At 29.8% G+C, this 60,948-nt stretch overlaps 5 protein-coding genes and 1 pseudogene across 11 annotated transcripts; 3 read left to right on the top strand and 3 right to left on the bottom strand.

The window, feature by feature from the left end:
- Nucleotides 1-2,037: 2,037 nt before the first annotated feature.
- Nucleotides 2,038-4,156, top strand: LOC111294789 (E3 ubiquitin-protein ligase PUB23-like). Its single transcript, XM_022888152.2, has one exon. The coding sequence runs from the start codon at nucleotides 2,131-2,133 to the stop codon at nucleotides 3,355-3,357; it is 1,227 nt and encodes a 408-aa protein (XP_022743887.2). The 5' UTR covers nucleotides 2,038-2,130; the 3' UTR covers nucleotides 3,358-4,156.
- Nucleotides 4,157-4,867: 711 nt separating this feature from the next.
- On the bottom strand, nucleotides 4,868-14,149 carry LOC111295733 (3-hydroxyisobutyryl-CoA hydrolase 1-like; annotated as a pseudogene). Its single transcript, XR_016327530.1, has 12 exons — nucleotides 13,538-14,149; nucleotides 13,012-13,079; nucleotides 12,229-12,355; nucleotides 11,223-11,292; nucleotides 10,274-10,321; nucleotides 9,462-9,514; nucleotides 6,471-6,592; nucleotides 6,074-6,134; nucleotides 5,821-5,919; nucleotides 5,417-5,517; nucleotides 5,279-5,320; nucleotides 4,868-5,193 (listed from the first exon to the last, which is right to left on the bottom strand). The product of XR_016327530.1 is annotated as a 3-hydroxyisobutyryl-CoA hydrolase 1-like (transcript).
- Nucleotides 14,150-14,192: 43 nt separating this feature from the next.
- Nucleotides 14,193-17,704, top strand: LOC111295731 (transthyretin-like protein). Of its 6 annotated transcripts, none has more exons than XM_022889392.2 (7): nucleotides 14,193-14,350; nucleotides 14,474-14,556; nucleotides 15,219-15,276; nucleotides 15,468-15,569; nucleotides 16,209-16,365; nucleotides 16,457-16,498; nucleotides 17,059-17,704. In XM_022889392.2, exons 1-7 carry the CDS (start codon nucleotides 14,210-14,212, stop codon nucleotides 17,466-17,468), a joined length of 993 nt encoding a protein of 330 aa, XP_022745127.2. In that variant the 5' UTR covers nucleotides 14,193-14,209; the 3' UTR covers nucleotides 17,469-17,704. The 6 variants fall into 6 exon arrangements, with proteins under 6 accessions (XP_022745127.2, XP_022745125.2, XP_022745123.2 ...); XM_022889390.2 differs by having other exon boundaries at nucleotides 17,056-17,704; XM_022889388.2 differs by having other exon boundaries at nucleotides 17,014-17,704.
- Nucleotides 17,705-18,651: 947 nt separating this feature from the next.
- Nucleotides 18,652-19,903, top strand: LOC111295734 (uncharacterized). Its single transcript, XM_022889402.2, has 2 exons — nucleotides 18,652-19,233; nucleotides 19,385-19,903. The coding sequence occupies exons 1-2, from the start codon at nucleotides 19,156-19,158 to the stop codon at nucleotides 19,556-19,558; spliced, it is 252 nt and encodes an 83-aa protein (XP_022745137.2). The 5' UTR covers nucleotides 18,652-19,155; the 3' UTR covers nucleotides 19,559-19,903.
- A 345-nt stretch (nucleotides 19,904-20,248) lies between these two features.
- On the bottom strand, nucleotides 20,249-26,070 carry LOC149515049 (uncharacterized). The gene is made up of 6 exons (XM_089742971.1): nucleotides 26,028-26,070; nucleotides 22,873-23,266; nucleotides 22,529-22,651; nucleotides 21,766-22,073; nucleotides 21,156-21,564; nucleotides 20,249-21,039 (listed from the first exon to the last, which is right to left on the bottom strand). Exons 1-6 carry the CDS (start codon nucleotides 26,068-26,070, stop codon nucleotides 20,760-20,762), a joined length of 1,557 nt encoding a protein of 518 aa, XP_089599097.1. The 3' UTR covers nucleotides 20,249-20,759.
- An 11,657-nt stretch (nucleotides 26,071-37,727) lies between these two features.
- LOC111295023 (trihelix transcription factor PTL-like) lies at nucleotides 37,728-40,606 on the bottom strand. Its single transcript, XM_022888366.2, has 2 exons — nucleotides 40,085-40,606; nucleotides 37,728-39,058 (listed from the first exon to the last, which is right to left on the bottom strand). The coding sequence occupies exons 1-2, from the start codon at nucleotides 40,510-40,512 to the stop codon at nucleotides 37,885-37,887; spliced, it is 1,602 nt and encodes a 533-aa protein (XP_022744101.2). The 5' UTR covers nucleotides 40,513-40,606; the 3' UTR covers nucleotides 37,728-37,884.
- Nucleotides 40,607-60,948: the final 20,342 nt, after the last annotated feature.

Raw genomic sequence — 60,948 nt, 5'->3', positions numbered from 1 at the left:
ACTTTATCCTGTAAGTCCATCATCTTATGGCAATATATATTTATATATATATTTTGTTTGAAATAATGTATTCTTTTTATTGAAGCTGCATAATTAAGGATCAAATGACTTCTAAACACTCTTTTATTTAATGAGTATCAAATCATATTTGTTCATGTTAAATTCTATATATTTCTAGAATAAATCTATTTTAATGCTTATTGAATATTAAGTACAAAGATCTTTTTATGTAATTTTGGTTGCCAAGTACTTTTTAGCTTGGTTGCTTTGAAACTGACGAAATTGTTTAGAGCAAAAAATTTTGAATGTATGTTTCTTGGATATTGCATTTGTTGCTGTATCTTTGCTTCAATTGCTCCTCCCATAATTTATCATGGATTATCATTCCAGTAACTTTCTTAATTATCAATGATTTGCAGTACTGGATTTGATGGTGTGAACCAAAGAAGATTAATTACCTATTTCTTTTTCCTCTTAATTGATGCAATTAACTGTCTTTGGTGGATGCAAATGAACTAGAAACCAGGTATCGGGGTTCATTTTCCAATTTCCCTATATCTTGATTATGACTTATGTTCTGTTATGGGTTGCTGCGGGGGAATCATGAGTGCATTATATGGTATAAGCTACAATGCTTTTGCTGGGGCAACATAAAGGTAGTTGAGCCCCTTGAATTCCTTGATTGAAAGCATAACTTATTAAACATTGTTGGTAATGTTGAAACCTTGACTGTATCAATTTTTTAAGGCATCCTACTTCATTGGATTTGGGTTATTCTGTTTCCGTGTTTACGTGCATTGACATGGTAGAGTAGTTGTGCTAGAAGTATGGTTTGGAAGCATTCAGGTTGGATCCTGAAAAATGGGGAGGTAAGGGATATGCCTAATTTGATTAAGGCAAAGAATTTATGATAATAGTTTTTTTACTTAGTTTTTTTTGTACATGTAGGATCCATAACCTACCTAGAACTTTTACTGGTTTAGTTACTTGACAATATTTGTAGAAAATAATAAGGACATGTTTTTTGGAAATAGCATTTGTGCTACTTTAAGCATTGTTAGGATTTTAGTGTACCTGACGATGTAAAAACTAAAGAAAAAAAATTTACCTTTAAAGGTGGAAAAATGTCTATAAATTCATATAGGCACTATTCTTTTAATAAAATATCTTTGATATGATACATACAAACCAAGGTTGCCATTGAAGACTTCATGGTTGCTTTGACGACATCTCTTATGATATGATTGTTTGACAAATAAATTATTCTATGTAAATATTCAAATTCTTTGAATAAATAAATTAATATTTCTTTTCTTTTCTTTTCTTCCATTTAAACTCTAAATTCAAAGCAATTACATGTATAGATTACATCTTAAACATGCTCCCGCAACAAAATGTGGACACTTATCCAATGTTTTATTAATTATATATTTATATTCTTTAATCATTTATATTTTATTTGTATATTGCTTATATATTTATTAATATAGTTTTCTTTTTAAAAAAAAAAATCAAAAGCATGAAAGATTTTTACTGCCCGTAGCAATAGGTGAGCATTTTATTAGTATAATATAAAGATTAAAACTAATTTATTTTTCATTTAGGAGAGTGATTTTGATTTATAATCTGATTTGAGAGAGAGTTGAACAAAGGAAAGCTCTTAAATATGAAGAAAGGAAGATAATTTCTTTTGTTCTTTTATTATTACTGGCGATTCTCTTCAAGCCAGGAAAACCCATTTAAAGTGTTTTCTGGTTACTTAAACCCCACAAAAATTAAAAGAAAAAAAGGTCTAGGCTGCCGCTGAGTTGGATTTTAAAGTCAAACAAAGGTTTACTCAATATTTCTTCTGTAAAATACTATTAAGAGGCATGAAGCAAGGGTATGCAACGGATTATTTTATATTTAACTTAATTCAGATTCGAAAAATTCAAACTCAAAGACAAAACGGAAAGTCAGGCGATAAGCTTCCATGTGGGTTCTCAATTCCCGTGTATATATTTGACTTGGACAAAACAGCCAGATCACCTCTTCATTAGCACTCTTTCATGGTATTTGTTTGTCTATAAAAGGCTTTTGCTTAATGTGTTCTTTCGCTTTTAATTAAAAAGCACATATTGGTAGTTGGCTATGGAGAAAGCAGACTGTCCGCCAGATTTCAGATGCCCCATATCCATGGAAGTCATGAAGGATCCAGTTACCATCCTCACCGGAGTCTCCTACGAGCGCAAGAACGTTGAGAAATGGTTCCACAAATACAACAAGACGACCTGTCCTGCTACCATGCAACCCCTTCAGAGTTTGGATATGACCCCTAATCACACCCTCAAGCGTCTCATTCTTGCATGGCAGGACAAGCTAGTAACTCCATCATCCTCCCCGTCACATCCATCTATCAAGCACGAGGAGATGGTCTCCCTCTTCAGCACCCTTGAATCTTCTCCATTCAAGGTAACTTCTTTAAGGAAACTTCGGTCAATAGTCCAGTTGGGTGATGATACAAGATCTGACTTTATTCGATCCGGTGGCGTTGAGGCTGTTGTTCGAGTTCTAGTTAATCAGACTGTCGTTGACAATTCTGATTTTGTTAGCTTTCAAGCCTGCGAGGAGGCTTTAGGTCTCTTACATCTACTCCCATTAATATCTGAGGAAGACAAAACTTTTCAATTGTTATCGAAACCAGAACCGATGAAATCAATGGCAATCGTACTTCAACGTGGAAGTGCTGAAGCCAGGCTTTATGCCATCACCATATTTAGACAGATAGCTAAAACAGATTTTGACTGGAACTTTTTGCTTCAAGATCAAGGTATTGACATGTTCAAATCTTTATTAGAACTGGTCTATGATGAGCTATGTAGCAAGGCAAGTTCATGTGCTTTGGAGGTTCTGATTGAAATTTTGGCATCATCAAAGAAAAGCCGATTAAAGGCCATTGAAGCTGGCGCTGTTTGTGTCTTTGTGGAGCTCTTACCGGACTCTAACAGATCCAAATGTGAGAAAATGTTGCTTTTGATCAAGCTGTTGTGTGAATGCGCAGAGGGAAGGATGGCCTTAGTGGAGCATGGTTTGGGTATCCCTGCTGTTTCCAAGAAGTTGTTGCATGTCTCTAATTCGGCTACCAAACTTGGCGTGAAGATCTTGTGGTTGACGTCTACTTTTCACCCAACGGAAAGGGTTCTGGAGGAAATGCTCATATATGGAGCAGTGAAGAAGCTCGTGGCATTGATACATTTGGAGGGACGATCATCGACCAAAGAGAAGGTGCTCAACATTCTCAAGTTGCACGGTAATTCTTGGAGGCGTCATCCTTGTTTCCCTTCTGACTTGAAGTATTGTTTGGGCTGTCCCGAATGATTCTCCATGGTGGAAAATTGAGAAATAATTTATAGAAAATTTTGGATGAAATTTTCTCCAATAAATTTGACGATTTAGTGGTATAATAATTGCCGGAATTTCGATTTGTTCTGGGATTGTTCATGGAGAACTTTAAATTATTAGCATATTTAAAAAGATTTAAAATGCTCAAGTTGCAAAAAGAGGTGGGTAGTTGGCCACTAGGGAACTACACCCTTCTGTTCAATCAGTAATCCTGTATTCTAGTTCTACTGTAAACAACAATTTATTAGTTTTATCTTCTGAAGCAGGCCATCATCTGCCGACCTTTTTTTTTGTTACCGGGCCACAACCAAGGCAAGCTCCTGGGTTACTTCTTCTCTATAACCATTACTTTTGGTCTTCCGATTCCAATCACATCTGAAGAAAATCATCGTAATAGCAAACCAAAAAGAAAGCAGTCATTGATTTCTGGGAAGTATTTATATCTGATCAGCCAAACTTACAGATGGCACCCCATGAAGGAAAAAAATCATTAGATTATCCCACAAAAAAGCTGCCAATGCTGCCTTGATTTTCAATTGCTTAAGGTGCTGGCTGAGGTTGTCAATATCTATATAACTTCATAATGTAACAAATAAATAATTATACGTAGGTCAGCATCCTGTGCTGTCATGTAATGTGACAGTGATGGTTAAGGTCAAACCCAATTTTTTGTTAAACCACCGAGTTGCTATCTTCTGAATTAGTCAATTTAATTGATATATATTGGTGATTGCCTTGACATTGTTTGATGTCTGACCTATTGATCTTTTGTTTTTTATTCCCCAGCTTGTTGCGTTAAGCATTATCAACATTGTCATATATCTGATGGAATATTGTGTTTTAGTTGACCCAACTCCTGAGGCTTGAGAGAAGGGGGAGAAGGGGGGGGGGGGGGGGGGGGGACCAACAAAAATCTGATGATGTACTGTTATTTTATGCCACTTACGCTTAGCTGCTGTCAAAAACTGCAGCCATTGCCACCTCTGACCTTTCTAGATGAATCGATTCACAGATAATCTATCTCCTATGCTCTCCATCGTTTCTTTAGCATCTGACCTCACTCTGCTTGGACTCTCAACCCCGTGAGAAAGCTTCAAAGATCAAACAACATTTACTCCGACGCTGGCCACTTATTTTGATTTCATCGCAGGAATATTGCACATCCTCCTGTCAGCTATAATCTCACTTTGCACTGATTCACAAGGTGGTCAGAGAAGCCAACTTGCTCCAATACGATAGCAATAGATCTGCCAGAAAAATCACCCGTCGAGATAAAAATCTTATGCTTTATAATTCTGTATGCCATACAGATCATCTATCATACATAGACGATAGAGATTGGCTTTATTTATTTTTTCAACTCTTAGGCAGCCTCCAGTCAAATGGTGCTTGTAAGAACTATTTTGCTAAACAGAAGAGAAGAATGACAACAGCCATGCTTGAAATGGAGGATGAAAAACCTCCCCTCAAATAAAAAATGTAAACAGAAGCTTTAACTGTGGTAATTTTTATTGGGATCATATGAATTCAGTGTTGTGTTGCCTATGTAAAATGCCCATAACAGCTTATTACTCATTGAAAGAATGAGAAGAATATACCCAAACGGACTTGCGTATTACATAGTTTACAACATTCTACCCTACACTCAACATCAGTTTTAAGTGTCATCTAAAGCTTTGCAATGGCATATGGTGGCAAGTTGAACATGGATCTAGTGGGAAGCTTTAGATCTTCCCATTCTTCACGGTTCACCATGGAAAAATAGCAGTCAACTATACTATCAGCAATAACCTCCAATTTGGATGGCTCCCACTGGCAAAGAAAAGGGTAGGCGATTCAGTAGAAACTTCATAGAATGGAAACAAGTGATTGAAGATTCAGGAAAGAGAATATCAACCATTGAGTTCTTATCCTTATCCAGTAGCATAGCCATGCAACCCTGCAACCCTGCAATAGGAAAGTAAGATTTTAATCAGTTGCAGAAACGGTGAGAACGAAAGCAAGTTAAAATACATAAATTTGAGTCAGCTGAAACCTCAAAAAAGTCTTCACTGAGTTCTCCCCGCAAGACATGACAAACCATTCTATACTCACAGCAAGGCATGGACCCAAACCTTGGAGCCTCCCTTCTCTAATCTAATACATTAAGAGCAGAGTCAACTTTAAGCTGAAACAATCTTCTAATTAGATAATCCATGATCATTTATTCACTAATACATAAGGAAATCGATTTATTTTTGTAAAAAAAAAATGAAATTCATAAAAGTCTTTTTTATGGTTATAATCTTTAATACAGAATTTCAAAATGAACTAGACTAAAAAATATGATAAATAGAGCATACTTTATATCAGATTTGTTGGTTGGGGAAACCCTAAAGCAAACTCAAAAAATAATGATATCATTGGCATGTCTCAAGCAATATGAATATGTCAACTTACTGATCTAAGAGAAATTTTAAGACTTGTTGGTGAAACCTTTTTTAGAGTTTGAATTGTAGCAGAGATCCAACCATCCATTTGGTGAACAACCTCCCTCTCCTGTGTAAGCATTTTCATCAGATTATTGTCTTTGGTGCCATACAATGATGTTATAATAAATTGCAGGAAACTTTGAAAACACATGCAAGAAACATTAAAAGAGAGCACCAGATTAACATTTCCTAGAACAAACAAAATCACGTCATCAACTTACAAGAGCAGATAAAATTTCTTCAACTGTTTTTTTAAAGAAGCATCTATCAATGACATCTAACCTGCAGCCACATAACCAATGATAATGAGGATCTAGGAAAGTCATGTCAGTATGACATCAACAAGTTCAATTTCTAAGAACAAACTATAAACTCTAAATATATTATGTAACAAACCAGACTTTTGGACTATATAAATGTTGTGAATATGTGCCTTCAGTCTGCAGTTATAGGCTACCTCATCTACCATAAACAGAATTAAAATAGAACGACAGTTATTCAAAATTTTTTGTATTCATTGTCAATATGTAAAATCTCTCTCCCTTTCTCCTGCCCCTTGTTTGGTTACAGATATCAAACAAGCTATGCAATAAAATTAATTATTAATAGAAAACTAACCGATTGTACACACTCTGCTCTTTCAATGAGGGTTGCTCACAGTATTGATCAAAAATTGATGAAATGTTTACTGGATCACAGGAATCTACATCGCATAATGCGGCTTCTAACATAGGTAATTTCTGTTGATTAAGTGAAAAGATATAAACTAATAATGTATGTACTCAAGTTTAAAAATAAATAAATAAACTTTCTAAGAACAAAACAGGAGAGTTTCATACTACCCATTTTGAAATATAAATTCAGCATAGCTTTTAAGAATTCTAATGAAACACTGAGTAGGATAAAATGCTTTCATAGTGCATGAAAAACAATCCCACAGATGACAACTTGAACAGATGGTGACATTTTTTTGGAATTAAAAGCTATAGACATGATTTCAAACCTCCAAAAAGTAGATTTCAATTCAAGTGCAAGAAAATTTGCAAATTAAGCCCTAAAAAATATGCATATATAGCCTTGTTTCTATGAACATTAACAAGCATAATGCACTTCCTAGATAGTTAGATAACGTAAAGGTAAATACCTAAGACAGAAGCACAGTTGTCCTAACTAGCTAATTATAAGATTTTTTACTCCATTCTGATCATTATAACCTAAAATAATCACAGTGCAGCTTTTCCTCTTTCCACAAAGCACAGATAAGTAGGAGAATGTATTTGCAGTTCTAATTGTTTTAATAAGTGCAGAGAGAAATCTGGTTTTAATTTCCCCAGCCAAAGGAAAGATTTGGTTTGAGTTACAAAATTAGCTCTATACAAATGAGCATAAAACCTTAGAAGATAAATATGGTTATTGTTACAAAAGTAGCTTTATATGATATAGAAGCATATTTTTATTAGCTGACAATAACTCTAAACTTTAACTTTCAAAGATTAATGTTTAAATAGAATAAGAAGAAAAATGTATGCGAACTTTACTTGTCAAAGGGAACACAAAGCTGACACTTGTTATGTGTTCCCTCTATCATGTTTTCTCAACCAACCAAGATGAATCTACATTTTCTCAAATGTATTTGAGCTCAACTACGTATTAGGCCAGGAAGCATAGCATACTGCTGAAGGGACAAAGTGAGTTACAAGGCCACATGCAAGCATTTCTTCACCATCTAACCTTGAACCAGTAAAACATTCAAGTGTACAAGTTTTCGGGCTAGCTAGAACAATCAGTACAGCATGAAACAGCTCTATGAACCAAAATAGACCCAACAAAGTGCAAATGTAGCCATTGTAGCTATCATAAAAATAGACCCAACAAATGATGCTTTACTGCCTTTCCGTTTTTCCTTGTAAATGTAAAAGGCATCAGACAAAATGCTGGATGCTACTGAAGAGGTTGAACAAAGGTTCATCTTATTTTTGAAAGGATTTTGGATATGAAATTTTAAAAATAATAGTAATTAGGGCATGTATAAGATAAGCAAGGATATAAGTGGGATTACTGAAAAATCCAGGGAGTCTTGACAAGAAATATGAGGCTCCTACATCTGGGAAGAGCCCCAAAGCTGCTTCAGGCATTGCCAAAACCTACACAACATCCAATATATAAACATAGAGACAGAGAAAACCAAAACTCCCATACATAGAATCTGATTGTCTCACAAATTTATAGAAAATGTAAAATGTTGACAAGATCTGTGGAAGACATTACATTATTTTAATTTGGAGATTTATTCATTATTAATTAAAAAAAAGAGAAAATTTTAGCTAAAAATGCTCATATAGCCATGTTTTCTTCTAATAAATGCAAGGAAATTATAAAATACTTCAAAGGAGACATAAAGAGAGAAATAACGTGTTCTCAATTGCAACACAGAATCTACCATGCAATGAAGCACCAGCCCCACCTCCCATAACGATTCCATTTAGAATTGAAACCTTCAATGAGATTTGCATTCTCACAATTAGAACAAACATACACATACATGATATAGGCTAAAGCCAGCATAGTCTTCAATGCCTCGTTTTAGAAATTTTCCTTGGGGTCTGATTGTTTGACTGAAATGGACTTCTAAAAATCCATTTCTATATTTCCTAGTGTTTGATTGATAGAAAATAACATGGTCAAAGGAACAACCATCTCTAGTCAACGGATAAAGAAGGCAACATGGGAGAAATTTTCTTCCACTTTCAAAACCGAAAGAGAATTTCCTCTGTTATAACCCAAAAACATTTCTTCACCTCTTATTCGCATTAGAGACCCATAAACCCAGTCCCTCCACTACCAAAATTCACCAAGCTGGCAACCACCCACTGCCGCATTCCCACCACTAGTGGCCAGCCACTGCACCCTTCCTATAAGTGGCGACAGCTTCTCTTCCTCTCCTTCTTCCTTTTTCCTCCCTTGGGACCTCAACAATTGATTTTCTCTTCCTCTTCCCAATTATAAGTTCCATCTTTCTCCTGCTCTCTCAATCCATTTTCTCCCTTTCCACAGACCATCCATGACCCTTTTCCATTGAAAACTTCAGATCACAACGCAAACACCCCACCCATATAGCAAGAGTTGCAAGTTGCAGAAGCTTCAAATTCACAACCACAACCTCGTCAAGAAAGCCCAGCAACTTGTTGATTGATTTTGCCCTTTCAGCACTCCATTTTTGCTAAATTTTCAGATTTTTGTGTTCTTTTATGCTCAAATTCCAGATTTTTTATTGTTCTTGATTAATTTGGTTGAGGATTTATTATATGAACCTGAAGATTAGTTTTATGCAGTATTTTGTATGGATTTCACTTGATGGTGGGTGTCACGCTCCAAGACCAAGACGCAACACGACCGTATTACCTTGAAAAAAAACTTCAGAGTAATACGAAACCTTCTTTCTTAATCATTTTAAAATACTTTTATAAAACAATCTACCAAGTAAAATCTATTTCTTTAATCCAACTGATGATACATTTTTATAAATCCAAATACAAATCATATAAAATATAAAACCGTCTCTTAAAATCTCATTGACCAACATATTCTCTGACGATTAAGTAATCTTACCAATTTCATCTTCTAGCTTCACACAAGACCAACCAAACTTATCACTTAGTCATCTGTAAAGAAAAAGTAAAAGGGGAATGAGCAAATCGCAGCTCAGTAAGTATAGGCTCACACATCTTATCAGATCAAGCATCATTTTCATACATGTCATATAAATCATTCAAAACATTCGTCAAATCATAATGTCAAAATATTTCAAATGTCATCTTTCTATCAAACATTTCGTAAATTCATAAATCAATACAAAAATATGTCAATTCATAAATCATTGCTAAATATACTACTATTCAAATATCATAATCAAACCAAATCATGGATCAAACTATAAAAATCATCATAAATCATCTTTATATACAAATCATGGATCAATCTTTAACATCATCATAATAAATCATCATTATCATTTGTTTATCGTTAGCTACGTTCATTGCTATAACCCGTGACATTGGTCGTATCGACAATTTCATTCTCATGATCATTGCTAACTATTATAACCCGCTAGCCAGGGCCTTATGCTAACTACTATTACCCGTTAGCCAGGGTCGTAGAACTAGTTCTACTGTCGATGATCCCACTTCCCAGGGATATAAAAACGTAGCCATCATAAAATTATTCTTTAAACATAAATCATTTTCTCATTTCGTTCATAAGCATGATCCATCATTTACATAGCAAAACACAAAATAATCATATGCTTGATCCTATTTTCATATAACGAAAATAAAGAAATAAAACATTCTTTCATTTAGAAACATATATATATATATATACATAGATTCGAAAACAAGCAAAGTGTGTAAGATTCTACTTACCTTCATTCGATTCCACCACTTTGTTTTTCCCCCAAAATAATTAATGGCCTATCCAAGATCATTTCAACATATCAGAATTTAATCAACCCTTTTTGAGACCATTTATACAAAAATCAACTAAGTTACACAAGAGTTAACTAATTAATACTGACAGCCTGACCTCTTTTCATTAAAACAGTCATATCTCAATATATTAAAATCGAAATTATGATCTCTTTAATGTGTTAGAAACTAGACTTGATAAGCTTTCTAACCATATATGGCACACCTCGTAATTCCTTGTAGATTAATTATAACAATTTTTGAAATTCTCGTCATATGCTGCTGCCAGATAGCCTATATACCTTCTAATAAAAATTATATATTTATTCACAGGAAACTCCAAATTCAATTTTGCTTGTTTCATTGAAAAGTAGACTCAAGAAGCTTTCCAAACATATATGGCTTAATCTGTAAATCCTTGTATACAAATTAAGAGGCATTTCGTAATTCAACCCTGATGCTACTGTCTTACAGCCTGCATATCCTTAAGTTAAAATTAGACAACTCTTCATAAAAAACTCGGATTTGACTTTGGTTCATTTCATTAGAAATTAGATTCAACATGCTTTCCAATGATATATAATAATCACAGCAATAATCTATCCATTAATACAAAATTCTATTTTAATTCATTATTACCGATCACAACATCTCATCCAAAAACAGAATTTTTCCTTCAATCTTTAAAAACTCAAATCCTTACTTTCAGCCTACAAACTCCATTCAATAATCATCAATAAATCTTAAGAACATGAAATAAATAAAGCTCAGTAATTTACCCAAATAGGTCATGAAGATTAATGAAGGATTTCATGATTTTTCTTGGTTTTTCTCTCAAAACTTTAACTTCAAATAATAGCAATCAACTTGATATTTCTTCTTAAATAAAAAGAGGGCATGTACTCACCTTTAAGGGATTAACTTGATTGTAGCCTCTGTTTGTGAATCTCCAACTTGATTTTTCATATTCTCTAACCCTAAAGAAAATGAGAAAGAAGAACTTTATTTTCATTCTGTTTCACAATAGTTAGGTTTTCTTTCATCTAATACTTCAGCCATTTTTCTTTTACTAAATAATGTCTTAATAAACTGATGGGCTTTAGTATTAGTCTAGCTCAATTATTATTTGGGCTGGAGTATTACAGTAGGGTTTTGGAATAATTTGATGTTCCAATTAATAATTATCAATTTTGCTTGACTTGAAAAATTATTATGGTTATAACTGAAACACGATTCAGATGGCTTCAAAGAATTTGAAGGAATTTAGTTGCTATTTGTTATCGCATTACAAGGTTATTTCTGATTCATAAATTCAACAAATTGGTTAAAATATTCAAGAATTTATGATAATATGTTTGGATGGTGTGAATAAGTTATTAAGGTACTGGAGTTTAAACTATCCATGGATAAAGAGTTTTGAAGATATTTCTGTATAGTCAGCGAAATTTTTTTTCACAATGTTATCCAAACAACAAAATATATTAGCATTTCAGAGAAATACTTTTGAGGAAAAATTTTTGTTTCGTGGAAGAACATTTTAGCGAAACAAACGGAGCCTTAAAGACAATTGGATTACCTGTGGTTTGCTATATGTTGCCATCAAATAGTTTAAGGTGCACACCATAAAAAAAAAAAAAGTTGGCACCTGCTCCCTAATCATCTAAAGCATATAAATGCATAACAAAAGATCATTGACTTCAAACTCATCCAACAAAAGAAAAGGAAAAGAGGACACTTTTGAACCGGCACTTCAAATGTGGGTCCACTGTGCTAGCAAAAAAGCAATCGCAAATGTGAGCTAGACAAAGAGGAAATGAAGGTGATTGCAAACTAATGATATAACTTGTTAACCTTTTAGACCTAAAGGATTAGTAGTGGTATCCGGTATCCATAAGAAATGAAAGAATCTATACCTGCCCAAATATCACGTACCACAGCTGCAACATCTCCACCAGCAGAAAATCTTTTCCTTTTCCCTAATGACAAACGGCCAGCTGTGAGGTACATTCTCTTCGGTGCTAAAACATTGGGTTGCATAACCTGTGAAGGAAATTAATCTTATGGAAGGGATTAATCAAATAAGATAACTTCTTACCTAGCAAATCTTCCAGAATCATAGAAAAAACTTAGTTGCATCATGCAAATTAACCAAGTGTTTCAACAATTTGATTACAGTAAGGAATACCAATGTTCAAAACTCAGCAGATAATGCCCCTTTCCAGTGTATTCTGCCAATTAAGTGTCACCAATGAGAAGTAAATTGCTGTCTGGCCTTTATCTAAGAACCATATATATGATTACTATGCTAAAATGTAAGAGCCCAATTATACTTCCAAAAGGAATCATGACAGAAATCATAAATTAAGACCAAACATAGTCAATGAGTCACTACTGTTGTCTATCTATAAGCAAGCCAATGTGCTAACATAGTTAACGCAAAATATAGATAATCTTTCTATTGGACATTCTAGGAATAAGCAAGTAGAACGGGCAAACCCAACATGAGCAGTCAAATAAATCTGATTGACTTAACTTGAAATGAGATAAGAGCAGAGAGCAGGCCTGCTTGTATGCAACCCAAAAATGTCATCAGACTCAAATGTTTACAACTTCATGTTCCTCTTATTTTTTTGGTCATATTGGTTTTTTAATAAAGTAAAAGAAAATGATAAAGCTGTGTCTCCATAGGTGTGTACCTTCAGTATTACCAGCTTGACATTAGGATCCTCCTCATAGCAAGAAAAAGTTCCAATAACCGAGACATCTGCCATAAATAGAGAAAATATTATTGCTATTTTATGTTTCAACAAATTCATGTTTGTTGGTGGACAATGTATAACATTCATTCAGATAATATAGAAATAGAGAAGGAAAGCATGTTTATTAAAGTGGATTCTACAGATCCTGAAGGCACGATTCAATTGGAAGGAAGAAAACTTGATAGGTTATCATACTTAGCTGCCTATACTTTGGATATTGTAGATATTGTAGTATGACAAGAGAAGAATGAATTCTCAAACTGTAAAACAATAACTGCAGCACGAGCATAACCAATAGCAAATAGAATTCCATTTTAGTCCAACCAAGGCCAGCCAGATAGGTTAATTCAGATTGAAGCATATCCACGAGTTAATTACAAAAAGGAAAATTATAACTTAAAGCATTTGATTCTAAAACTCAATGTATGACATTCCCATTTGCTGAAAGAGTTGAGCACCCTACTAGGAACAGATCATGCCATCTGAAATGTGAGGGCATTGAGCTGATTAGGCCTGTTGAAGGTTAGTATTCTTGCAAAGGAGTTTGCTTCTACGAGAACCTGCAGAGCTAATGAAGAAACATGAGTGATCCTCTCGCAAATATGCCAAACTTAGTTAAGCTGCGAAGCAAGGAGAAATTTTGGGAACTCATAATCCGCCAGACAGATTGACATATTGAAGCTCAGCGTAGGAGCAAAGGGAGAGGAGAGGAATGTTTTCTGGGTTGTGTCTCGTATACAACATGATTGGAGATTTCAAAGTCTTTTGAATGAAGAAAATCGTTAGAACACATAATGAAATAAACCCAAGTCTCCAGAAAAAGGAGCACCTGGTCCTGTTGGGAAGAAACGGATGGAGCCATCCCCCTTCTCAGAACGACAAGCGATGACAGCGAAACGATTTTTTTTTTTTATTTAAGAAAATTTGGGCACTTTTCTAAGCAGGTGATAAATACGCGTGGGGTAAAGAACAACAGGTAGAACCATCCACATCGACTCTATCATTAATTGGACTTTGACTGATTAACCAACCGGTGAGGGTTCGAATCCCATGGGTGTCCTTTTTTTTTACCGTAAATTCCAAACTCATATTCACAGACACCAGCAGGATAGCATGTCAGCAGAAGGGAAACGTAATGGAGGAGATAAAGTTGGATGAGAAGCAAGCCCTGGCATGCTGCGGCAGCACCCAATTTGCCAAGCAAATGGCTATGGCCTCTCCATTTCCATCCTTGGATCACGCTATCTCTGCCGCCACGGATATCTGGTTCAACAAGGTCTCTTCTTTCTCTATCTCTCTCGTTTTTTTCTTATGTCATCAATCGGTTGTTCTTATCCTTTTTCTAAACCATATTATTAATAATAAAGTTTTTTCCTAATTAATCAAATCGATTTTGAAGGTTGATGTTAATGGTTGGCTGGAAGCTTTCGCAGCTCATCCTCAGATCGGAGAATCCCCTTCTTCTCACACCACCAGTGCTCAGTCCGTCTCTATCCCTTTTTCTCATCTTGATCTCGTTATTCTATTTGTTTGTATCATGAATCATCATTGGATATCAACATGATCCACCCGCTAACCGAAGGTGGTCTTATCTCAAAAAAAAAAAAAAAAAAAACTTTGTTCAATACAACCAAATTCAACTGCCTTAGACGCAACTTTTGCCTACTATGTAGCCATTAGATTACACATTTCCGTTTTCATTTGAACCTAACTTCTCTTTCTTTACATTTCATCTCATTTTTCCGTTTAGTAACTTCTTTAAGATCTTGGATGAAGTGAGGGAAATTACTGGAAAGAAAATTGTAATCCAAAACATCTTAGAGAACTTTAATGGATGTTAATTAGCAAGACAAGTCGAAAGTTTTGTTCCATTGATTTTTAATTAGATTTTTCATTTTGCCTTCTGGTTTTCCTTTCCATACTTTTTACAACACCCCAACATATATCTTATGGTATGAAGTAAGGGTAACACCAAACAACTTCCAATTTGATTGTCAAACCCTTCAACACTTGCTGGTGGGAAAGTGGAACAGTTATAGCATCCTTATTTGACTTTCTCCTCTTTCTCTCTCTCTCTCTCTCTTTGCAAATATGCAATTTGATTTTTTATTGTTGATTCTTTTGACATTATTTCTTTTTTACAGGTGGAGTAAAGGAGAACAAGCAACTGCTTTAGCAACTGCCACTGATTCTGGGTTACAGGTTGGAATTATGTTTCACTTGAACAAGAAAAATTATACAAAGCCTATTAGGGACTGAAAACAAGCTCTCAAAAAACACAATTGCCAAGCTACCTAAATGCACACTCACACACAGTAAATAGTTAATGTTGTTGGATTCACAATTTTTTATTCAGTTTTTTCCTGTAAAGAATGATCACCTTGGCCTTACAGGAACTATCCAACTGGAATGCTCGATATAGGCAAAAATTTGGACATGTATTTTTAATTTGTGCCGCTGGGAGGAGTGCTGCCGAAATACTTAATGAATTGAAGGTAAAGCTTGAACTTTAGAAGCTGCCATAATCTAAAAGTTAAACTTTCTTCAAATGATATCTTCACGGAGGAGTTAGTGAAATAAATATTTTGACTTTGATTGTTGGCTTGGAAATTGCAATCTTTTATTTTTGTAATTGCCCGAGTTTAGATCATTTACAGGCGAATAGGAATAATTCTTGAGTCAGCTGGGAGAGTAGTTTTTACATGCATGAATTTTATGCCAATGGTAAAATTATTTATGGTCCCTTTAACCTGAATTTATGCTGATATTTTTTGTGAGACAATGATAAATTAGCTGAGGACATCTCTTGTGTGACAACATGTTCTACCATCTGTTCATCTTTTTAAGCTATCGAACTTGACACATTTAGCCTGAGCTTTAGATCATTTACCAACTAATAGCGATACTTCTCAAGTCAATGTGATGTAACTATTACATGCAGGAGCATCTACCAAAAGCTGAGCATATCACTTGGTTGAGAACATGTCATTCTACAATCTCTGCATCTTTTAACATTATTGAATCTGATTTCTGCTGACTACCTTACGCTTATCTTCATTGTTTTGAATATGTGTTAACTGGCCAGTCTACTATTCTGAAGTTGATATGAATTATTCTAAATTTTGCTCTTGTAGAACCGTTACTTGAACAGGCCCATACTTGAGCTTGAGATAGCAGCCCAGGAGCAAATGAAAGTAACGGAATCACGTCTTAGAAAGCTTCTCTCTGCTAAAGCTAAAGCTGATTCAACAGGCAGTCAGTATTCAATGGTGGGCGTAAGAAAAGCTGAAGGTACTTTTAATTCACCTTGCCTTTTCTTCTTTTTTCTTTTTATTCTTGAAAACAGAACGTTGGTTTCCTTTCTCAACACTTGCATTTGCAGTCTCTAATCTACATGCTGTTTCACATTGCACCATTTCTCATGGTAAGTGATGTTGCTAGGGTACTTTATTCTATTGGTTGATTAACTTGCATGTACCTAAAAGAATAGCATGAAGTGCATTTTGAAATATATGAAATGCTATGGAAGTACTTTAAGTTCTGACTATCTAAGAACCAAGTCCTTCCTACCATTCATCAAAGTAAAAAAAGAAAGTCCTTCCTACCAATGGATGGTAACTACTTTTCGTCATTGTAAAAAAAAATAACTAGTAGAGTTTCCTTGCTTTTATTGTAGTCCTCTATGTTCTACGAAATACTAATGGTAACATAATCTTTTGGGGAAAGCGATTCTGAAACAAAATGGGGTGCGTGTAACTGTTTTTAAAAAGTTGAGATAATATTTTGAAATTTTGAACTGCTTAACATGTTCTTGAGCTTTTGTCAGTTGTCACAACATTTTGGAGATTTTTATCTTCTTTTTGGTCCATGCATGCGTTGCAGTTGTTTGGATTTAAGTTACCATTCTTCCTTTCTCTTTCTCCATTTCTTAAAATCTAGAACGAGTGGGCATAATTGGACAACATTTAAATGCTTCTTTAGAAGGTTTCCTGGGAAAAGCACCTCAAGTCCAAACTCGAACCCGACCACCCGTTACTACCCATGTCTTGGATGTTTCTAGGGGATCTCCAGGTGCTGGTATTGAAGTACATTTGGAAATGTGGAAGGGCAGCCAACCTCGTCCATTGTTTGGTGAGATTGATATAGGTGGCTGGGTACTTCAAGGATCTTCAACTACTGATAAAGATGGACGAAGCGGTCAGTTGATGAGCATGGTAGATGCTTTAAGCCCTGGAGTATACCGGATAAGCTTTAACACAGGTAAGTACTGCCCTGAAGGCTTTTTCCCCTATGTCTCAATTGTCTTTGAAATCAGGGAGACGCAGAAATTTGAGCATTTTCATGTTCCGCTGCTGCTTTCACCATTCTCGTTCGCTACTTACCGTGGGAGCTAGAGGAATTTTATGTTTCTGATATTAAAGCATAGGGGTAGCTGACTGAGACGGTCGTCTTTTAATGTCATTACGGTATGTTGCTTAGTTATTAGTGTGAAGAAAATGGAGACGTGCCTTTCTTTTCAATAAAAAAAAAAAAAAAAAAAAAAAAAAAAAAAAAAAAACCTGATACTTTGTGTGTGGTGAAGACGATTTGTAACTGAAAAAATAAAATGATAAAGTGAATTGCATTCTTATCCTTTTTCTATTCTGAGTGATGTCCCATGACAGTGTCAGGCTCCCGGCTTTTTGCCCGCACTTGAAATTCAACATTACAACAAAACGGAAAAGAATATAAGTGTTTTCGGTGGGATACGGAAACACTATGAACACTAGGGTGAAAAGCACAAATCCCCTCTATAAATTAGGGAAGGACACGAATCTCCTCCGAACTCTCCTTGACCGTCAGCCTCGTAGCCCTTAATATCATATTAACTCAATTTTGATACTTTTTTTTAAGTATTAAACTCTTATTTATGCCTTAATGCCAATTTATCTTAATAAAAAAAATTCCAAGAGAAACAATATTTTAACAAACGAAATAGTTTCAAATTTTAATCAAAAACAAAACCCAATGGAATAGTGTAAAACTAACTGTTGGGCAATTTGTACAATCCTTAAAATATACAAGAGAATGGGAGTCACTATGGGTGTTAAAAGTGATCTCGTTTCCTTTGATATCAAACTTTAGTTATAACAATCCCTAAAAAAGTTATATACACGTTATAACATAAACAAATTTCATTCACATTAAAATTTGACAACATCAGGATTAAATTTTTAAAAAAAATAAAATTTGATAAAAAAAAATACATGCGTACAATTTATGTGTATGAAATTAGCACTCTTTATTGTTTAATATGAAATGTTTAATGAAAATATTATATTAACCTGGTAATTATGAAAAAAAAAAAAGTAATTACGGTTTTAAGAAGCAACAAAATCTCAAAACTGTTTAAGTAGAAATAATAAAAATTATTATATTGAAAAGATTTATAATGAATGAATAAATAAATTTTTATTCAAATGATTATAATCATTTGTATAATCAAGACTTAAATGAACAATCATTTATTAATATTCAAATAAGTATGATCATTTATCGTATAATAATTATTTTTATTTAAACATAATTATTCAAAATATGAATAAAAGTAATGCATAAATTAAATTTATTTATCAATAATTAAATTTTTTATCGAATATAAGGTATAACACATTTTAAACTACCAACACATTTTAAGAGAAATATTGAAACCGAATTGAAGAGAAAATTTTATTGGTAATATTTCAATGATGGGTTAGAGAACAAAACATAAATTTGGGACAAATTATGTAGATCCATCAAAAGTTTTACACGGTCAAGGTACTGTAAACTGGAACTGATTTGTCGGACTTGTGAAAATGTTGAATGGTAACAATGGTTCATCGTGCTTCACGGTTTATATCACTGACTGAGTACACAATTTCTAAACCACATAAAAAAAAATGTTGCAAAGTTTACATAAGACACCCAACCAACTTCGACCATCAGCTTCTGCTTTGTGTATATATATTTCTCTTCTGCTAAGACATTGTTACTTTCAAAAGTATTGTGTGATTGTAAAGAAACGGGCTACTTCTCCTGGTTTTATGCAGAGGATAGAAAATGCAGGCCATAAGGGAAAAGTTACACGACATGAGCGAGATGCGCAAGGCCAAGGCTGAGGCAAAGGCCGAGGAAAAGGTGCATGCATGCATGAGTGTTTTGTTTCAGCTTTCATAACAATTATTAATTCGGTTGTTTTTACTTTTTATATTATTCAATATATGTTTTTATTCCCTTGTCCTTTCTGTTATAAATCACAAATTAATTTTTAGCAATGATATTCATATAGGTCGAAAAAGATATAGCCAAAGCCAGGATGGGCATTGCTCACGAGGTTAGAATGGCAAAAGAGGCAGAGGCAGAAATGGATATGCATGCGGCAAAAGCCGGGGAATTGTTACAGAAGGAGCGCGGAATGCATGTTCCAGAGAGTCAGAACCGGCCTAATGCTAGCAACTCATGATGACCCGCACCTTTCTAACGTATCTAGAGTCGTGCCCACAATCCCAGCCGCAGCCGGTACTCCCTCAACAAACCGGCTGCTATGAACTCTTTCTATTATACTTACCCTGTCTCAGATCCACTATTCTTTATTTTTTTAATTCTTTAATTCCTTACTTTTTGTGCAACTGATGCATTTCCATCTGCTTTCTAATTGATGAGAATTAATTGAAAGGGGCTTTTGCCACTCATGGAAGCACCTGTCTATAATTCCATGAATCTTAGGATAGTTGGGTTGCCGGCAGACATGGTACTCAAAGCCTCACCATTTTTTTTTCCAAAGACAGTAGCAAATTAGTTTTAGATAAACGACAAACGTACGTTTTAAGTAGCAAATCAATAGCATATTTTAATCATGTCAAAATTTGACTCTTTTAACATGATTAATTCATTTAAACATTGTTAACCCGTTTTAACATTAATAATAAGCTTATTTATATGTTTTAAATATTAATAATTCAATAAATAAATTTAAAAGTGCTAAATATGTTAATTAATATGAAATAATTAAAAATATATAACATGCATTGTACTAATGAAATACTATTACACACAATTATGATCAACATATATCCATATGGTTTATAATTAACTAAATAATAATTTGATTTGAATCTTAATTTCTTCTTTTGTTTTTTTGATTAGTTGTATTTTATTTATCCATGCAAGTAGAGTTCCGTTACAAAAGTAACTATCCGACTGTTTGTACAATTAACTTACAGGCTATTTTGGTAAAGCCACATTTAGTTCCAAGTATTGCATAATTTTTAATTGACTCTATCTGCAATGGCTCAGCCCCTATAACCGTATTTGAACATCATCTTTAATTCGATTTTTCAGCTGTGTTATTGTCTCTTTTTTTGCTTGGATATTCTGGAGTTCCTTTCCCTCCATATGTGATATATGCAGGTATTCCATGCTAGTCTCAAAATTATGGATATCAATGCTTTCCCTTTCAATCTATTTGTTGCCCAATTTAATTCTGAACCCCAATTCTCCACTACTTTGCAAATTCTGCATGATTTAAATAACCGTTGCTAGACTTCCTTTGAGTATGCACAACCAAAGAACATATGATCCCTTGTTTCTGCTTCAGTCTTGCATAATCGGAACCTGTCATCAGTCTCCTTACCCCAGGCTCTCGGCCTATCTTTGGTTGGTAGTTAATTCAGTATAACCATCCAAGAGATAAATGAGTGCTTAGGAATATGGTGTGTGAACCATATTAGCCTATGCCATCTAACTTTTTCTTGCTCATTCCTAAGGATCTTCCAAACAATAGCAGCAGAATAGTTATTATTTAGAAAAGGCCAAACTTCTACTCCATTTTCCAACTTAATGAACTGCCAAATTATTTGCCTTAGTTGCAACAACTTCCTCCACTTCAGCTGCTGTTTAGTTGAATTGGAACTTGCCAGACACTCTTTCCTTTTAGAACATAAGCTTCAAGCCATGCAATCCATAATGAACTAGCTTTTATGAAAATGGACCGTATATTCTTCAAGAAGCAGGCTTGATTCCAAGACATTAAATCTTTGAGTCGTAATCCTCATTCTGACTTAGGAAAACAAATTGCTTTCCAACTGTCTCTGGCTCCCTTTGTTGTTTCTGTTTTCCCTTTCCAGAAAAAGGTTGAGCAAAGTTGGTTAATCTTCCTTATAATGTTATTGGGTAAGACGAAATGTCTACACCAATAATTCTGCATACTAAAAATTACGGACTGTATGAGCTGTACTCTGACAGCATATGAAAGTTGTTGTACAGCCCAACTTTTAATTTTAACTGTGATCTTTTCTATCAATGGAGTGCAATCTTTTTCTACGAGTCCTCTAGTGACCAATGGGACTCCCAAATATCTTACTGGCAGGATGCCAATCTTGAATCCAGAAATTCGTTGGATGGCTAGTAGTTCATCTTTGTCATTTTCAGTCTGAAACAGTTCACTTTTTGCACAATTCAGTTGCAGTCCTCAAAAAGTGTAAAACACTTGCAGCACCTCTTTTACCCCATGACAGAATCTAAATTCCCTTTTGCAAAAATTAGCAGATCATCTGCAAAGCATAAATGGAACAACCCAATTCTCTTACATTTTGGATGATAGGCAAACATTAATTGCCAAGTCGAATATGTAAGGAGAGAGAGGATCCCCCTGCCTAATTCCCCTTGCACCTCTAAAGTAGCCTATCAATCCTGCATTCAGAGACAATGAATACAAAGCAGTGGTAATACACTTCCAAATCCATCTTATAAACCTTACAGGTAGCCCAATTACTTGTAGCACAGCATGAAAGAATTGCCAGTCCAGCGAGTCAAATGCTTTCAGGAGATCAATTTTGATAGCACACCTTGGTGATAGAGTGGTTCTACCATATCCCCTGACCATTTCTTGTGCCATCAAAACGTTATCTACGATACTTCTCCATTCAATAAAAGCACTCTGACTACCGCTAATAACACTTGGGAGGAACTTCTTAAGGCTATAAGTCAATATCTTAGTAATACATTTATAGACTATAGAAGAGCAAGAGATCGGTATATAATCCTTGATGCTACTAGGATTATACATTTTGGCAATAGTGCAACAATTGTTAAATTGAAGGCAGGTAACATTTTCCCTGTGTAAAAAAAATGCATAATAGCCTCGCAGACGTCCTCACCAACTATGGTCCAAGACTGCTTGAAAAAATGAGCGCTGTAGCTATCCGAACCTGGGCCTTTCTCGCTATTGAGTGCAAACATGGTTTTTTTTCTTTTTTATTTCCTCTTTGGCCTCGGGTCTTGTAAAAGTTTCCTAAGTTTTAGTAGGAAGTAAAGTTTGTAGAAGTTCAACCAAGAATTCATGCGAACAACCTACATCATTTTGGTTAGCTATACAAATTAACTTTTTAAAGAACAAGACAGCTTCTTGTGAGATTTGGTCAAAACTTTTAACCTGTTACCATCAGCATCAGTTAGAATCTTGATTGTGCTCTTATTTTGCTTAGCTGCCATCACCCTATAAAAAAGCCTGGTATTTTGATCCCCCTCCTGAATCCACCTTATTCTTGATTTTTGCCTGAAATAACTCTCTTCAGCATCCATAAGTGAGTGCTTTTAACTCAAGAAAGAGAGATCTTTCCGACTCAACCAATGCTATTGTTAGAGTTTGAGAAAGAAGTTTGCACTCTGTCTGATAAATTTCCATTGTAATCATGATTAAGCTTCGTCAACTCCATTTTTAGCCTTTTAAGCTTCATATGCAATATAGCCATTGGGTTGCCTTTAACATGCACTCACCGAGAGTTTTCCACGATCTGCTTGAACTCTGAATTGCCAGTCCAATAATTGAAAAACTTAAATGGCTTGGGAGGAGAACGTCCAGCCATTTTAAGTTTAATAAGAGTAGGGCAATGATCTGAGACTTTTGGGGCCAAGTATTCCATATGTGAGTTGGCATAAGCAGTATGCCATGCATCATTTATAAGAACCCTGTCTAGTTTCCTTACTAAATGGCTTCCAGGTTGATTATTTGACAAAGTGAAGAGAGGTCCTGTTGAGATATAATCATGTAATGCCATATAGTTTTGAAACTCTTTTGTCTCTGATCTACCAGTTTGGTTGCCATTGTAATCTAAGTTCTCGGTAGGATGAGCTATAACATTGAAATCCCCAGCCAACAACCATGAAGAATCTGAAATGTTACCAATAAGTGAAGATAATTAGGATCAGAATCTTCTTCTTTGGATTCCATCATTACTGCCATATATAGCTGACAAGTAAAATTTTCTTGATTCATGCATGATGCTGCTAGTAATAAATTGATTTGATAAGTTAAGCATATCAATCATCCTTACAGAGGTTTTCCAAAGAACCCGTATCTTTTTTTAGTGTCTGCTGTAGAATTGAGAAAATTAGCCCAACCAGCAAAGTGCTTGTCAAGAATAGGCTGCATTTTATGTTTTTTTACTCTAGTTTCTATAAGGCATACAATATCTACATTTAGTTTGTTTATTATGTACACAACTTTTGTTTGCTTTTGAGGATCATTCAATCCTATAGTATTTCAGTCTGGTATATTCATGCAGAAGAACAAGAAGGTAGACTACCAGGGGCAGCAGAACCTGCCTTAACCTTTTTCTCCTTTGTCTATAGACCGAGCGCATTTTCTAACTTATGCCTCTCTTTTCTGCCTTAGTCGAATCTTAATTTCAATAATCAAATTCAAATCCCAATAACTTCAAATATTATAATAGTAATAATAATAATAATAATAATAATAATAATAATAATAATAATAATTTGATAAAGATAATCTTAAACTAGTACAGTGAAAGTTAATATCACAAGTTAATATTTTCAACTTTGAAAATATTATATCAAAGTTGAACTTTGAATAAAAATTTTTATTTAATGACCAATAATGTACAATTCATAGTTGATATTTGTTTAAATTATTTTTACTTTTTAATTCATTTTTATATTTAATATAAAATTATCAAATTTCATTTTTAAATTTTGCTGAATATGCATTATTAACTATTAAATAAATTAGTGTAAACTTTCACTAGTTTTTAAGTAATAGAGATGATTTTTTTCCTATCAAGAAAGTATTATCTCCGTTACAAAGTAATGAAAGTTTCCAGTAATTTATTTAATGATCAATAATGTACATTCATCTAAATCTATAGTTGATATTTGTTTAAATTATTTTTACCTTTTCAATTAATTTTTATTTATTTTTATTTTCAATTTAAAATCATTAAATTTCAACAATAATTTTAGTTGAATATGCATTATTAACCATTAAATAAATTAGTGCAAACTTTCACTAGGAGGTCTTTTTTCCTATTAAGAAAGGATCCTCTCCATTACTTAAAAAGTAGTGGAAGTTTCCATTAATTTATCTAATAACCAATAATGTACATTTATCTAAATCCATAATTAATATTTCTATAAATTATTTTAACCTTTTTAATTAATTTTTATTTATTTTTATATGCAATTTAAAATCATTAAATTTAATCATAAATTTAGCTGAATATATATTATTAACCATTATATAAATTAATGCAAAGTTCCTGAAGAGATCTTTTTCCTTATCTACTATGCATATCATTAAAATATTTTGATTTATTTATCGTATGAATTATTAGTGACACATGAGAATTAATTTTCAAAGTTAATATTGTTTCTTTTTTCTAATTTTTTTAACTTCCTAAACATTTTATTATACTTTAAATACTGGTTTAGTTTAATCTTGAACCTGCTATGAGAGTAAGTTATGTAGAACAACGAGATAGTTAGAACAATAAGTTGTACCAATTTATTCCATTTACTACATCTGAAACAAAGCAATAAAAGTAAAGCAAAATATGAACAATTAAGAAATTGAAGGAGCCTATAGAATACACTATCAAGTAAATGCCAAAAAAAAATGCCAAATCCAATCCAGCGTGCTCAATAAACTCAAGCTCTGGCATTTTCAAGCCTTTTGCATCCAATTCAAGAACCTTCAAGTACTAACGAAAATCCAAATTGACAAAATTTCCTAACAAATGCTCTAGGCTTTGAAGCACTGCTCCTTAAACCCTTGAGATAGCATTTCAGAAAATAAACTCTATCGTTGGACACTTGAAGCCTCAATATGGCTAGTGCTAGAAAGAATATAAATGCACTTAACAAATTAATTGCTCTTGCAACACCTGTATCTTGTATTGTCTTCATTTATATAAAATTTTAGAACACTTAAGTACAGGTGCAATGTACATTTTAAACTAAATTCATGAATTGATTATTCATTATCTAAACTTTTATTACTAACAAAAAAACATGAACGTAACATCAATGCTCTAACATTACCTAATTCAAATTCTTGATTTTCTAAACAGTCAAAATTATATGTGTTCTCAATTAAAAAGTGCTCAAAAATTCAAAGTGAAAATATATATTAATTAATTAAAATAACACAAACAGATATCATGGTACCCCAAAAAATTAAAAATCTACTTGGAATCAAAATTGATCAACTGAATCTTGTTTCCTCATGATATGTTATTGCTCAACGACAAAATGCATCTTCAATGGGTTGGATTTTTCAACCTAGCGAGGAAAAACTTTTCTTAAAGGTTTTGGAGTAGACGAGGGAGTAAAGACCCAAGCGTAATTTCAAACAAACATAATTTCAAACAAAGAAGCTTATGAACATCACTTTAAAAAAATTCATATTTACAGTAAAAATTGACTTTTACATATCATATTAATCAATATCACAAAATATTTACTAACAAAATAAAGTGAAAATGACATACTCATTAGTCAAAAAATTAAATTTGACATTACTTTTGTTCCGAGAGGCAAGATGCGTTAAATTATTCAAAAAGAAAAATATAAACAATTAGAGGTAATGGTACAAAAATTAAGAAAGAAAGTCTCTACCTTCAAATAATACATACATTGAACTCCCAGAAGGTCTCCACTATATTTTGCTTTCACCATGGTTTCAACAACCATTCCAATCTTCATCCAACAATCTATGAAATCATTATAAATTTCAATATTGATGCAACGTGATTTAAATATCATATTATCCCTTAAACGTATAGACTAAAAAAAAATTATTTAGAGAAGGTTTCATCATATGGGAGAAACATGAGCCCTTTGATCTCACCACATTATTACACCAAATTTTCACAATTTTATGTACTTGTCGCAAAAATACCTATTATATCATTCTTGATTTTTATATGTCTTCTCTTATAAAAAATTGACTAATTATAGATCCGAAGACACAAAAAGGTTGGCTTTGAGATACAAAACCACATAGTTATGTTCTTTTTAGATTTTTTTCAACATAATCATGAAAGAAGATAGAGAATTTTAGTAGAATCTTTCCACTATTCAAGATTAGAATGGTCATACCAATATTCTTCTATTGCTTTTTTTGTCAATCAATAATATAGCTATATCATATGGTTCCTATTCAAATGAAAGTGAAAGATGATAACTTCTTAAAATCTGAAATTGACTTTATGATACACAGATTTATGGAATAACACCTTTTTCATTCATCAATCAATAAAAATATAACCAACTGTGATTAGTATTACTTTAATAAATTATGTAGAGAAAGGGAATAAATGAGATATAAAATGAAGGCACGACAGAAACAATGCAGGAATTTAAAAAGAAAGTAACTAAAATGCTAATGCCTTTTAAGGCTTTACTTTATAAAAAGATTATTTATTGACACTTGATTATTACTTTTTATATAAGTATACAGATCGCATTAATTAATAAAGTGAGTGAAATAAAGATTGTTCCCATAAAAATTATGTATGGAGTGTGAAACTTGTTGGGATTTACCTTGAATCTCATAATCTCACATAAAAAGTTATAAGAGTTTTGAGTTTGTATTGTATTGTATCCTACATTAGAAGTTTAGTAAAGGTATAAGGGGTTTCACCCTTATAAATAAGATATTTTGATTTTAGTTTGAAAGTCTCAGATAGTTAGATACGAAAAGAATAGTTAGGTGAGTAAGTTATTAAAATGATGTAATTGGGTTTTAGGTTGGGTTTTAGGTTAATTTTGAGTAAGAAATTTTTAGAGACTTTTCTCATTCTAAAAGTTTCACAGTTGTAGAGATTTATTTGATAGTGGATTAAATTTGGAGTATGTCATTTTGAGTTAGGCCGAAACAAATATATTTATGTATTCTTATTCTTAATTTGAGCTTACTATTTTATGTGTGGGTTTTGCATATGCGTATCGATCTCCTAACAAGTGGTATCAAAGTTGTGATGATTTTCTAACAAATGATATTAGAGCTGTGATGATCCCCAACAAATGGTATTAGAGTGAGGTTCATGAAAAGAAGAGGTAGGTCTAAGAGATCGTGAAACAAGTATTTCAAGATGTCTAAAGAAGGTATGTCTAGTATGCTTATGCCTAATTTTAAGATTCCATTATTTGATGGAAAGAGAAATTTGATGTTATCGTAAAATACGATTCAAGATCTGTTAGTACAATAAGGATTGGATCAAGCATTAGAGAGTAATAAGCCTGAGGGAATGTCTAACGGTAATCGAAATAGAATTCAGAAAAAAGTTGTAAGTACTATTAGATTGACACTAACTCCAGAGGTAAAGTATAGTCTGTTGACTGAGAATACTCCGAAGAGTTTGTGGGATAAGCTTAAAAGTATTTATGCATCAAAGTCATTGACTAATAGATTATATTTAAAGATGGATCTGTATTCTCTGAAGATGAAAGAAGGTACAAATCTTCATAATCACCTGAATGAGTTTAATAGATTGGTTTCTTAATTACTAATAATTTTTGTTGATGAGTTAAAAGATGAAGAGAAAGCTTTAATTTTGTTGTCATCTTTGCCCAAGTCTTATAGACCTTTAGTTCAGACTTTGTTGGTAAGTAGGTCTATTTTAAAGTTAGATGATATGACTACCTTATTACGTGAGAACAAAAGATTTATAGGAGTACAAAACTTATCACCTAAAGAGAGTACACTAGCTATAGAGAGTTTTGATCAATGAAGGACTCAAAAGAGAATTGATGGATCAAAAGGAAAATCTAAGTCAAGAGATAGAGATTACAGTGACATAAAATGTTATTATTACGGTAAAAAATAATATATCCAAATACGTTGTAAGAAGTTGAAAAAGGATATAACTACTTTCAAAATGGCAAATAATGAGAAGAAATTGGATGAAAGAAAGAGTGATACTACTACTATTGTGTCTAATGATGATGATGTCATTTTGGCGACTTGTGTGGATGAGATTCAGACTTTGAAAAGTGATAAAAAGTTAAGTTTTAGATTCAGCTGCTACAGTTCATATTTGTAATGATAGAAGTTACTTTGTGAACTTGGATGAGAATGAGAAGTATAGAGATATTATGGTTACTAATAATGAAAATGTGCAAATTCAAGGCATTGAGAGTGTTCACCTTAGATCTCACAATGGTGTTGTTAGAAAACTTCGTCATATAAGGTATGTACCAAATTGTCACTATAATTTGATTATTTTGGGTGAGTTAGCTTCTTAAGGGTACACATACTATACTAGTAATGATTCGTTAAAAGTGTACAATAATAGTAATATGATTCTACAAAGAAATAAGATAAAAAATCATTTGTACATGCATGATGAAAGCTTAGTTGCTGAGATTCCTATGATGAAAGAAAGAAAAAAGATAAGTGTATTAGCTTTATAGATACTGTTAAAATGTTTGAAGATTCAAGTTAAGGAAAGATTTGTTGAGATTTGCCTTGAATCTCATAATCCCACATCGAAAGTTATAAAGATTTTAAGTTTATCTTATATCTTACATTGAGAGTTTAGTAAAGGTATAAGGGGTTTCACCCTTATAAATAAGATATTTTGATTTTGGTTTGAAGTCACAGATAGTTAGACACCAAAAAAATAGCTAGGTAAGTAGTCTATTAAAATGGTGTAATTAGGTTTTGGGTTAAGTTTTGAGTAAGGAGTTTTTGAAGACTTTTTTCATTCTAAAAGTCTTACAGTTGTAAAGATTTATTTAATAGTAGATTAATTTTAAAATAGGTCATTTTGAGTTAGACCGAAACAGATATATTTATGTGTTCTTATTCTTAATTTAAGCTTATTATTTTATGTATGGGATCTGTGTGTGCATGTTAATTTTCTAACAAAACCAAGTACCAAATGTGATATTTTACTAGCCTTATATTTAAACAAATCGAAAAGAATGATTTATTGTATTGAAAAGTAAATAAAGAAAATAATTGAAAATGTAAACCAAAATTATATTGGCCAAGAACCAACCAACCAGCTATCACTTAGCAGTTTTAATGAATGGCTAAATATACTTTAAAACAAAAAAAAAATGAAAGCTTTGAAAAGAAATTAAAGTTGGTCGATTGCAATGAAAACATAAAAAGAACAATATGTAAAAAAAGATTGAAAATTGAAACTTAGAAAATAGAAAGACTGCTTAAAGGAAAAAAGATCTTGAATGCAAATGTAAAAGAACTTGTATTAAAAAAAAAACTTTGAGAAAACAAAATTAAAATGGTTTTTGGACTAGTTTATCACTTTAGCGAAAAACGAAAGAAAATTTCAAGAAAAACTGAAAAGAAAAAAAAAAGGTGAAATGTGATAGTGGAATTGAATGCCTTACAAGTGAGGATGGTTAACTTATTTATAGGCATAGATTTGACCAAGGGTGGGTAACATTACAAACTCCTATTCTCATTTGAACTCTTAAGAGATTTACATTCTATCTTGATCTTGGAAGAGTTTGATCAAATGTATGATCTTCAATGATAAGTGTTGATTGTATGGTATTCTTGGATTAGTCTTCAATGTACACTTGGCTTGCCATATCATCATCATCTTGTAACTTGAATGTAGGTTTGGCTAATGCTAAAATCCAATACAATCTTCTTGATTTAGTTTACTTGAGTTCAAACTCTCTTAAGATAAAAATAAAAAATTTCATCTTGAATCAAAACTCTAACATTTATTTTCTTTGAAGTGTTCATCTTGGAGTTAAACTCTTTTAAATTGAGCAAAAAGTCCTTATGCAACAATAACTCCACTTTAGCCAAATGCATGTAGAAAATCCATCAATTAGTTGGATTCAGTTATATCTCCTTAAATGATTGGTTTGGTTATATCTCCAATGCATAGGCGATTATTGCTTAATATTGTGCTTGGCTAAATTTTACATAGATTGCATGGCATTGACATTCCACATGTACCAAACCCCAAAAATCAAGAATTAACACATTAAAAGTACCAATTTCAAGTAAAATTTTAAAATTTTAAATTAAAATGGACTTATAAAATACTATAAATTTAATAGTCATTAACCTTTGTGGCTTTTGTCTCTAAAAAAATTTAAATGGCCTCCCTCTTCTTCTTTAAAAACAACTAAAATGAGTCGATATCGTTTAATTATATTTCTTTTGGACTAACAATGTAGAACTACAAAAACCTTATCACATAAAAAATGTCTACATAAAAGTTACTAATGACCTTCGTTCTATTTGTTAGGATAACAAAAATTATTGACTGTAGTTAGTTATAAGGATATCATTAATTGCACTTACAGAGAATTCACTATAATAGCCAAATGATGATAAGTATCGAACATAGCACTGCCTTAAGAATACATAAACTGTTGAAGCTGATCCATATGAACTCTTCAAAGTTTCCCCAAAGCATCCTTAAGGCAAGAAAAGCAATAACTTGAGCTCAAGTCCCCCAAACATTAAGCAAACCCTTCAACCAAACTTGAAGAGATAAGTTTAAAACTAATAGCTACCTGTAATTCAACTAGAAAATCATCTTTACGCATAAAGAACTCAACATTGTTATTAACAGTTTTACTGCATTTCTTCAACCTGAGACTTGTTTTAGACCTCTTTAAGAAATTATTTTCCTTATATCTTAAATAACAACTTTTAAGTTATAAAAAAGCTCTATCATTATCTTCCCTTTCTTTTCCCATTTTACCTTACTCAATGTAATAATACATAATACTATTAAGAATTTTTTTATAACCAAGAAAAATAATTATGATAATTAAAGTTACTTACCTAAGTCAAACGTTTTGGTGCGTTAAATACAATTACTAAATAGATTTTATGTGTATGGAAAAAAAAAAAAACACAACTTTTGTGTATAACATAAATAACTATTCAATTAAGCAATAAATCAAGAACAATATAATAATATATATTCCATTAACATAACTTTCACGATCCAGTGGGTCTATAATGGAAACAAGGGGTTCTTGGTTTACAACATATAAGCTACATAGATATAAACCTTTGGGGATACTAATTTAACACATTCAGTGTGGTATAGTTAAATAAGATCTATAAAATTCAAATAATATTAAATTGAAATTCGTACCTACATATTGATTAGAGAGAATTATATGCAAATTTATGTTTAGGTGATAATTACATTAAATATGGCAAAATGACCTCCACTGCTTCCAATCTCCTTTTATTTCATATTTACTCTTTAAATCTAGTCAATTAGAGATGCAATAAAGAAAATGAGGAAAAAGTAACTGCTAGTGATTGTCATCGATGAAACCAAAAACTACAATAGACAAAAAAAGGTTTAGGAGAAAGAAATCATAAAATGAAGAAGAAAAAATAAAAATGAGATTTGAAGGAAAAATTAATGATATAGACAAAATTAAAGAATTATTAAGAACAACAAAGAAATGAAATGGAAATAAATAACCTAGTAACAAATATAACCTTTGAAAATTAAAAGTAAACTAAATTTGTGTGCTTTGGAGAAAATTTAAAAAAAAAAAAAACAAAGAAACAAAAGAGAAACGAGAGCAAAAAAAGTGACAAATCAAGGAAAAAATAAAATATCTCTTACCTACCATTTTTCATTTTTTCTATCAACAACCCTTATTCCATTTTTTTTTCTAATTAGAGAATGGATATCACTTGCCCCTCTCTTCATTATTTTCTTTCAAACCAGTCTCTATTACGTAAAAAAAGGGAAATCTTATGGGTGAAAGAAAAAGAAAAAAAAAAAACTTTAAGTGCCACATGTATAGGTGAGTTGCAGTCAATGATAAGTCAAAATTAGTAAAATTAATAGTATGGATTGAAAGGTCATTTTGTGCAACAAATATAAGCCCTTATCCATAAGTAGGGTAGTGAAGTAACATCATACCTGATGACCTTGTCATCCTCATAGAATAAGCCTCTTATCAACTACCCTCTTGTAACGATGTTCCTCATCACTTTGTTAAAGCCCTTAGACGTTGCTACTTACTTAAATTGTCTAGGTTTCCTCTCTAAACATGACAGATCTAAGATCTTTTGAGATGTTCATTTATAAGTTCATTTATAAAAAAGGATTATTGATGGATTTATCAATTGTCAGTAAAAAACGTATGGAAAATTTTTAAAGTTATTTAAGAAAATTATTTTTTGAATTTTTTTATTTTTCAATTTTTAGGTTATCATGGAAACTTTTTTAAAGTGCTTGGAACAAGTTTTTTTTCTTCAATTTTTTTTATTTTTTTATTTTTAAAGTGTTTATATACACCTTAATAATTTTAAAAGTAAATCCACCTCCACTAGACACCCACTCCTGGAAGTTGTTGTTACAGGCTTGGTGCTTTTGCTAATGTCAAATTTTGGTTAGTATATTGATTCTTTGAAGTTTGACCCTAATTGATCCTTAGATATGAGATTGGACTAACAGCATGTTTGGTTTGAAGGAATTATAATTCCATTTTCCCCATTTTTCTTGTGACCTTTCGATTTTGTTGTTTAGTTCAATTATTTAGCAAAGAATAATTATTTCATATAATATCAATTCTTTGAAAATAAGGAATGGCAACTATTTACTCTCCTTTAAAAATTTCAATTCTTGTCCTTTAGGAATTGAGAATAATATTTAAAGGACGTTTAGTTAGGGAGAAAATGAGATTACTTGCAAGAATTTGCTATTAGTAATTTGATTCGTTAGTTTGGTTAATGAATCTAATTCCTGATATTTTTAAAGATTCCTAATAGTGTCAAAAAAGAAAGTTAATAGCCTTAAATCAGAAACCTTCCTCTCTATAAGGTTTCTTAAGATTCCTGGCAGAATATAAAATTTATCTTACTTTTGCTCTTAAAAATAATTTTTTACCTTTTATTTTACCTTTAAAAATTAACGTGATTACATGATAAATCAAAACTCATTCTGACATACAAAGTTGTATTTCAACCCACTTAATTGGACAACTAGCAGTGATCATGTTTATTTGAATTTTTATAAATTTAAATATTTATTTTTAACTTATAAAGTTTCAAAAAAAAATAAAGTTTCATAATTATAAGCGTAGTTAATCTTGTATAAAATCAAATTGAAATAAATTTGAAAATTTTCATTTACACATCGTTGTTATGTTAAAAATGTAGTCATATGTTATAATATGTTAAAAAAAATTAATTATAATAAAATCAACATTTTTAAAAGAAAATTGTAGTAAATTGTTGAAAATTTTTAATTTTGAATTTTTTATAGTTTCAGAAGCACTACATTTTTAACATATAAAATATAATTGATTGTAGAAAAGAATAAGAAAATAAATTTTATATTTTCAATATCAACAATGTTTTTTAACATGGAAACGTAGTAATTAAGGAAGGAAAAGTAATTTAGGAAGAAAGTGATCTTAACTTTATATTTAAAACTTAAGAATCCCCGGAATTTAAAAGACGTTTTTAAGATAAAAATAAAGTTTTTGTTGAAAACATGAAAAAACTATTTTCTATAATTCAACAAAGATGACATTTCTAATATAAAAAATGTAGTTTTTGTTGAAAATATAAAAAAATAGTTTTTAGAATTCAATAAAGATGATGTTTCTAAGATAAAATGCAGTTTTTGTTGAAAACATAAAAAAAATTTTCAGAATTCAATAAAAATGATGTTTTTAAGATAAAAACTATTTTCATTAAAAATATGACTTTTCTAAAATTTAAAAAAAAAAAAACAACTTTTGTTGAAAATATGAAAAAAATAAAAAGTAAAATATATTTTCTTAATATTATTACATATAAAATCTAAAATACATTTATTTAAGGTTGACTCACGTATGTTTTTTACGTAAGGCCAATCAATGTTATGATAATAATTAAATTGTAAGATTATATTTGTTGAAAATATAAAAAATTATTTTTTAAAATTATTCAGTTTCAATGAAGCTTGTTATTCATGTCTCACATGTTATTTATGTGTAATCAAAGATAATATAGTAAAAGATTTTATTATGTAATTTTACATTCCTCTTAACCAAACACAAAAATCTTACATTTTTTAACTCAACAAAAACTCAAGAATTACACATTTCTCTTTAATACAACTTTTCCTCCTAAATCATTTTCTCCTGAAAATTAAAAATCCGCAAACCAAACATCTCCTTATGGATAATTTTCTCTTATATATTTAATTAATTCCAATTTTGTTCTTACATATTTAATTAGATAATTAATTAATATTAATTAAATTATAATTACTAATTAATTAAATTATATTAAACATTATATACACTAATTAAATATTATTACAATATTTTTAAATAAAATATTATTATATAATATAATAAATATTATTAAAATAATATTTAATATTTAAATATTATTAACTTAATATTAAATTTTCAAAAAATATTAACTTAATATTAAATTTTCAAAAAATATTAACTTAATATTAAATTTTCAAAAAATATTAAACTAATATTGAATATTTAAATAATATTAATATAATAAAATATGATAATGTTATTTAAATAATATTAAATACCATTAAATTAATATTAAAATAATAAAATACTAATAAAATAATATCTAATATTCAAATATTCTTAAAATATGTTAAATACTAAAATAATATTAAAGTAATATTAAATATTAAAATATTACTAAATTAATATTTAGTTTAAAATATTCTTAAAATATTATTCAAATAATATTAAAATATTAAATTACTATTAATATAATATTTAGAATGGAAATATCATTTAAATAATATTAAATTTTTAAATTTAAATATTTCATAGTTAATATTAAAATATTATAAAATTTATAATATTAAAATATTATTATATTAAAATATTTATTAAAATAATAAAAATGTTTAATTAATATTCAATATTAAAATTTAACAAAATTAATATTTAATACATAATATTAAAATATTATGAAAATAATATTAAATTATTATTAACATAAAATATTATAATTAATATTTAATATTAGTAAATTGAATATTTATATTACTAAATTAATATTTAATATTGTTCAATAATTTTTTATATTATTAAATTATAGTTAATATTATTAAATTAATATTTAATAATATTAATTTGATATTGAATATTATTAAATTAAAATTGAATATTTTTAAGTGAATATAGAATATTATTAAATTAAGATAAAATATTTTAATTAATATTTAATATAATTAAACTAATATTTAATTAAATTAAATTATTATATAATTCAATTAAATTAATATTCAATTTATTAAATTAATATTAATTAATATATTAATATATAATATTAATTAGTAATATTTAATTATTATAATAAATTATTATTAATATTTTATTTATTTTTTAATTAATAAATTTGATAATAAATTAAAAAGATAAAATGATTTTTTAAACTAATTTCATCCATATTCTTTGAACTAAACAAACATATTAATACTAATTCTTCCTCTATTTCATTTTAATGAACCAAACTTTATAATAAATATTTTATTCTATTCCTTTTATTTTCTATTCTTACTTAGTATCATTTCCATGACCTTCTATTTTATATTGTAAATCAAATGTGCCAGAACAGAATGGATGAAACAACTAGTTTCAAACTTGAGTTTTTATTACAAAAGAAAGAATTAAATGAAACGGTTATACCACATCCGCATATTTCACTTATATTTAAATTAAGTCATATAATCGTATTATAAAAAAACTAATTATTTATTACACATTTTTGTGAAAACTTATTTCAATACATTTATTAATTATTTTATAATAATAATTATATGATATGATTTAAATAAATAGATTAACATAATATAACTGATTCATACATCCCTTTCTTTTGTCATAGAAGTTGTATTGTTGGACTAGCCCTTGAAAATGGGTTAAGCACACGTTACGTGTGAATGTGAGAATGTGATGACGTATCTATTCTTTGCTGGGATAAAGAAAAAAAAGAGCAAAGAAAAGAAAAGACACAAAGCTGTACATACTGGATTTGGCAGAATTGCCTTGCCCTGCCTTTTTTTAGTATTCAGCAAGTTATCATCGTAGAATTAAAGCTGCCTGGTGGCTTTCACCGATCGCTATTATTATATAGAGTTTATATTTAATATATTATCAATAAAATAATTTTATATATTGAATCAATGATATTATTTTATTAATTAATAAATATTAATTTTTAAAATAAAAATAAAAAAATTAATATTATTTAAAAAATTTATTAATTAATAAAGTAACATCAAATGATATATTTTATTAATAAAATATCATTATTCAATTTATTGATAATGAATAAAATTTACATATTAACAATTTATCAAATATAAATTCTATCATATATATATATATATATATATATATATATCAACAACAAGAGGGAGTGATCGACTAGAGTGATTCAAGTACTGCTTTTAATATAGGAAATTTCTCCTATGTTTAAAATTTAAGCAACTTGAAATTGGGTTTTGCAGGCCACTAGCAGCTTTCAAGCAGGTTCCATTGGCAAGCAAATCAATTATCCATAACCCAACTCAACTTACATAATTAAACGAACACTGCATAAAAAATGGTAGACACTTTGTTGAATTTGATGTTGTTTTTGCTCATTCACAAACAATTAAAAGATAAAGAGAACAAGCCATTTATGTAAGAATTAATATACAAATTAGTAATTGTTACTTATTAGTTGTTATACTGCTATTATTGTAATTATATCACCTTCTATATATATATATATATATTTTTTTTTTTTTTAATTTTTTGAATGTAGATAAAAAGTTTATTTTGAAAACCAAAAAAGATTTAAAAAGAAAAAGAGAGGCCATGTGTTCTTGTCAAATTGAAGTCTTATCATACGTGAGTTTAATTTAATTTTATGTTGATCAATTAATTTTGTTTAGAAACTTTTATTTAGTTTTTGTTTTGGTTTACCTTGTTCCGTATGTAATAGTATATCAGATATGTCGAGAATTATTCTAATTTTTTACTTATTCAGATAATTTCTTAAAAGAAAAAAAAAAAAAAAAAAAGGAGATCTGGATGTTAACTTCCAATAAGGAATAGCCATTGAAGTAAATTACTTAAAGGGGTTAAAATTAAATACTCCATGTGTCTTCATGAAAACAACAGTGGAACTCTGGTCAAAAGAAATCTGGTGGCTGCAGGAAAAACAATTGCTCAAAATAAAATTAGAAAAAAAAAAAAAAAACAGAAACCTTTCGACCCAAGGATAGATGATATATAAATATAAACGGTCCGTCTTTCCTCTTTCATTTTGTCTTATGTAAATGAATTAAACCCTTGGATTAATCAAGTTTTTCCTCATATTTAAATACTAATTAGTTAATTTCATAGTAAAATTAATCCTTAATAGTTAGTGTTTTCTTACACAAATAAAACAAGTAAAAATCCCCCGTCACCAATAGTTACAAGCTCTTTCAGAGGTTGTACTTCTATTACTTACTACTACAATCTATTAAAAAAAAAAAAAAAAGACAACTAAATTTGCTGATTCTTTCCCTTACTCAGCTTAAATCCATACCTGTCCCAGAAGCGCTGATCTCCTTGGTTTACAGCAATATCAAATGAATTGATGATGTCATAAGAATTTGAAGCTGATGAGTCCATGGCCTGATTTATCCTTGGTTTAACATCAAAGGAATCAAGCTGCAGAAAATAATTGCTGCTCATGAAATCTTCCTTGCGTTTCTTGTAACGCTCTGCATTAGTCATGTCAAAGTACATCTGCATATTGTCCCACTTCTCTTTACACTCAACTGCTTCACGTTCATAACCCAAACTCACCATTTTTGCTTCTATTTCTTCCCATAGCCTATGCTTTGAATACCCAGTAGTTTCCTGGAATCTTGGTTCCAAGCTTGTCCTAAACCGTATCAAGCTTGAGATTTCATGTTCACTCCATCTGTTTGTGCTCATTTCATCCTGGTTTTTGGTCACAGGCGCTTCTGTTGAGAATGAAACTTCTAGTCCTTTCCCTGTAAACTTCTTCAGAACCTCCATTAATGCAGCATCGCGAGCTTCAAACCAAGCTCTCTTCTTGACCCAGAATTCATGTTCCTTATCAAACCGAGCAGTCTCTTGTCTCCTCCATTCTTCCTCTTTCGACATTCTCTCTTGCTCTTTATCTTCAATGGTCTTCAACATTCTTTCCATCAAAACATCTTGTGATTCGATTAATTTCTTCATCTGTGACTCCACAAAGTCCTTCACCTTCGTCTTCCATCCCTTCTTAACCCTCGAACTGCTTCCACTCTTCTTATTCTCCGTAGACTGTTTCATCATAAAAGCAATGGCTGAAAGGTCGTCATCATTGTTTTCGGACGATGAAGTATCAAATTCAGATGCATTGGAGAAACAAAGGCTCTCACTTAGTTTCTGTTTCTGCATGGATTCTTGATGATTTTCTTGGTTCATTGCGTTGTTTGAAGTCCGGGAAAGGAGAGTCCTTTGGGCCAGACTAGTTTCTGAGACTGAACTTTGATTGTTTGTTTCACCGTAGAGGGCTTCAAGTTGTCGAAAGAACCTGTAATTTTTCCCATCTTGTCTTCCTGATTTACCTTCCTTAGTTTTCTTGTAGTATTTGTACAGATTCTCAAACTTCTCTCTACATTTCTTCCCACTTCTCTGGTACCCATGTTCCTCCGCCATTATTCTATAAATCAAGTTATGTAGAATATCAAGAAATCAAAAAAAAAAAGGGGTAAAACTAACCCTAGTTTCAGGATAAAGTTTCCCTTTAGCCTCCAACACGAACTCATAAAAGAAAGAAGACAAAACAATAATTATTAAATAATTAATATATTCCTCTAACAGTAGCTTATGGATCGATGTTATTATGCCTTCACTTTCTTTGGTAAGTAATAGTTTTTAAAATAATAAGGATTCAATGTTCAAAACATTCTTATATATGGACAGAAATTATTCCATCCACTATAATTTTGTCTTTAAACTCTACACACAAGATTAATAGGATGACAGTTAAAGTATATTAGAAAATTAAAAAATTACTAATTAAAAAAATAAACATGTGTAATTTTTTAATTCCACTTAAAAAATTAAAAGATTATGTGTATCAAATACTAACTATAATTAAATTTATAAGTTCAAACATGCTGCAGGTTTAAATATCCTGTCTTTATGTTAAAAAGGTAGATGACCTATTACCCTGATTGAGCAAGAGGGTTTTCCATGTAATACAAAATGAAATTAAGATTGGTTGGTAAGAGTTTGCTGAAATGAAGTCAGTTTATCTTAGGAATCCAGTAAAGGAATATATACCAGGGATCAACCAATTGCAAAAGCAAGACAATCTAATTTAATTATGAAAGAGTTTTTTTTTTTAAGAAAAATAACACCTGCATCTCTGAGTTGCATCTCTGAGTTAACTCACAGCCCTGTTGCTTTCATTCAGAAAGAATGCCCAGCTAAAACAAAACATCATTTGATTGAAAACCTTTTTACTTTTCATATAAATGGAAAGACAAACTGTTTGTACTATGCAAAGAAAAAGAGGGTGCCTTAATTAAACATATCACGAATTTGGAACCAAAAAAAAAGTAAAAATGGAAATCCAAGTAATAATAATAATAATAATAATAATAAAAGAAGAACATATAAAACCTCCAGTGAGTTTAGTGCAATGTATTACAGTAAATACAGTTTGATCAAATATCTATACCTAGACACCTCATCCCACAAGGGTCCTTTCTGATTGGCCTCCTTGAACTTGGAATCAAGTCTAGATCTGATCTCAAGCAGAGTAAGAGTCTCTTGCCTCGGCCACCGACTGTTTCCACTATCGATGATTCCCAGACTCCATCCACCATTCTCCATCTCAACTCCAAACAGTGATGCGCAAGGACCAGAAGCTGAAGCAGTAATAGCACTGGAGGCAGAAGCACCTGGGAAGTGATCATTGTCAAACCTAACCAAACCGTTAGGCATCGCCATCCCATTGCTCACCATGAAGGCTTCGTGGTATGGAGCTAATGGAGCCATGTTTCTATGAGCAAAGTATGGTTCAGAGGGTTGTGGCACGGTTGCCGGAAAATCGGTTCCCCTGGCTGGAAACCGCAGAAGATCAGGAAAGCCGTACTGATCACCCATTTCCGTTAGTTTTTCTTAGAGTGGAAAAAAATTACTGAATAGAAAGAGAGAGGGAGAGAAAAAGAGTCAAAATGTTTGTACGAGATAACAGGACTTGTTTGAACCTTTTTCTTGGGAGACAGGATCCGAGTCTACCGCAACTTTTACTCACTTCAATTTTTTCTCTCCCTCTCGTGTAATAGAGCGTATACCTAAATTGAGAACCAATCAAACGTTGAAAAATGTCAAACCATTTATCGAGGATGGATATACGAGGGCGCAGAAACTGATCAAACGACGCGTGTTGACTATTGAGTGCTTGCATTTTGTCTTTTGACGAACCATGTGGTGGGATTCTCCAGATGGCCCTCTGCATCCACTGCCCCTGGCTAAGAACTATTGGCTTGTTGCTCTCTCCATTTAAATGGCTGAGCCATTGCTTTCATAGTATGGTTGTGACGTTGGATGCCGCTGGCCTTCTCCATGCTTCTATTATTTGTCAAATATATTATCATCACCGTACGTGAGAATTCATTCATAATTCATATATACATATATATATATATATATTAATGATCCAAAATGTATTTGCAATTGCAGATCTTAATACCTATGAATAATCAATAAACAAGGTAATTAGGGTTTGAGTTGGGTCAATTTGGTCAGATAATTTCAAATGAAAATTTTCAGATAATTTTATATTTGAGTTATTTTATATTAATGTGATCTCAAATTCGAATCTTTTTGAGTTAGAATGATCACATTATTTAGGTTATAGTTTTTTTGTTAAAATTTTTTTTTTAAATTAAATCAATTTAATTTTGAATTATTTGAAATCATTGAGTTTAAATTATTTTAAGTTCAAATTATTTTAATTTTGAGTTTATTGGATGGATTGAAGATGTTGAATTTTCTTTATAAAATCGAATTAATTGAAATTTGAGTGGATTAACATGAGGTTTTTAGTATGGATTAGTTTTCCCAACTCTAATGATAGTTGAAGAAAATATATTGCAAACTAATGAAAAGGAGCTAGACCATTGCTAGGATATAACAGTTTTCTAATAAGGATACATGATTAAAAATATTGTTGTTAAGAGGGTTTCTTTTGTTTGCAAGTGTATCGTATCATATATGCTTAAAAAAATAATTTTAATTTTGTTTGGTAGAAGAATGAAAAGATATGAAGATGAAAATTTTATTAGTCTTACAAAATTTTCATCTTCACCTTTTTTTTTTATCCTCCCAACTAATCAACCAAGTTATAAAGTCGATGTCATGAAATTCAAGACTTCTTTTTCTTGCTTTTGTAGCAAGACACAAAGAACTGAAGAGGCTTAGATTTAGATTTGGTTGGTTCTTGCCTTGGTTTGAATTGAAGGGTCACTTTCTATCTCGTGGAAAGTGTTTACTATAAATTTTTGTACTAGAATTGCAGAAAAAAAATAAAAATTGTACATCACTTCTTTTTAGGTGGAATACTGGAATTGTACAACAAACGGAATATTAATTATTTGAATTACCACGCTGGAATTGTACAAACCTCTCTAGTCCCTGAACTTTCGTATTTTTGTTGAGTCAATAATCGACTTTGTTAACATGGTAATGATAAATGGTTGATGAGAAGGATTTTGCTGACATGTCAATGATGTGGCTTTTTAAGATATTATTTTTGCTTAAATGGAATTTTTGAAAAGGGAATTAATCAAATGGATTACATGTTCAAAAATACGTATTATTTTTTATTTTAATTTTTTAAAATTTGGAATAAAAAAATTGAAAAATAAAAAAACCCAAAAGCTAAAAAAGTTTAAAAAATTAAAATAAAAAATGAAAATAAGTGAAATTTGTTAAAAAGAGAAAGAAATGAAAATTCACCTCAACCCCTCTAATTTTACCATCTTCAATTAAGTTATTCAAAGGTCAAAAAAAAAAAATAATACGTTGATAATCAATAATCTTTTCACAATGTTTTATTTTAATCCATAATCTTTAAAATTTAATTTTTGAATTTATAATTTTAAAAATATTTTAAATTCATCTATTCCATCAATCATCTTTACAAATTCAAAAACATGTCACATCAATACTATTTGAACATTATTTGACATGAATTTTAATCCAAAAATCAAATAAATCAATTTTTTATCACATGAATATTTATGTGGTATTGGTACGATGAATTCTATCATTTGAATTTTAAATATTTTTAAAATGTAAGTAAGTTTTTAAGGCTGTGAATGAAAATAAGATAGTTTTTAAGGCTGTGAATGAAAATAAGATATTATACCAAATGCAATGTACTGTTTTATTTTATACTAACTTTTGTCACATCTCCAATTTTTATTTTTATATCATAAAAATAAATTAAAAAATAAATCATATAAAAAGATAATTTAAAAAATATTAATAGATTTTTGGATGTATGTACAGAAGTTACAAAAAGACCAAAGATTCGGTCTCAAGATTTGAGGAGAATATGCGTTTCAAAATTTAATAAATTTTAAACTTATTCCAACGGTCCAAACCATTTTGAAAAGTTTTTTTAATTACCCCCTCAGTCAGGCCGGTGACGGAAGCAAAAAAGAGAAGAATTGTTGTTCCCATCAGCAGGTCCGTGAACGACAATCAAAACCGTCCATTACCGTTCAACAACCACTCTCCGGTCAAACTATGACGTCAGATCTGATAACTTACCCCATACGATTGCAGACCTGAGGACTTCTTCCAAATTAATGATTTTATTGTTATTTTTCTAACAGTAAAATGAGGCCAAATTTGAAGCCTAGCTGAGCCATGAAGCCAATTTTAAAAAAAAATGGCAAAAGTGCAGGCTGATGTGGCAAACAAGAAGATCTGACCTGGCACTGATTATGAATGATTAAAGCTAAAGAAAAAATGCTGCATGATTTTTGGTTGATGGATATGACGATGGAGAAAATGTGGGGTTTGTCTTTGCCTAATTGGGAACGTAGGACCTACGATCACAGCTGTACATCACCCCATATCATGTCAAACTGTTTGTACGGACCGTTGTTGATTGAGTTGGCGGTGACAATGGAATTGATTGTCGGATATCGATTTAAAAAAAAAAAAATTATATGATATAAAAATTAATTTTAAAAAAAGTTAATATTTTCTTAAAAATTTTTAATATTTAATAAATTTTCATTATAATTTTTTAATTTCATGAACAGAATTAAAAAATTATTATATATTTTATTTTTTAAACATATCATAATAAATATATGTCATTTTATTAATCTCACTTATAAATTTTAAAAACTTCATTTTTGAAAATATTTTTTTCCTAATGTTTTATTTACACATACTTATTAATGTACAATAAATTTTGTAGTAGTGTTCGTATACACATATATTTATTTTATGCATAAATAATATTTTTTTCAATGCATAATATTTAAAAAAATTTTTTGATAAATTTTGATATTCAATGCATCCAATTTGTTTTTAAATATGCAAGAAAATGAAGTTCTTAAAAAAAATTTTCATGTTTTTGCACAACTTAAAATTTTCAAATGCCTCAGAAAAAAGTAAGAGAGAAATTAATAATATAAATTTTATATCATTTAAGTTTAAAATCTTAGGAGAATATTTTTATGAGAATTTTTATCAAAAATTAAAATTGTATTTTTAAATAATAGAATATGATTCAATTTTAATTTAATTTATCCAAATTTATCATAAACGTATGAAATTGTATTATTATTATTATTATTATTATTATTATTATTATTATTATTATTATACACAACGATTCATTTATATATTAAAAAAATTAGCTATTAATTCATGTTAAAATTGATTTTTTATATAAATAAATATCAATTTTTATTATGAATCAGTATACATACTATACATATAAAGTATTGTATGATTTAAATGGTACAATATTAGTTGTTGGACTTAGCTCGTAAGATATGGCAACTATTTTAAGAAAAATATTTTACAGATTTGAGATATGTTAGAAATGTATAAAATTTATATATAAATTTAAAATTTAATCTTTCATAACCTTAAAATAAACTAGCACTAATGAGTAATAAAATTAAAGATTTATTCCGTTGTTTACTTGTTTACATTTAAATTCCCCGTTAGTTCAAAAACAAATGTTAATATATATATATATAGACACACACATATTTTGTACTAAACAATAAATTAGAATTAATTTTTTATGACAAGTTAAAATTAAGTTCCACGCTAATAGTGCTAAAAGAAGTAAAGTTGTAAACAAAGCGCTGATCAAAGATAAAGTAAAGATAATTGAACGGTAAATTGACTGTGATTTTTAAAATTCTTTTTACATCTTTCATATTAATATTTATAGGTGCAATAATAATAATAATAATAAATCAACCAGTCGCATGATTTATTAATGAACTGGTAAATTTTTAATTAAAGTAATCAAATTTTAAATCTTAATAACTTTAATTGTAAAATAATTTCTAGTGGATTTCTAACACTGATTACCGTCTACTTTCGCCCTACCTTCATGCTCATAGACCATAGTTAAAACCGGCTCATCATCTTACTATATCCACTTCGTACAGCCATTGCTTCATGCCTCTTGACAACGGTTTCTAATTTCTAATAATAAAATGTTGCCTATTATTCAATTTGTGAGCAGCCCCAAAACTTTGGGCCTTATAAAAAACGTTTCCGGTTTGGATTTTTCTCCAAAGCCCATGTTTATTAATTAATTATTTAATTAACCCAAATATCCTTAAATCACATCTATTGAGCTAAGCTAATGACTTTGGGTTGTCACTAAATCGCTAAATTTTTTTTTTTTTTAATATTTGAGGTCATCAATATTTGATTTCTTCAAAATTTATTCTATAATCATTGAAACTAAAGATGATTTGGATTCTATTTCACTGGATTTGGCCCTACGATCTTTGGACCCTGCGGTGTAGATGGGATCAAAACACCCATTGCACTCTAGTCTCCAGCTACAGAAGAGAAAGAAGGATCTAGCTGTTAACTGTCCTATTTAGAATAATTGATTGTTTGTGTAAAATTAAAAATAAAAGATTTTTTTAATTATGATAATAAATTGTCTTTAGGCGATAATTGATTGTTATCTTCAATTTCATTGTCATTGTTATATTAGTATTCAAACACATATTTTCATTATTAATTTTAATTTTAATACAATAATATTTAATTTCATTATTATTGTATTTAATTTTATTATCATTGTCATAATATATAAATCCTTCCGTATTATCAATGAATTTTTATTGACGGAATTTTTTTGTGACTAATTACTAACGAAATACTGATGGAATAAAACACGTAAATAATTCTTCGCTAAAAGTCTAACGTAAATTGTTGTTAATTTTACTAATGAAAAAATATATTGTTAATAATTAATAACGAAAAAATTTGTCACTAAAAAAAATTTTTTTAAAAAATTTGCACATTATCAATGAAAATTTCATTGGTAAAACTCTCGTTAAAATTAAAAATTTCAAAAACCTTTCCACTATCAACCCCTCACCTTTTCTCCAAATTATCAAATCCCTAATACCCTTCCTTTTCCCCTTCCCCTTCCCCTCCCCTCTCCCCCTCTCCCTCTCTCCCCCTTCCCACCTCCACCTTGCTATCGGCACCCCAACCTTATACCCTAGTTAGCTCCGGTTAGTTTTTTTTAATGAGTTTATTTTATTTTTGGTTTTTATTGAGTTTAAGGTTTAATTTTTTGTTATAAATTTGTTAAAATTTGTTTGGATTTTGGTTACCACTGTGTTGAGTTTTTGTTAGTTAATTATTTAATAAAATTTATTTAGGTTTTGGTTGACAATTTATTGAGTTTTTGTTGGTTTTATATTTTTATTGGATTTTTTGTTGAGTATTAATGTTGATATTGTTAATTTTTGTTTGGATTTATTTTTAGTATGGGTTTAGGGTTTTTTCTTTATTTATTGAGTTATTTATTTTTTATTTTTGAAAATTTTGTTGATATTTGTTAGCTCTTGTTTTATACACACACACACACACACACACACACACACACACATATATATATATTAACTTTTAGATGTGTAAGATTTAGGATTGGTTAATTTGGGTTTGATGTGCTTTAAATATATATATATATATATTTGTATGGATGTTTTATATTTAATATTTTCTAGATTTTAATAATAATTATAGAAATTAAAATTATTTATATTGATTTGAGGTTATAATTTATATATTACTAATAGCTATCTCATTTTGAAGTAAGTTATATATTATTAAGATTTATATTTGTTTTGAAATAGTTTATATATTTGATAGTTTAGTTAAATTTATACATTACTAATTATTGAAATATTGTGATTTGCTTGTATTGATCAAACTTAATATAAACAAATTATATATTTATTAACTTTTAGATGAGTAAGATTTAGGGTTGATTAATTTGGGTTTGATGTATATTAATATTTATATATATTTGTATGGATATTTTATATTTAATATTTTCTAGATTTTATTAATAATTATGGAAATTAAAATTATTTATATTGATTTGAGGTTATAATTTATATATTACTAATAGTTATCTCATTTTGAAGTAAGTTATATATTATTAAGATTTATATTTGTTTTGAAATAGCTTATATAATTGAGAGTTTAGTGACATTTATATATTACTAATTATTGAAATATTGTGGTTTGATTGTATTGATCAAACTTAATACAAATAAATTAAATTATTTTATTTTATTCTTTTTGTCTATAATTTATCTGTGAATATGTGTTATGAAAGTCGGTTTAGGTGGATGTATAGCCAATAATGAATATGTTTTTTTATTCATTTTCATCATACTAACTTGCTTAATTTTTTCATTTCAACTACTTTGAAAGTAAAACAAGTTTTGTACATAGAAGTGTCTCGATAAGAGAAATTCTTTACAAAATAGAAAGAATTGCACTAAGAAGGCCAAGATCAAAGGTAAAATCATATCATTAAAAACAATAATATTTTTCTATGAATGTGTTATCTAGTAATATGTATGATGAATTTTTACAAGATCATTTGTGCCATTGATGGATTATTTGTTAAAGTAAACCAATAATTACCTTATATTATCATTTAGATAATTTTATTTAGTATAGCAATGATAGTTCATATGATCAATCAATAAAAAGGTTTAAAACTTTATATGACTTTAATTCTTCATATTGCAATTCAATTAGCGTTTAATAATGGAAAAATATCACTCTTGGATGTACTCTCATTTAGATATTAATGGATGCATTAATCAAAAGTTCTAAGATGGTGTGAAAGAATTTATTGGATATGCTTATTCTCAATTAAACTTTATTAGTAATGGAAAGATTAGATGTTCTTGAGCTGAATGTGAGAATAAAAGATTTTTAAAAGTGGATGTTGAGCAAAGCACATAAAGGATTTACAGTAGGTTATATGAGTTGGTTCTCACATGAGGAGTTAGAAGTAGGATAAGCTTTTTCAATAAACAGAGATACCTTTGAATTAATAGAGGAAATGAGAATAAAAAATTTCTATATTAGAATGCTTATGGATGCTGTATATCTTAATTTTGGGATAGATGCAGCAAGAAAACTAGATATGGATGCCAATGAGGCAAGAAAACCATCTGAAGAAAAGCCAAGTGTAGACCTGACAAGCTTCTATTTTTTGTTGAATGATGTGAATAAACCATTATGGTCAGGCTGTATGAAACACATAATCCTTTCTGTTATGCCTTAACTTTTAAATTATAAATCAAAGTTTAACATTAGTGAGTTATATTTTGATCGTTGACTAAACATGGTCATGGATATGTTGCTAGTGGATGATAAATTATTAGAAAACTTCTACAACATGAAAAGAAAAAGATGGCAAAACTAGGACTTAGTTATAAAAAATTTCATATTTGCAAAAATAATTGCATGTTATTTTAGAAAAAAAAATAGCAAAATTGAAAAATTTTTTGGTTTGTGATCATCTTCGATATATAATGAACAAGTCTCGTAGTGAGACGAAAAAAATTTCTTATAAAATCTTATGTTATATGCCATTGATATCGAGACTTTAAAAACTTTATATGTTAACTAAAATTATTAAATATATGACATGGCATGCCTATAACCAAAGTCATTATGGTATGTTTTGACATATTGTTGATGGTGATGCTTGAAAATATTTCAATTGCAGCCATGAATCATTTGCACTTGAAGTGAGAAATGTACGATTAAGATTATTTGCTTGTGATTTTTCTTCATTTGATCTAAGTGCAAAACCATACTCTTATTAGCCAATAATGATAGTGGTATACAATTTATCATCATGGTTGTGTAAGAAGCAAGAATATATCTTCTCGAATATAGTAATTTTAAGAAAGAGTAATTCAGGTCAAAATATAGATGTTTTTTTTTTTAACTTTTAATAGATGAGTTACAAATATTATGATCAAACGATGTTGTGACATATGATGTTTATAGAAAATAAAATTTTTGTTTAAGGGCATCTTTTTTATGAACAGTTAATTATTTTTTTACATATGATATGTTATCTGGTTGGAGCACTTATGAAAACTTATCATGTCCTTATTGTGTGGGAAAAGAAAGGTTATTTTGATTGGCTTAAGGTAAGAGCCTTACTTTTTTTATTGTCATTGTAAGTTTTTACTTTTTGATCATCCTTTTCGAAGGTAAAGAAATAAATTTTTTTAAAAAAAGTTAAGCATAACTCCTCTATTATTTCATTATCAAGTGAAGAATTTTAGCTTGGTTAGATAGCTTTTTTGATATCACATTTAGCATGCAATGTAGTGATTAGAAATTAAATGATTATAGAGAAAGACATAATTGGATGAAGAAAAGTATATTTTAGGAGTTACCCTGTCGGTCAACCAATTTGATTTGGCATAATCTTGATATTATGTATATTAAGCATAACCTCTTTAATAATGTATTTAACACAATGATGGATGCTAAAGGTAAAACAAAAGCCAACATAAAGGTAAGACTAGATCTTAAAGTATATTATAAGCAACTGGAGTTGGAACTGGTTGAAAGTGAGTGAGAAAGTTTTCATGCTTAAAGCTTCATACACTTTAAGCAAATAACAAAGAAAAGATATTTGTGCATGGGTTAAAGAATTAAAACTTTCTAATGGGTTTGCATCTAACATTGTTCAGTATGTAAACATGGCTAATTACAAGTTTTATGGGATGAAAAGTCATGATTGTCATATCTTCATACAACTATTACTATCAATTGCATTTTGTGATTTGGTGCTTACTTCTATTTGAGATGCAATTACTAAGCTATCTCATTTTTTTTAGAGATTTAAGTTTCACAAAAATACATGTAGGTATATAAAAATGTTAGAAACAAAGATTATGAAAATAATCTGCAAATATAAAAAGATTTTTCCTTCAAGTATTTTTTGTTTTATGAAGCATTTACCCATTTACTTTCCTTAAGAGCCAAAAATTAGAGGACCTATTCAATATCGCTGGATGTATCCACTTGAAATGTAATCTATTTAAGTTGTTAGATATTAACGTTGATTAATTTAATTTTTCTTTAATAACATAGGTGTTATGATATCATAATAAGTAGGTTTCTTCATCATTTCAAGAAAAAATACACCAATCAAGCATTTATTGAAACATCTATATGTGAGGCATATGTTATCGAAAAGATTTTTATTTTTTGCTCATTTTATTTTGATTCAAATGCGTCTACAAGATTAAATCGAGTTTCATGTAGTGATGATGGGAAAGTCATGGATTCTAATGGATGTTTTTCAGTTTTTGGTCATCCTGCCAAGCATTTAATCCACAAGATAACTCTCGATGGCTATTAGTGGATGAGAATAGCAAGACATACTTATATGTTTTGTTGAATTGTGAAAAGATAAATCGTTACATTGAGTAAGCAATATGTGAAGTCTAAAATTTATGTTTTTAGTAAGTTTACAACTTTTTTAATTCATAATTGATAATGATAGGATATTTGATAAGTCAATGGAAGAGACTTTGTAAATATAAATGATGCAAAATTAGAGAAAGAATGTGATGCTAGATTCCCGCAATGGTTTAGACAATTTGTAAGGGTTTAGCACATTTAGCATATATGAATATAAAATTTAATGCTATTGTGTATTAATAATAATGATCAAATTTTTTAATTTTACGATTGGATAGGTTGATAAGCAAAATGACAATATTTATTGTCATGTAATTGAGATAGCTTATGGCCCTGCACGCATAGTTAAGTGCTTTAAAGATTACTTTGTCAATGGTTTTAAGTTTTATACAGTTAACTATGGCTAAACTCAAAAAAAGATAAATTATGGGGTACGTGTGAAAGGAAGTTGTTGCAATGATTATGGATGTAACTTTTATGGTATCTTGAAAGATATAATTGAATTATAGTACTTTAGAGTAGGGAATAAGGTTATAATTTTTAAATGTTATTGATTTGACATAAAAAATAAAATACAGATAGATCTTCATCATGATCTTGTTGAAATTAAATATAATTCAATGCTTGCTAACAATGAACCATTTGTCTTAGTTTCGCAATTACATCAAGTTTTCTATACAAGTTATCTTTTTAAAAGAAGATATCAAAATGATTGGTGGGAAATCTTCAAAACAAAGGCTAAGAGTACAGATCGAGTAAGTAATATTTATGGACATGAAGAACAGACAATCGATTTAAATGAAGACATGTTCTAATAAAGTTTTTATTCCATAAAATGTTACTATCTTAAAAGAGCTTGATAATCCTACATTTGTTATGGTTGGTGAATATGAAGAGATAGATTTAGCAGAAGCGATTTGAGCTGAAGAACAAGAAGATGATGATGATGATAATGATGATCATGCCGATGATGATGATAATGATGATGATGATGATAAAACACATGAGTTTACTTTTTCTGATAATGATTGATGTCTATAGTGTGACTTTTAATGCTATATATAATATTTATTCGATGTTCATAATATATCTCAAGTAAATATAATACTTTATTGCTTGTTTTATTTGAAGTTAAATATATTTTTCTAATATAATTTAACCTTTTATTACTAAAGCAATATTATATATATTTATTTTTTCTTGGTGTTATTGGAATACTTATGAAATATTTTTGTTTTATATAAATCATATGATGGGACATCGTGCAAAGATTACTGTCCATCAAGGTGGCCTAGGGTAGGATCCAGTAGATGTGATTTATATATTGGGTCATCATTAGATCCAATACAACATGAGCCTCCATACGAGTCAGCTTTACCGTAGAAACAATTCGATTGACCATACTAATCACCTCTAGCACCTATGATGGGAGATCCATCGATGGAGCAATATGTCAATCTAAAATTAGCCAATGATCCACCAGTTAGAAAAGAAGAAAGGATGACAACTAGGCAAAGGACTAAAGGGCAAACCAAGGGTTATCAACTCCTTCAAATCCAGATAAGCATGTGTGGATTACTCCACTTAAAGATAGGTATTTATTGTTTTTTATTGTTATTTGTCTATTAATGAATTTGTTCAGTTAAACTAATCTTACTAACAAATGGATGCTGATAGTTATTTTGTGCAATCGTCGGCTAGCTTAACAATTTCAAGAATAATTCAAGCAAAATATACTAGTCCTTGGCTGATCGACATGAGGTAAAGTACCTACATCAATTAAGTTTAAGATGTCTAATAAATTTAAGGTAGTAAATGGATATTTATTTTTTGTATATATTTTTATTTTATTTGAATTAAAAGTTCAAATTATTATCAATGACTTATTGTATACCTATTTATTATGTTAGGAAAAATGTTAGTGGACTAAGTCAGATAATGATCTTGTTTAACAAACACGAAACAATATTTTAAAAAATCGATTGAAATACTTATTGTTCGACGAGAAAGACTTGGTAATGAAAGTGCATGAAGTTGATAACATCATAGAGTGCAGATGTATGGAGTAGAGCTAGATCATAGCTCTGATTTGAGATGCTCTTATTGACAATGTATAAAGTACTCCCCAATGGCAAAATATCTCCATCAAAGCCAAATAAAATCGTCGGACACAAAAAAAAAGTATTACAAAGCACATTTGTGGCTTGGTTCCTTTTCTTGTTTATAAAAAAAATGGTACTATCTTATTTCATGAGTTATTTTTATCATCAAATGTCAATAAATTATATAAATTGAATTTTTACATGTTTCATTAAATATGTCTAAATAAATGCAGTTACTTGAGTTGCAACAAGAACTCACTTTTACAGAACTTTTCAATCACAATTACAAATGTTCAGGAAGATTTGGTAACTTTGTTGACAACAAGTCCATATTTATTAGTGTAAATGACTTTCAAATGACTAAATAATGATGAAATTGTTGCATTTTTCTTATTGAAATAAATAATATCTTGTGTGTTTTGTGATGCAAAGACTTTGTGAAATTGTGAAAACTATTGTGTAATTTACTATATGCTTCTAGTTATATATTGTGATAACAGTTATGTATTGTAATTATTGATCAAGTATTGCATTTTTTTGCATTGTAATGATGGTTGTGTATTGCGATTATTGATAAAGTATATATGTTAATAATATGTATTGTAATTATTGATCAAGTATTGCATTTTTTTGCATTGTAATGATGGTTATGTATTGTGCTTATTGATAAATCATATATTTTAATAATATATAGCCATAACTACTTATTTGTGAAAGGTTTCTGCATGCTATCTAGATGAGATCACATTTGTGAAAGGTGAAAATTATTGTATATTTTTGTTTGTGATTTTTTTTGTGTATTTTTATTATTGATGAAGTATATAGTGAAGTAATTAAAAGCAAAGACATTATAGGAGAACCTATATTGAAGTAGATAGTTTGGTGTATATTAAAATGCAATGATTTGTAAAATGGGAAAATTACACTTGAAGTTGTGAATTGTTTGAAATTGTGATATTTTAGTGAATTATATAGATCTTATAGTAATGATTATCATTTTAAACTTTTTGTAGAAAAATTATGTTGTTGCATTATCTCAAAAATATGGTGAAAATTGTTTCAATCATCCAAAATTCAATCCACAAGCATGAACTGAAGCTATTGAAGGGGTTGAAACTACACGTATTTATGTGTGTGGCTTTAAATCAACAAATAAATCTAAGGGCCTTCTTGACTTAACTCAATCCACTGCTACACTAAAATCATCTAACTTTGTTTGTAGTTCGTCATCTGTGCCTCTTCAGGCTTGTCAACCTCAAATAGAAGAACAAATTGATGAGTTGAGAACTGAGTTAAAAGTTGAGCTTAGGTCATTCCTAAGCAAATGATGCAGTTCATAGGGTATAAACAGACTCCACCATCATAATATTCTAGACCTACTGATGGCATCGAATATTCTGGATTATGAGGTGCAACAGCAACACAATGATATTTTCTATTGCATTTGAATGAGGTATCGAATGTATGGATGCTATGGATGCTTTATGAATTGATATTTTATGATGTTATGGATATTTGATGGATGATGGATGTTGGATGATGTATTTGATGAATGTTACATGGATTTGATATTTTAATTAATAATAATAGCATATTTAAATAATTACACATGTTTAAATTGTAATTTACAGGGTTTAGAATTAATACAAGTTTTTTGAATAATTATAAATCTTTTTATTTAAATTAATGATGAATTTTTATTTTTATCGACAAAATTTATTGACAAAATTTTACTATTACTGACATAATTTTTATTGTTACTGATAGATTTACCAACGGAAAAAATTCTTTTGTGCCCATTTTCATGGTTATTATCGACGGATTTACTAATGACATTTTATTATTATTGGCAAAATTTTAATTATTACCAATGAATTTGCTAACATAATTTTATTATTACCGACGAAAAAAAACCCATTATCGACAATTTTATCGATAAAAAATTCCATAACTAATTATAGACAGATTTTCATAAGTAAAACCACCGTTAATAAATCCTTCAATAATTACCGATGGAATAGCGTTACGACATAGCTAGCACCAACGAAATTTTTTTATCAGTAAAACCGTCGCTAAAAGTATTATTGATGGATTTTAAGCCTTTATTGACAAAAACTTTCATCGGTAAATTATATTTTTCTAGTAGTGTTAGACTTATCACTAGATATAAACTTTTGAAGTCATCATCAATATTTTTTATTTAAGTGTGATTGGCCATCTAATTAAATCTGTCTCATTTTAAAGGTGAGTCCTAAGCTTGACTTAAGTATCTTTAAATGGAATATTATAAAAACCAGACTTATATTCAGAAGTATGGTTTATGCATGATGAATGTTATAACACCCTCACATCGTCCATCCAAAGGATGATACTAGTTTATTTCAAGTTATCCATGCCATAAAATATCTTTGTAATTTTACCAATTAATTTAATTATTGAAAATTGATCTTAAAATTACTTCAATAATTTGGTAGCAATTTAAGATAATTTCTTTACCTTAGGACTATTCACAAAAACTAGTGTCACATTTCGAAGAAGTTTTGTTATCGAATTAATTAACATATTTTATTTAGGAAACAATTAGTAAAATCTTACAATAGTTTTGATAAAATTTTACTTCGATACAGATCTTTCAATAGTTTGGTGAGATTTTATTGTAAAATTATATATGAAATTTATTTTAAGAAAATTCATTAAACCTTCAATAGTTTGGTAAAATTTAATTTAAGATTTAAATCCTCCAATAGTTTAATAATATTAAAAATTTTATTATTTATTTTTTTTACAAAAATTAAGTTATGAAATTTTATAGTTTGATAGAATTTATAAAAAAAAAATTTAATCCACAAAATTCTTTAATAATTTGATAAGATATCATAAATTAATTTTCAAAAAATTTATTTTTTTTATATTTTAAAACATTTATAATCAAAATAAATAATACATAATAAAATAAATAAAAGTAAAAAAAAATAAAAACATATCAATTATTAGACCAAGCTCGAGTTGAAGTCCAAAACAAATTTAAGTTTGGAACGGTCTAATCTAAATTCTGATCAAGGCTTGAAAAAGGAAGACTTAAAGACTTAGGCTCAAGAATAGGCCCAAGCTATTCATGATGGCACATAAACTGAGGGGTAAATAGTGGGTCAGATTATTGCTAATGGGCTAGACCCCAAATCAAGTTACTAGAAATAGGTTGAAGAAGCTCGATTCCTTATAATGCCAAAAATGATGCCGCTTTCACCATACTATAAAAAAACTTCATTTTCTCTCTCTACCTTATTTTCTCTAACTTCTCTTTAAATTGATGAACAATCAAAACCCAAAAACTGATAACCGTCATCGCTACCTCTTTCATCGGCTTGCCATATCTCATTGCAAGTCACCATTAGTGCGAAAAACTTCTTTTGAGTCTTTCAACCTCTTCTTGATCGATTGAAACACAACTACAAAAATTCCCAATCAAAAGCCAAAAGTTTCACTACCTAAACCCCTTTTTATTCTTTATGTTGCTTGTTGCTCATGTTAATTACTTGCTTGTGTTTGACTTTGACTGTTGGGTGTGTGTTTGGTGGATTAATTGGGTTTTCTTCCGTGTGGAATTTAGGTTCCTCGAAATTGGGCTTTGTTGAATTAATTGATGAACTTGTACGTGTGTTTAAGTGTGTTAGGTTTGAGGTTGATTGCGTTTACGAGGAATCAATTTATTGGGTTTTGGCTTCCTGAAATCAAATTGTTTGTGAGCTTGCCCTCAGATTTGAAGGACGATCCTTGGTTAGGGTTCATTTAGAAAGAATAATCAACTGGCTCAAAAAAGGTAACAAATAGATATTTTCTTTTTTTGTAAATGAAATTTGAAAAACCAATTATCATTTCAAATATTGATACTTCCTATTGAAAATAGTTCTCATAAGACAACTTATTTTCTAATTGATTTTAGATTCATTTAAATGTCTTACATGCATGATTTCATAATCAATTTTTTTTCTCTTTCTCTTTTTTTTTAGCAACTTATAACAATCTTTTTTCACAACCAAATAATTGTTCATCAATTAGAATGGTTAAAAGGGTTATTTGAGATATTAAGTAAATTTGTCTTTTCCAATAAATTTGCCCTAAGATAAGGATAGATGAACACTTGTTGAAAGATTGAAAAAGGAGAAAAATGTAGCATAAATCAAAATGCTAAACAAATTGAAAAATTATGGCTTAAGGAATTTAGGTGGTAAAGTGTTTGAAATAGCCTTGACATTTATTAAATCACCAAAATTCAAAAAACTTGGAAAAATGACTTAAAAGATTTACAAATTAATCGATAATCTCATTACTCATAGCCCAAATGAGGATCAATAATTTTTAAAGTTCATAATGGTAAAATGGGGTGAAGTTCTAAAACTTTCATCCTTAGAAACTCTCAAGGTTTTTAATCTTCTAATTGAAAAGAATGAAATATTTAGGAAAATGGCTTAGGATGTTTATTCTTACTAGTAATCATCAAATTTTTTGAGATTTTTTTCACATGCATTTGTAGGGACCCAAACAATCAAAACTCATCAAAAACCAATGACTTCACATTTAAAAAAATCAATATACAAAAAACAATCAACCTATGATAAAGTAATTTTTTTTTGTTCAAAAAGCTCTCAGATTAAGGTGCCACTATGAATGAGACTTTCGATCTTCTCTTTCAACTACCTGTTTTTCTCAATCAAGTGCCCAATTGTCCCTATGTGATAATCATATTTATCATTTGGATCATAGCTCTTGGCTGATGGATTTGAAATTTCTTTTAAAAGTATTAGATAAGGTACTGATACTTTACCAACAGAGGCAAAAAAATAAAAATTGGAATTGAGATTTTCTCCAGAATGTTTCTTAATCTTTTTTTATTGTTTAAAGGTTAAGTAACACACTAAGAATAAGGATTTGTGTAAGGAACTGACCATTGGCTGGCTAGTGAAAATAAGGATTTTGAGCAAGATTATTTGTGATAAGGTAGTAAGGTTGGTACATCAAGTGTAAGGTAAAGCTTCCAACCTGTTTCTCATCATAAATCACAACTTGAATATCTTTTCTTTTCATTTTCTACGCATCAACTTCCTTTATATTAGACACATCATTCTTTTTAAGCTTTGATTTTTATGGCATTCTCTATTATCTTCCTAAATATAACCATTTTAGCAAAATTCTTTATTGCACTTTCAATCATTTTTTCATAGTGTAGAGCTTTTAAAAGTGTTGATAAAAAAGATTGTAGTTTCTTTTTCTGTTAAAGATGTTGAACCTTAGCAATAGCAACCTCACCTTTAAGCATATTCTCTAAAACTCTCAATATTTTTTTCATGTTTTGTAAAGATAATCAATCTGGGGCTAACTCTACAATGTGCTTATATTGAGTTACAAATGCTCCAACCAATTTTTTTCATGAAGTGATGCAAATTTTATCCAACTGAGCATACCACCAAGCAGCAAACCTTATAAGACTATCTTGAAATACATAAAGTAAGAGTTTATCATCACGAGCATGAGCATCTTTTTACAATATATAGTGACATAGGTTATTGGGCATTTAGTCCCATCATATTTTTTAAATTTTGAGACCTTGAATTTTGGGTAAAATAATCACATTTGGCACCAAGTAAAGCTCTAATGCATCCATAGTTCTATAAAAATATATTACTTTGACAACTCGAAGCCTTTCTTTTATGAGATCCATCTTTTTTTGAACACTTGAATTTTCTGCTTCAATTGAACTTTTTTTCAGTTTTTCTAACTCTTCAGGATCATCAGGGACTTGGGATGGATCAAATTTATCTTCACTAGGAATAGTGTATCTTTAAGGTTATCTTTGTGTGGCTACTAAAGGTATTTTAAGATGAGAGTATGCCCCAAAAAGTTATGCTTGTTGTAATTATGCGCCTTAATATGCTTGTACATAAGCTTCATCCACTTCTTTCTCTTTATTTAAAATTTTCAACTTTTTTATTATCTAAGCCAGATCTCTTTTCATTTTATCTTGTGCTTTCTCAAATCTCTCAATTTCGGCTAATTGGTTTTGACTCCATTAGTGGCAAGTATTATCTCGATGATCAGGCTTTTAAACATTTATTATCATAATTAAAAATTAGGTTAATGTCTACTACAAATTTATGCATAAAAAGAGAAAAAAAATTATATATTAATAGATGGATGCATGCATTAAATGCTATCACATAATAAGAAAAAAATTAAAAAAATCTTTAATTGAAAATTAAAAATTAAAAATTATTTTGACATTAACACTAAAGAAAATTCCTAAAAGAAAATTCCTAAAATCTATTGGATGGCCCTATTTTTCAGCTTCAAGCTACTAATACTACCATAGATAAATTCTTCAACCACTATGATTAGACAATGACCTATTAACAATCTTGGGCTTTCATTTATCCCCAAAACTCAATGCACCAATTGTAATTAAACCTTACACCTTATGTTTGAAAGCAAGGCAATTTTTTGTTGAATGACTTGTATTTTCAAAATGATAATCACATTGAGCCTTAGCGCCAAACCATTTAGAATAAGGAGGTTTTAGTGGCTCTAGAGAAACTGGTGTAATTAGATAATTTTCAAGGAGTAATGGGAATAATTCAATGTAAGTCATAGAGATTGAATCTATGATGGCTCTCTCTTTCTTTTTACTTAACAATTTTTTAAGTTAAGTAGTTATTTAACTCACAGGTGCAAGTCTTAAAGTACAACTAAGTGTATATGCCCAAAAGTTCATTGGGAAACTTGGTTGTTAAATGGGTTGATGAGCACTAAGGTTTTGAAAAGCATAATTCATAACTAAGTAGGTATATAAGTATGGGCCAATTTGTGGGGGTTGGATAAAATCAAGTCTTGTTTAGGATGCCAAAAATGTTGTTTAGTAATAACCTGTTAGAAATTTGGGTATGAGCCAATCTATGGAGTCGATGCAAGGTTAGAAGGCTTTATCTCTTTTACTTTTTTTATAACGTGGTCTTTTTTTGGGCCATTGGATGCATTGACATGACTTGAACCGACATTAGTATTATGAGTGGCTTTTTTATCCCAACAAAGTGTTTGTTTAATGCACATACAAATTGGAGTTGATAAGGATTTTTTAGAAAGGTTGCTTCAAGATTTTCAACACTTTTCATTAGCTTAGTAAGTTGCTTTTTATTTCTTGTAAGTTATGCCCAAATTTCTCTTGGTTAAGTTCCAAAGCCTGGATTCGTGTTTCTAATTGATCTTTTATCTCTTCTGAATTGCTGCCCCATATAAGCAAAAGATTTTTATTTTGCAATGACATGATAAATGAATGATGATGATCTATGAATGAATGAGATGCATGAAATGAATGAAAATAAACAAACAAACAAACAAATAAAATAAATAAATAAATAGTTGCGAAACTATTAATGTTAACATGATTTATGCAAAAGAAAGTAACAAACAAGAATAAAGTTAGCATCCAATATAAAGAAAGAAAAACAAAACAAAACAAGTTAGTGCATAACTTAAAATGTATGTAACGCAATTTGGATTATTTCTACAAAAAGGAAAAACATGGCTTTACCTATGGGTTAAGTTTATTATGGCTCACATATGTGGTTTGGGGTTGACTCTACAGGCTTCCAAATTATTCCTCACATCATTGTCCATCACATACCAGTAAGGCACCTCAATTCTCGTTTATTTTAGGCTACAAACAGAATGATTCAATTTGAGTAAGAGTATTTCACTAACCCATACAAAAACATTAATCTCACGAAGAAATAGGTATTTACTCTATCGTAAGGGACAAAACTCGGGCGTAGAGATCATGTTATGCATATGCAAGTGAATGACAGATATTATTAAAAAATAAATAAATAAAGTACAAATAAGAAAAAAAGTTTTTAAATTTATTAAGTTAGGCTTAGGTAACAAGAAATCATTTACTAGTCTAATGGTTGTCCTTAGTGAAGTCACCAAACTGTCATAATATATAGATTTCGTGGACTTATCGCTAGATATAAACTTTAGGAATCGCCACCAATCTTTTTTATTTATGTGCGACTACCATCTAACTAAATCTGTCCCATCTTAAAAAAGAGTCTCAAGCTTGATTTAGCTATCTTTAAATGATGGATTCTAGTCTACAAAATCAAATTTAGATTCGAGAGTGCATTATGTGTAAAGAATGTTATAGCACCGTCACAGTGCATATCTAAATGATGGTACCAATTTGATTTCAAGTTATTAAATCTTTAAAATATCTTTGTAATTTTACCAAATAATTTAATTATTAAAAATTAATCTTAAAATTACTCCAATAGTTTAGTAGCAATTCAAGATAATTTTTTCAACCTAAAAGCATTTACAAAGACCAGTGTCCTATTTTGAAAAAGTTTCGTTGTTGGATTCATTAATATATTTTATTTAAGAAATAATC

The sequence above is a fragment of the Durio zibethinus genome, chromosome 14 (genome assembly GCF_047325235.1).
Source record: "Durio zibethinus cultivar Kanyao isolate XHJ-2024 chromosome 14, ASM4732523v1, whole genome shotgun sequence".
Classification (NCBI taxonomy): domain Eukaryota; kingdom Viridiplantae; phylum Streptophyta; class Magnoliopsida; order Malvales; family Malvaceae; genus Durio; species Durio zibethinus.
This window is presented reverse-complemented; position numbering and strand designations above follow the sequence as displayed.

Coding starts and splice junctions, on each gene's coding strand:
- LOC111294789 (XM_022888152.2), top strand. CDS start 2,131: ATGGAGAAAGCAGACTGTCCGCCAGATTTCAGATGCCCCATATCCATG.
- LOC111295731 (XM_022889388.2), top strand. CDS start 14,210: ATGGAGGAGATAAAGTTGGATGAGAAGCAAGCCCTGGCATGCTGCGGC. Junction 14,557..15,218: donor TCTCACACCACCAGTGCTCA/GTCCGTCTCTAT, acceptor TCTTTTTTACAG/GTGGAGTAAAGGAGAACAAG. Junction 15,277..15,467: donor CCACTGATTCTGGGTTACAG/GTTGGAATTATG, acceptor TTGGCCTTACAG/GAACTATCCAACTGGAATGC.
- LOC111295734 (XM_022889402.2), top strand. CDS start 19,156: ATGCAGGCCATAAGGGAAAAGTTACACGACATGAGCGAGATGCGCAAG. Junction 19,234..19,384: donor AGGCAAAGGCCGAGGAAAAG/GTGCATGCATGC, acceptor ATATTCATATAG/GTCGAAAAAGATATAGCCAA.
- LOC149515049 (XM_089742971.1), bottom strand. CDS start 26,070: ATGGTGAAAGCAAAATATAGTGGAGACCTTCTGGGAGTTCAAT. Junction 21,565..21,765: donor ATTGATAGGCTACTTTAGAG/GTGCAAGGGGAA, acceptor ACACTTTTTGAG/GACTGCAACTGAATTGTGCA. Junction 21,040..21,155: donor AAAGCAATTTGTTTTCCTAA/GTCAGAATGAGG, acceptor CATGGCTTGAAG/CTTATGTTCTAAAAGGAAAG.
- LOC111295023 (XM_022888366.2), bottom strand. CDS start 40,512: ATGGGTGATCAGTACGGCTTTCCTGATCTTCTGCGGTTTCCAGCCAGG. Junction 39,059..40,084: donor TTGTGGGATGAGGTGTCTAG/GTATAGATATTT, acceptor CTTGATTTATAG/AATAATGGCGGAGGAACATG.